This window comes from Hypanus sabinus, chromosome 28 (genome assembly GCF_030144855.1).
Source record: "Hypanus sabinus isolate sHypSab1 chromosome 28, sHypSab1.hap1, whole genome shotgun sequence".
Lineage (NCBI taxonomy): Eukaryota > Metazoa > Chordata > Chondrichthyes > Myliobatiformes > Dasyatidae > Hypanus > Hypanus sabinus.
In genome coordinates this window covers 38,993,386-39,065,474 of record NC_082733.1, presented here as the reverse complement: position 1 = coordinate 39,065,474, position 72,089 = coordinate 38,993,386, and the positions used below count along the sequence as shown (strand labels likewise).

At 43.9% G+C, this 72,089-nt stretch overlaps 1 protein-coding gene across 1 annotated transcript; it reads left to right on the top strand.

The window, feature by feature from the left end:
* The first annotated feature begins 34,447 nt into the window (after nt 1-34,447).
* On the top strand, nt 34,448-43,118 carry skor1b (SKI family transcriptional corepressor 1b). Its single transcript, XM_059952491.1, has 8 exons — nt 34,448-36,169; nt 36,829-36,925; nt 37,596-37,703; nt 38,123-38,194; nt 39,392-39,466; nt 40,297-40,371; nt 41,158-41,223; nt 43,021-43,118. The coding sequence occupies exons 1-8, from the start codon at nt 34,448-34,450 to the stop codon at nt 43,116-43,118; spliced, it is 2,313 nt and encodes a 770-aa protein (XP_059808474.1).
* Nucleotides 43,119-72,089: the final 28,971 nt, after the last annotated feature.

The following is a 72,089-nucleotide window of genomic DNA, read 5'->3' as shown; positions in this document are numbered from 1 at the left end:
AACACCCAATCCAAAACTGCCATTCCCCTGGTGGGCTCAACCACAAACTGCTCTAAAAAACCATCTCACAGGCATTCTACAAATTCCATCTCTTGTGATCCAGCACCAATCTGATTTTACCAATATTCCTGCGTATTGAAATCTCCCATGAATATTGTAACATTGCCCTTTTTACATGCCTTTTCTATTTCCTGTTGTAATTTGTAGCCCACATCCTGGCTACTATTCAGAGTCCTATATGTAATTATATCCTATATCTCTACCCACAAGGATTCTACATCTTCCATTTCTACGTCTCCTCTTCCTAAAGATTTGATTTTATTCTTTTATCAATAGAGCCACCCCACCCCCTCTGCCTACCTGCCTGTCCTTTCAATATGATGTGTATCCTTGGATATTAAGCTCCCAACTATAACCTTCTTTCAACCATGTCTCAGCGATGCTCACAACATCATACCTCGCAATCTCTAACAGTGCTGCAAGATCATCTATTGATTCCATATGCTGCATCCGTTCATATATAACACCTTCATTCCTCTCTTCATTTGGATATGGACATGCAGTCATTAGGCCTTCGACTACCTCAGCGGACTTGCAGAAATTTGCAAATCTTGGCTTTGGCCAGTGGGCTTCATCTTCTGGACTTCCGATTTGACTTGTGGGTCTCAATCCTCGGCATTGACCCATAACTCACCAATCACCAAACACCAGACCAAGAACACGGATCCGTTGATGATGGGACCCCAAACACTAGGCCTTGAACTTTTCAATCCTCGATCAAGCACTGATTTACACTAATCCTCCACAAACCCATTTCCTTCCTTTCAGGGCAAAGCACAAGAGTGAGCAAAATGGTTAGTTGCCGATGACAGAAGACCTGTGTGGGAGAGATATTATGTGGAAAAGCCATTGCACTGGGGCAGTTCCACCTCTCTTAATATGGGAAGTTCAGGTTCAGCGGGACAAGTAGTTGTCACAAACTGAGGTCTTCCTTGGTTGCAGTGGATAACCATGACTTCTTCTGTGCCTTGCCACGTCCTTCAGCATTGCCGTACCGCTTTCCTGGCCATTGGATCTCACTGTAGATCTCATCTACGCAGTCCGCCAGAGCTGATTTTGCATGCTAGAACCGGCATGTTCCTATTTCACTGGGGTATGAGATCCGCCAGCTACCTTCGCCTGGTTTAGCCCACCTGTCGAAGCAGCGTTCTAGGGTGTGGCTGCTGTCACATGCAAACTGCTACTTGGAGCCACAAGTGAGAGCTGAGTGCCTAGTGGGGTTCAAAGGTGAGAGAGTTGCCCCAGAATGGACACGACAAGCCTCCTTCACCGGAGATGCTCCCCAGCCCTAGACACCCCATACAGCCTGCCATTATTAGTTTGCTATTAATGACCAATAATTGAAAATATGAATGATCTGTAATGATAAACATGAGAAATTCTGCAGATGCCGGAAACCTAGCAACACACAAAAAATGCTGGAGGAACTCAGCAGGCCAGGCAGCATCTATGGAAATGAACAAATGTCAACATTTCAGGCTGAGACCCTTCTTCAGGACTGAAGAGGAAGGGGGAAAGACACCTGAATAAAAAGTTGGGGTAGGGGAAGGAGGATAGCAGGAAGGTGACAGGTGATGCCAAATGTGTGAGAAAAGAAAAGGGCTGGATAGAAAGGAATCAAAGAGGAGAGGAGAGTGGACCATAGGAGAAAGGGAAGGAGGAAGGGACCCAGAGGGAGGTGATGGGTAGATGGGAAGAGGTAAGAGCCCAGAGAGGGGAATAGAAGACGGGAGGGGGAAGGAAACCTTTTTTACCAGAAGGAGAATTCAATATTCATGCCATCCCAGACAGAATATAAGGTGTTGCTCCTGCACCCTGAGGGTGGCCTCATTGTGACACAAGATGAGGCCATGGACCAACATGTCACAATGAGAGTGGGAATTGGAATTAAAATGATTGGCCACAGGAATTTCCACCTTTAGTGGTTGGGGAGGAGGTGATTGACAAAGTAGTCCCCAAATTTATGATGGGTGTCACCAATATAGAGGAGGCCACGTTGGGGTGCATCAGGCACCATAGACAACCACAGCATATTCACAGGTGAAGTATTGCTCCACCTGGAAGGACTGTTAGGGGTCCTGAATGGAAGTGAGGGAGGAGGCGAGTGGACAGGTCACTTTGGTCACTTGCAGGGATAAGTGCCCGAGAGGGAGATTAATGGGGAGGTACAAATGGACAAGGGGATCATGGAGGGAAAATTCCCTGTGGAAAGTGGAGGAAGAGAGGTAAAGATATATTTGGTGACAGGATCCCTTTGGATATGGCAGAAGTTGCAGAGAATTATCCATTGGATGTGGAGGGTCAAGGGGTGGTAGGCAAGGACACAATGAACTCTGTCACTGTCAAGGCTGCAAAGAGGAAAGGGTTTCTTGTGTAAAGCATTCAAACGTCATTTGAAGCTGCATTAGTGGGAGGTGATGTTTGACTATGGAGTTCCAAATCTGTCTCCACTTCATCCTTGTGATGTTTGAGCAGATTGGCAGTGAAGAACATTCAACAATTCTGCATCAATTTCACCAGACAAAAATATGATCAAAATAAAATGATCAAGACAAAAACAGTACAAATTTCTACGATAGACCGTGGAGAGCATTCTAACTGGTTGCGTCATCCACAGGATCAGCAAAGGCGACAGAGAGCTGTAGACTCAGCCAGCTCCATCACTAGGACAACTCTCCCCACCATCGACAACATCTTCAGTGCCTCAAGAAGTCAGCATCCATCATTAAAGACCTCCACCATCCAGGAATAGGCCTTCCCTTGATTTGCCAAGGTATAGAAAGCCATGGATCAAGTACTGATGAATGTGAATTTATTCTGGTGTCTTCCCCCTTCCTTTTCACTCCTGAAGAAGAGTCTCGGCCTGAAATGTCGGAACGTTTGTTCATTTCCATGGATGTTGCCTGACCTGCTGAGTTCATGCAGCGTGGTCTTCCAGCCCGCATAGCTCAATTACATCCACATGACCAATTAACCTACTAACCCATACATCTTTGGAATATGGGAGGAAACCAAAACACCTGGAGGAAATGCACACAGTCACGGGGAGACTCTTCAAACTCCTTCCAGATAGTGGCGTGAAATGAACCGGGGGTCGCTGCCTCTGTAATAGCGGTGCGCAAACCGTTATGCTACCGGGCCATCCTATAGTGAGTCAAATGTCCTGTTTCTGTCATCATGAATGTGGGATGGTCACGAAAGTCCACCCGGTATTATTGTACCCATTAGCTTTGTGTATATCTATGTATGTAGGTCAACATCACACTGCGTGACATAATTCCCCTCTGGGTTATCAGAAAAGCTTGTTCTTCAGATTAATTCCCAGCCTTGGAAAGTCAAGCCAATCACGTTCCACCTTGTACAGTCTTGGTGGATCACCTACTTAAATATAGCCCTGTTATTTATGAATACATGAACTTTCAATTTTAATCATCAGTGTCGATGTATTTAAAGCTGGTTAAGTAGGGCAGTGAGCTATCCGATGTCTTACAAACATTTGTGGGATGCGAATGCCGTGACCCAATGGACACTGAGTTTTTGTGCTTTGTAGTGTTGTGCAAAACCCACATCCTGAGGTTGAGACTCAACACTCATAAAAATAACTCACCAAATTCAGAAGCACTCTCATTAATTTTGAAGCCTTGGCCTGTCTCTAAAGAGTCCGTGGGAAAGAAAGTTCTGTCACTTTATCCTCTAGCAGTACAAAGGACTCAAGTCACATCTCCACGAGTGCGGTACTATGTCATCCTGACCTTGTTTAATTTTGTTTCTGACATCCTACCGAATTTGCTTGACTCCAACCGCTCTGCTACCTCGTTTGCACGTTCAATACGATGCTATAACTAACTCTCACATTGTCTCCTGAATGGGATGTTGCCTGGATTAAAGAGCATGTCTTATGAGAGTAAGTTGAGCAAGCTAGGGCTTTTCTCTCTGAAGCAAAGGAGGATGAAAGGTGACTTGATGGAGGTGTATAAGATGATAATAGATATTGATTGAATGGATGGCCAGAGCCTTTTTCCCAGGCAGAAATGGCCAGTGCAAGGAAGCATAACTTACAGGTGATAGGAGGAAAGTATAGGGGGATGTCAGAGATCAGTTTTTACATGGGTGCTTGGAATGATCTGCCAGTGGTGAGTGAATCTCCCTCCACAACGCCCCATCACACACTCCCGGGGTCAGACACAGAGTGAATCTCCCTCCAAACCGTCCCATCACACATTCCCGGGGTAAGACATAGAGTGAATCTCCCTCCACAGAGTCCCATCACACACTCCCGGGGTCAGACACAGAGTGAATCTCCCTCCACACCGTCCCATCACACACTCCTGGGGTCAGACGCAGAGTGAATCTCCCTCCGCACCGTCCCATCACACACTCCCGGGGTCAGACACAGAGTGAATCTCCCTCCACACTGTCCCATCACACACTCCCAGGGTCAGACACAGAGTGAATCTCCCTCCACACCGTCCCATCACACACTCCCGGGGTAAGACACAGAGTGAATCTCCCTCCGCACCGTCCCATCACACACTCCCGGGGTCAGACACAGAGTGAATCTCACTCCACACTGTCCCATCACACACTCCCGGGGTCAGACACAGAGTGAATCTCCCTCCGCACCGTCCCATCACACACTCCCAGGGTCAGACACAGAGTGAATCTCCCTCCGCACCGTCCCGTCACACACTCCCGGGGTCAGACACAGAGTGAATCTCCCTCCGCACCATCCCATCACACTCTCCCAGGGTCAGACACAGAGTGAATCTCCCTCCGCACCGTCCCATCACACACTCCCGGGGTCAGGAAAGAAACTCTTAGGTAGGCATATGTATGATAAAAAAAAAAGATGCAGGACCATGCAAGAGGGAAGTGTTAGATTAATTACGGAGTCGTCTAAAGGCTGGCACAACGTTGTGGGCCAAAGGGCCTGTACTGTGCTGTAATGTTCTGTGTTTTGTTTTCTGGGTGTTGGTGAGCGGTGGAAGCTGAGGAGGCTGATGAGAGTGTGAAGTTTATTTTTTTAGAGATACAACATGGTAACAAGCCCTCCTAGCCCAATAAGTCTGTGCCGCCCAATTTATTCATGTGACCAATTAATCTTCTAACTGTGCATCTTCGGAATGTGGGTGGAAACAAGAGAACCTGGAATGCCACGGAGGAAGTCCCCTGGAGCTGATGCACAGAGGCCCACCATTCTGAGGATTTCTCAGCATTTTTACTCTCACATCGGCAGTCGTCAAAAGAAGTGGGGGGGTGTCAAGTGCTTCCTTCAACCCAGGTGAACCTTTGATTCACTTGTCTCCCTCTGTGAGGCCTGCAACACTGGTGATCGATTGGGAAACCTCCAAGCATTTTTATTTTGCCTGCCCTGTCACGGTGTGCACATTTACTCGTTCACACGCTTTTAACCATTCCTACCAAGGAAAATTCCACTTCCTAGACCCGTCCAAATCTTCTCAGGGTTACTGCTAACCAGTAGCCTGGAGAAAATAGCACAATTGCACTTAAAACTCCAAAGCCTTCCAAAATGCTTGAACGCATCCAAGCCCTGGATCGACAAGTCAAATTCATTAGAGAAGCCGGAGGCCTGTTGTCTGTAAGTCTGCGGGAGGCCTGTCCTGGGGTTGGAGTACTGTCCATATAGGAGGGAGGAGGAAAGGGGTTTGTTCGACTGTTGTCCTTCTGTTGCCTGATGAGTTCTGTTTTGTTGTGTTCTGCCAAGCTTTGCGGGGGGTGCTATGTTGGCGCCGGAATGTGTGGCAACACTTGTGGGCTGTCCCAGCGCATCCTCGGGTTGTGCTGGCTGCTAGCACAGACTGTGCACTTCACTGTATGTTTCAGTGTACACATGGTAAGCAAATGGATCTGAGTCTGAATGTGAAGCTTCGTAAACCGTTCCATGGTGTCTGAATTAAAGATTGTTCTCACCTCAATCACAGACATTCAAATTTGCACATAAACCCAAGAAGTTCTACGGATGCTGTAAATCCAGAACGACACACACAAAATGCTGGAGGAACTGAGCAGATCAGGCACCATCCACTGAGAGGAGTAAGCAGTCGACGTTTCAAGAGCGGTCAGTATTTCAAGCTGACGCCCTGACGAACAGTTTTGGCCCAAAACGCCAACTGTGTACTTCTCTCCATTGATGCTGCCTGACCTGCTGAGTTCCTCCAGCATACTCACACATTTTGTGCTTAAATTCACTTTCAGAATCTTACATTCTTTCACACACATAGACTCATATTTACGATCCATCTCTCATCCACTTACACCACAGATCTAGTGGGCCTTTGTGGGAGGAATTCTGGAGAGATTATGGAATGCATTTCAGTTGCATCGTCTCCAGAAATGGTGTAACAGCATGCACCCCAGAGATGGAAAGTCAATAACAGCTTCTACCCTGCTTCTATCAGACAAGATGGACGCTTGATCTCAAAATGTACCTTTCACTTTATCGTTTACCTGTGCTGCACTTTCTCTGCTGTTGCACTTCATTCAACATTGTTATTGTTTTACCTTTCTCTGTCTCAATGCACTGTGTAATGATTTGATCTGCATGAACAGAGTGCAAGACAAGCTTTTTTTTAAGAGTTGTAGCATGGTAGCGCACCCTTCCAGTTCATTGAGCCCACGCTGCCGTATTGCACCCATGTGATCAAATAACCTCATCGTCATTATGTGCTGTGTCATATGTGATCATGGGCGATCATGGTCTCATGACCATGATTGTTCTTGCCAAATTTTTCTACAGAAGTGGTTTGCCATTGCCTTCTTCTGGACAGTGACTTTCCAAGACGGGTGACCCCAGCCATTATCAGTACTCTTTGCAGGCTGTCTGCACGGCATCAATGGTTGCATAACCAGGACTTGTGATGTGCACCAGCTGCTCATACGGCCATCCACCACCTGCTCCCATGGTTTCCCGTGACCATGATCTGGGGGTGGGGGGGGGTGGGTGGGGAGGTAGCGAGGGGTGACCCTCCGGCTAGTGGAGGGAAGGAACACCTTACACCTCCTTTGGTAGAGATGTATCTCCACCCCACCACCCAGTACCAATGCCAATGCCAAGCAACTCTTTGGTAAGAATTGCAAATTGTCACCTTAACACCAACATTATCATTACTTTAGCAGTCGCATGTGTGTGATTTCCTTATGAATTGTATATGAAAATCAGAATTAAAATCAGGTTTATTAAAACTGACATATTTTGAAATGTATTGATTTGTGGCAGCAGTACATTAAATACACAAAATGTACTCTATGTTACAAAGAGAACAACAAAAAATAAGTAAATAAAGTGCAATAAGAGCAAAATAGTGAGGTAGTGTTCATGGGTTCGTGGGGTCCATTCAGAAATCTGAGAGCGGAGAGGAAGAAGCTGTTCCTGAAATGTTGAGTGTGTGTGTCTTCAGGTTTCTTCTGTACCCCATCCTTGATGGTGGTATTGAATTGAATTGACTTTATTACTTACATCCTTCAAATACTTGAGGAGTAAAAATCTTTACGTTACGTCTCTTCAAAAATGTAATGTGCAATTATAGCAATTTATAATAAATAGGTATTTATGTACTTATTTAATGGTGGTATTGGGAAAATGGTATATCCTGGATGGTAAGGGTTCTTCAGAATGGATACCCACTCCTTGAGGCATTACCTTTTGTAGATAGACTTTACATCCCTCTGCAGTTTTTTCTGATCCTATACCAGATGGTGATGCAACCAAGAGTGCTCGCCATGGTACATCTGTATAATTTTGCGAGAGTTTTTGGTGACATGCCAAATCTTCTCAAACTACTCGATGAGGTATATCTGCTGGAGTGCCTTCTATTGATTGCATCAGTATGTTGAGTCCAGGATAGAACTTCAGAAGAGTTGAAGCTGCTCATCCTTTCCACCGCTGACCCCTCAGTGAGGACTGGTGTGTGTTCCCTCGATTTTTCCTTCTTGAAGTTCATAATGAATTCCTTGGTCTTACTTAAAACTACTCATCCTTTCCACAGACGAACTATTGAGTTGGTGAACCTATGCTCCCCAGGGTTTAGACATAAGGGACATTATCCCAAAGAAATAAGATTCTGCAGGAGCTTGACAAGCTAGATTCTATGAGAATATTTTTCCACATGTCAAGATACAAGATTGGCTCTTGACTGGAAAGAAATCTTCTCCCAGACGCTTAGGAATTTTTGTAATTCTCTTGTCCTGAAGAGCTGTGGCTGTTGAGTCATTAAGTATGTTTGAGGCTAAAACAAGTTTCTAGACTTCTGAGCAATGAAAGACTATGGGAATTAAACATCAAAGTGGAGGCTTTCTTCTTCAGCTCGAATATTCTGCTGATTGTGCTGTTTTGGTAACAGTGAGGTAAATACACAAGTAAGGGCATATCTCACCAGTGGTTGTACCACACAACCCACAAGAAGTAAAGTCATTCTTCTTTGTGTCTGTTGAGGAGGCACAGAACTTCATATTTTTGCTATATTTCACTCAGATCTTTATTTTAAGCATTCTGGTTGCCCTGCTGTAGGAAAGATGTTACTGAACTGGAAAGAGTTCAGAAAAAGTTTATAAGGATGTTCCCAAGACTTGAGGGACTGATTTGCAGGGAGAGGTTGGACTGGCCTATGACTAGGATTCCCTGAAGGTTAATTTGCAGGTTGAGTCAGTGGTGTGGAAGGCAAGTGCAAAGTTAGCATTCATTTTGAGAAGACTAGAATATAAAAACAAGGATGTAATGTTGAGGCTTTATAAAGCACTGTTGAGGCGTCACTTGGAGTACCTTGAGCAGTTTTGGGCCCATTATTTAAGAAAGCATTTGCTGACATTGGAGAGTGTTCAAAAGAGATTCACAAAAATGATTCCAGGAATAAGAGGCTTGTCATATGAGGAGCATTTTATAGTTCTGGGACACTACCCACTGGAATTCAGAAGAATGACGGATGACTTCATTGAAAACTATCAAGTGTTGAAAGGCCTCAGTAGAGTGGATGTGGAGAAGATGTTTCCTGTGGTGAGGGAGTCTAAGACCAGAGGACACAGCTTCAGAATAGAGCGAAGTCCATTTAGAATGGAGATGGTGAGGAATCTCTTCAGACAGAGAGTGGTGTATCTGTGGAATTTGCTGCCACAGACGACTATGGAGTCATTGGGTATATGGAGGCAGAGGGTGATAGATTCTTGATTAGTCAGGGCGTGAAGGGATGCAGGGAGAAGGCAGGAGATTGGGTCTGAGGTGAAAATTGGATCAGCCATGATGGATCATGGCTCAATGGATCAGTGGATCAGACTCAATGGGCCAAATGGCCTAATTCTGCTCCTATATCTTATGGTCTTGTGACTTCATTCCTTGAGGCAGAAGAAACTGAGAGGTGTAGACAATTATGTGGGGCATAGATAGGGTGAATGCAGAAAGTCTTGTTCCCATGACTGGGGAATCAAGAACCAGTGGGCATTAGTTTAAGGCAGGGGTTCTCAACCTTTATAGCCACAGACCCTCACCATTAACTGACAGGGTCTGTGGACCCCAGGTTGCTTTAAGGGGAGAGGGGGTAAGATTTATTATGAGGGACAACTTTTATACTCAAAGGGTGGTACCAATATGCAATGAACTACCAGAATAAGTGGTTGAGGCAGGTAAATTAGCCACCATTGATTGAGCAAGCAGATTTGATGGGTTAGATGGGCTAAGTCTGTCTTGGGGTGCAATAGCAACTTATGAAAAACAGTTGGACAGGTGCATGGATTGGAAAGGTTCAGAAGATTATGGACCAAATTCGGGCAATTGGCGTTAACTTGGTTGGAGCATCTTGGTCAGCATGGACCAGTTGGGCCGAAGGGCCTGTTTCAGTGCTGTATAACTCTATCACTCTATGTTTATCCAATTCTCCACTAAAAGGTGCTTGCATCTCCCCTTTAGCATGTGTACGCCAGTGCAACCCACTACAACCTGCCCTCTGGTTATTTTGCCAATCATCTAAAGACTCAAAGTACATTTTTTATCAAAGTATGTATGCAGTAAACAACCCCGAGATTACTCTTCCCCACAGACAACCATGAACAAAGAAAAACCATGGAACCCATTCAAAGAAAAACAACAATCTCCCCCCACCAACATGCAGAAAGAACAAACTGTGCAATCGGCAAGAAAAATAAAAATAAGCGAGAAGCCACAGGATATAAAACACAAAATCGAAGGTGTCCAGGCATCTTCAGTTCAGCTCAGTTCATTATCTGCAGGCCGTCCTGATTCAAGATCACCCAAAACAACTACAAAAAAAGGAGTGACCAGAAACCAGAAACACGTCGTAACGTGAACTACAGAGTCCTACCCACAAACCGTGTCAATTAAGCCTTGCTCCTGCACCATCCTCCGACAGCCTTGAGAAGCAAGAGAGAGAGGCACCATTCAAATGCAAGCGGGAGGGAGCAGCAAGCGAGAGGGAGAGAGACACTGTCATACGCAGACACCTCCCTCCAGCAACAGCAAGAGATTCAACGCTGAACACCCCTCGCCTTCCGCACTCAGTCTTCCTCGGCAATTGCTTGGTGGGCCCAAAAACACACCACGGAAATGTACATCACAGGCGCTGAACAAGAGAAGTGAGCTGCATGGCTCTTATCTACCCGAATTTGATCATCCTGAAACAGTGGAGAGCAATCAAACTGGCTGCATCACCGTCTGGTATTGGGGAGCGGAGCGGGGGAGAGCGGGGGAGAGCAGGATCAGAAAAAGCAGCAGAAGGTTGTAAACTCAGTCAGCTCCATTGTGGGCACGGGCCTCCCCAGCATCCAGGACATCTTCAAAGTGCAATGCCTCAAAAAGGGGGCATCGATCATTAAGGACTCCATCACCCAGGACATGCCCTCTTCTCATTGCTACCATCAGAGAGAAGGTACAGGAGCCTGAAGACACTCACTCAGCGATTCGGGAACAGCTTCTTCCCCCTCGCCATCAGATTTCTGAATGGACATTGAACACATGAACACTGCCTCACTACTTTTTAAAAATCTTTTTGCACCAGTTATTTAATTTAACATTTAAATATGCTTCTTACTGTAATCCAGTTTTAATTATTAAGTATTGCTGCTGCATAACAACAAATTTCATGACATGCACTAATGATATTAAATCTAATTCTGATTCTGTTACACTGAGAAGGGTAGGTGACTTTTGGTTACCTACCCTTCTGCAAGCTGAACAATATTTTCACCTTATTTGCTCTTTAATTTCAAACTAAACCCCTAATTTCTCGGTAGTTCTATTATAAGCTCAAAATAAACATTTTGAAAACTTTATCTGCTGAACACATGCATGTAATTCATCTCCAAATTATATAATTGCACTGTGAATATATACTCACTGGCCACTTTATTAGGTACACCTGTACACCTGCTTGTTAATGCAAATACCTCAAGAGCCAATAATGTGGTAGCAACTCAAAGTACAGAGCTGTATATATAACTAGGGTGCCTAAGACTGTTTTATAGTACTTCGGTAATTTTATGTATTGCACTGTACTGCTGCCACAAAAAAATGTAATATGTATGCGGAGTGATGATAAACCTGATACGAATGTGGGTCTCTCTTGTGGACTGAGGTGGGAAGGGGGCAGGGAGAGGGGAATCATGGTTGGGAAAAAGGAAAAGGTGAGGGGAGGGAGTGGGAAGCACCAGAGAGACATTCTGTAATGATCAACTAAATAATTAGTTCAGAATCAAATAACCTTGCGTGGTGCCTCGGAGGCTGTGCCTGCATCCGTGCCACCCCCTGCCCCCAGAACTCCTTCTCTGCCACCTGTCCCACACCACTCCCATGGCACCCCACCCTCGCCATTCCCAATAGCCTTTGCTCCCACCAGATTTACAAACCCGCTCCCCACTCCATGTTGACAAATAGAGTACTGTGCAAAAGTCTTAGGCGTCTTAACTATATATATGTATGGGCCTAAGACTTTTGCACAGTACTGTATAAAAGCATCCATACATGGTCAAGAGGTTCAGATCTTGTTCAGACCAATGTCAGAATGGGAAAGAAACGTGATCCAAGTGACTTTCACCATTAATTGTTCATTGGTGCCAGTCAGGGTGGTTTGAGTATCTCAGAAACTGTTTAACTCCCGGGATTTTCATGCACAGCAGCCTCTGGAGAATGGTGTAAAATTCAAAAAGCATCCAGTGAGCAGCAGTTTCATGGGCAAAAGCACCTTGTTAATGAGGGAGATCAGAGGAGAATGGCCGGACTGGTTCAAGCTGACGGGAAGGCAACAATAAGTGAAATGACCACATGTTACGACAATGGTGTGCAGAAGAGCATCTCTGAATGCAAAGCACATCAAACCTTGAAGTGGATGGGCTACAGCCGCAGAAGACCGTGAACGTACACTCAGTGGCCACTTTATTAGGTACAGGAGGTACTTGATAAAGTGGCTACTGGGTGCAGAACAAAAAATATCAGCATATGCAGGTTTGTAATGAAATGAAAATTATCCATAAAGATTCAAAGTTTCAGCATAGATCCATCAAGTCTACACGGATACTTTTTCCATTGCACGGGCATCTCGTCTTCCTCCATTCTCATGACTAGACCTTTACTCTTTAACTAAGGTTAACTGTTGCTTGATATAAACCAAACCTGAGTTCGGCTAATTGGTCACATGGTACAGATCAAGCCAATTGCTTTCCTAGTTGCTGCTCAATAACAGGCTTCATATTTACTGACTTGGGAGCCAAGATCAAGCTAAGGGAATTAATTTTAGATATATAATAAACAATATGCTAATAATAATAATAATAATAATGTGCAAAAATATGCAATAAGTAAATAATACAGAGAACATGAAAGTGAGTCCATATGTTGTGAAATCAGTTCAGAGTTAAGTTGAGTGAAGTTATCCATGCTGGTTCAGGAGTCTGATGGTTGTAGAGAAATAGCTAATGAGAATCAAGTTTATTATCATTGACATTTGTTGTAAAATTTATTGTTTGTGACAAAAGTACAGTGCAATACATTAAAATTACTATAAGTTATAAAAAGAACACAAAAAATAAATAATTAGTGAAAAAGAGAGGAAATTAGTGAGGTAAATAAAGAAAATTAATAGTGAGGTAAAACAGTGAGAGGTACATAATAGTGAGGTAAATAGTGGGGTAAAATAGTAGCAAAATAATGAGGTAAGTAAAGGATTAATAGTGAGGTACATAAGTACTATATATTGGATGGCACGGGAGCTCTATTCCAGCACCAGTGACCCTGGTTCAATTCCGCTGCTGTCTGTAAGCAGATTGTATTTTCTTTCCGTGACCACGTGGGTTTCTTCCAGGGGCTCCAGTTTCCTCCCACATTCTAAAGACACACCGATTAGTGGGTTTATCGGTCACATGGGTGCAATTAGGCGGCCAGACTTGTTGCGCTGGAAGGACCTGTTACCATGCTGTATCTCTAAATTACATAAATGCTAATAATTAAATAGAGAGATAGAAAGATAAATAAATGGTAGAACTACAGATAGATAGATTGATAGATCCTCCAAGAGGGTTTGGAAGCTTGCAAGCCTCAATGACCCGGAGAGCTATGTTGGCTGGAGTCAGGGCCTTGTGATTTGGCTCGTGGTAGGGTCACCCATGCCAAACAGGTCAAAGGGTAGAGGGCAGACTAAGAGTGACCCACTGGTCGTCCAGTTTCAGGGGTTCAGCTCAGGACTAACAATGCGGACAAGTCAAATGAAAATTGTTTCTGAAACAGCAATGTAGATTCCTTCTATGTGGCCAAGGATAGACGGAGATGGAGGGCCTTCATTGTTGCCCTAAGTGCCAGTGGAGTAAGGGGCAATTAATTAATAATTAATAGATAGATAAATAAGTAGTGTATAAGAGGAATAGCAATGCAGTGTTCATGAGTTCATGGTCCATTCTGATGTGGGAGAGGATTATTAGTGTCACCCCGCAAGAGTTAAGGACTATAGAAGAGGAAATGGAGCAGCTAACAGATGCTGGGGTTGAAGGTGGAGAATTAAGTACAGACTCTTTAAACATACAATAGCAGTTGCTGGAAATTGCAGGCAGTCATATTTAACCACACTTAAGCATTAACCTAGTGACTAATTGCATCCTACAATTAAAGCTCCTGTAAACCACATGCACGAGTACCTTGAGAGCGAGGTTGCTTTCAATATTTACAGTAAAATTGTTTTCATGGGATGATTATCATCATGCAGAGAAAGTCTGTGTTAATTGCAGTGGATGCTTTCATAATGTAAAGCTCAGCAAACCCTGAGCTTTCACCTATTAGCTCAAGGTTGTAAATATTTAATGGCAGTAGATGTTGCCCCACAGTGTTCATCCATCGTTGCTGTTCATTAATAGCAAGTGTCACAGGCAAAAGAGACTAAAATGCTCGGAAGTGATTTTCCAATTAGTTCTTAATTATTAATAATCTTACATTACTGAAACTTACATTTCTAGCAATTTAGCAAAGGGTGTGCTGTTCACTTAAGATATATCCCACAAGATATCACTATAAGTAGGTGGACAGTCAAACTGCTTCTGTCAGATCTAATGCTTTTATTTGTGATGGTCCCAAAACTACTATTTGACCGTCTGGTGTTGAGGGACCAATGCACAGGAATGGAAAAGGTTGCAGAGGGCTGTAAGCTCATCCGGCTTCACCATGGGCACTAGCCTCTCCAGAATCGAGGATGTCTTCAACAGGTGGTGGCTCTGCATGGCAACATCCATCGTTGAGGGCCTCCATCACCCAAGGCGAGCTCACTTCGCATTGCTACCATCAGGGAGGAGGTACAGGGGCCTGAAGGCACACAGTCAACATTTTGGGAACAGCTTCTTCCTCTCCACCATCAGATTTCTGAATGGACAATGAACCGATGAGCACTACCTCACAGGAACTCAGCAGGCCAGGCAGCATCTATGGAAGAGAGTACAGTTGACGCCTCTGCCTGAAACATCGACTGTACTCTTTTCCATAGATGCTGCCTGGCCTACTGATTTCCTCCAGCATTTTGTGTCTGTTGCTCTGATTTCCAGCATCTGCAGATTTTCTCTTGTTTGTGAACACTACCTCACTATTTTTGCTCTTATATTGCACTACTTATTTAATTATATATATATATTTTTTTTTTCTTTTTTAATTCATAGTATTTATATATATTGCACTGCACTGTTGCCACAAAACAACAAAGTTCACAAACACATTCAGTGGCCACTTTATTAGATACACCTGTACACTGGCTCATTAATTCTAATATCTAATCACGTATTAACGTGGCAGCAACTCAATGCATAAAAGCATGTGGATGTGGTATGGCCAAGAGAACCAGTTGTTCACACCAAACATCACAGTAGGGAGAAAGTGTGATCTAAGTGACTTTGATTGTTGGTGCCAGACAGGTTGGTTTGAACATCTCGGAAACTGCTGATCTCCTGGGATTTTGTGCACATAAGTCTCTAGAGCAAGAGTTCCCAACCCTTTATTATGTCTTGGAACCCTACCATTAACCGAGGGGTCCATGGACCCCAGGTTGGAAACCTCTGCTCTAGAGTTTACACAGAGTGGTGCAAAAAAACAAGAAAACATCTAGTGAGTGGTAGCTCTGCGGGTGAAAAGAACTTGTCAATGAGAGAGGTCAGAGGAGAATGGCCAGACTGGTTCCAGCTGACAGAAGGCAACTGTGTCTCAAATAACCACACGTTACAACAGCAGTATGTAGAAGTGCAACTCTGAACACAAGGCACATCGAACCTTGAAGGATGGACTACAGCAGCAGAAGAGCACTCTGGGTTCTACTCCTCTATCTAATAAAGTGGCCACTGAATGTATTACTTATTTACTTTTTGTTATCATTGCACATTTCTTCTTCTTTTGCACATTGGTTGTTTGTCAGTCTTAGTTTATGCATAGTTTTCCATAAATTCCATTGTATTTCTTTATTTTCCTGTAAATGCCTGCAAGAAAATGAATCTCAAGGTAGTATACGGTGACATATATATACTTTGACAAGACATTTACTTTGACTTTGACTATGATTTTGATTCTGATTCTGTTTCTGATTCCGATTCCAATTCTGATTCTTTTCTGATTCTGATTGTGATTTTGATCCTGTTTCTAATTCTGTCTCTGATCCCATCTCTGATTATCCCAGTCTTTGTGTAACGAACATCATCAGCTTATTCAAATGAGCCTATAAACCTACCTCATAATTTTTGCTCTCATTCTGCACTGTTTATTTAGAGTACTGTGCAAAAGTCATATATATAGCTAGGGTGCCTAAGACTTTTGGACAGTAGTGTATATTATGTCTTTCCTGTTACCAAATAACACTTAATACTACTGAGCTAATACAAAGTTAAATACTCTCAATTCTGTTTGTCTATCACCTTCCTATTTTAACCAATATACAGTACTGTGCAAAAGTGTTAGGCCTCCTAGCTATATATATGTGCCTCAGACTTCTGCATGTTATTATATATTTCTTATTGTAATTTACAGTTTTTAAAATGTACTTTGATGCACTGCTACTGCAAAGCAACAGATTTCACAATGTATGTAGGTGATATTAACAAAACGCTGGTGGAACGCAGCAGGTCAGGCAGCATCTACAGGGAGAAGCGCTGTCGACATTTCGGGCCGACACCCTTCATGAATTTTGAAAGATGAACACCAGCATTTTGTGTGTGTTGCTTGAAATTCCAGCATCTGCAGATTTCCCTGTGTCAGTGATATTAAACTAGATTCTGATCTGAACTTCCTAACTTGCAGGTGTGAATGCTGTGGTGATATTCTAGGTTGTCATCTTGGCCATGCGCCTCTCAAAAACCTTTGGGGACCTAACATTGTTATCTGTTAAACCTGTTGTATAAGTCAGTGATAATATACACAGACACAGAGTCAGACTATAAATTATGTCCCATTAAAAAGTTTTAATTGCACAAAATACAATAAACCTAAGGCAGATGTATCTGAACTTAGGGCAAGTGCCTTGTGGTGATTTCACCATGGGTCAGCATACTGTAATTATACAGCAAAACAAAAAAAATTCATGTCATATAACTCAATGATAATAGACATACAGAACTGTGCATAAGCCTTAGGCATATATTGATAGCTAGGGTGCCTAACACTTTTGCACAGTACTGTATATTGGTTAAAATAGGAAGGTGATAGGCAAATAGAAATGAGACTATTGAACTTTGTATTAGCTCAGTAGTATTAAGTGTTATTTGGTAACAGGAAAGACATTATATACAGTACTGTGCAAAAGTCTTGGGCACCATAGCTATATATATGTGTCTTGGACTTCTGCACAGTACTGTATCAGATCCTGATTTAGATTCACTTACACATAGTCAGATGATAAATTATGTCCCATTGAAGAGTTTTAACTACACAAAATGCATTAAACCTAGGGCAGGTGTATCTGAAACTCCAGCATGGACAGTCCCAAGCCCAGCTGTGAAAGGAGGAGGGTTTGGCAAGGGGCTAGTGACCCCCAACCTGTAAAAACCCAGAGCTACAGAAACAACAACCTGAAGCTCCAAAGACCTCATCCCTGGGAGAGGGAGGATACATCAGGAAAATGGGCTTACACCTGGCAAAGCGTGAAAGACTGGCCCAGGACAAAGGACTCTGGCGATCTGTTGTTGGTGTCCTATGCCCCAGCTAAGGTGGGCATGTGTGAACTTTGTGCAAGTGGAAAACCTTGTGGTAACTTCTGCATAGGTAAGAATATTTTAAATATAATTCAAAAGTTGGATGCGATGGTCAGGCAGTGACTATTCTATCACTGAGTTCTTGCTTCTCTGCTTCTGTTGTGTCAAGGTGATACGACCCTTGAAAGTTGACATTTACACTTCTCTTAAGTTGTAATCAGTCAGCCTGTCCTTTCCAGTATAAAACCAAAATTTTGCCACTTCTGTCTTCGCACGCTGCCTTTTCCACCATTACTCTCAGGTTTTACCATGTCAGGGATCAGATTATTGCAGTGGAGCAGTTAAATGCTGGATGTGGAGGCTCATAGGTGTGTACAAGAGGAACTGCTCGGGCAGTGGGACGGTGGGGTGAGGGTGTACGTCTGGAAATGAGCAGGTGCTGATGAGAGCTACATCAATGGTGGAAGGAGAGAAATCTCATTCTTTGACCTGATGAAGGGTCCTGGTTCGAAGCTTATTCCTTTCCATAGATGCTGCCTGACCTGCCGAGATCCCCCAGCATTTTATGCGTGTTGCTCTGTTTATTAACTTCGCCATGGACAGTCCCAAGCCCGGCTCTGAAAGGAGGAAAGTTGGGCAAAAGGGGCTGGCAACCCCATCCCTTAAAAACCCAGAACTACAGAAGTTCCAAAGACCTCACCCCTAGGAGAGGCAGAATATTCGAGGATAGACTACATCTGGGGACATCTTGAAAGATTAGCCCAGGACAGAGGACTCTGGTGAACTGTTGTTGGTGACCTATACCCCAGGAGGAGTGAAGGGCTTAAGAAGAAGCTGTTTTTTTTTCCCAGTTCAGTTTTGTATTTCATTATTTAAATGCCTTATGAGTGTAAATAAGACTCGCTCCATGTAAGTAAATGAGTTTTTAATAACGCCTAATATTTTTACACTGCTCTGTTTAATTTTCCAAATCTGATCAATGAAAATCAATTTACAACCTTAATACCATACGCTGTAATTCAGTTCAATTCTCACACACCCGCTCCTTCTGTCACTGTAGGATTCATGATTTATTTCATAGATTCACGGGGAAGGAAACTTCATTCTTCAACCAAAGCTTGGGATATCGCCTGACGGAACGAAACTACTATTAGAGACCAGCCGAGAATTTGTCTAAACCTATGTCAAAAAAAAGAGGGGACATTCCTGGTCAGGTAAGTCTGTCCTGTTTGTAGCACTTGCTTTTGCATCTCTGTCTTCTGTTCTGAAGTTTCCGTGAGGAGTTGCTTTATCATGGAGGGGTGGTTTTCAGTCCACCGTGTATGCTGAGGATGAGCGAGATTAAGTTTTGATCGGGAACTCTTCAATTAGCCGGGGAAGCGGGGTAATTGGAGAGAGAGGCATCTTTGGCGAGGAGAAGCGGGGTGTTCATGCGTTCACGAAAGAACCACCTCACAATCTTAACAGCTGGCGGAGAAGGAAAAGATTCCTGCCGAAAGGCCCTTCGATACACTTCCCACCAACACAAAAATACTGGACAACACATACTTGCGATAGAGGCAGAACTTAGAAAAGTTTTGGAATTATTGATTTTTTTTCCTGTTTGTTCTTTGGAAACACACACACACACACACACACACACACACACACACACACACACACACACACACAGGAGCTCAGCAGGTCGGGCAGCATCTGCGGAAAGGAATAATGAATGGACGATTCGGGCCGAGATCCTACATCAGGACTGTTTACTGCGTTCCATGGATGCTTCTTGACCTGCTGAGTTCCTCCAGCGCTTCGCTAGTGTTACCCAGCGATTTTCAGCATCTGCAGAATCCCTTGTGTTCACCAAATCGCAGGCACAAGTTCAGTTGGTAAAAAGGCAGGGAATTCCGCTTTTTTTTTGAGGGGAGAAAGACTCGCGCTTAAAAGGTTTAATCGGGTAACCTCCGCTCCTCCCGAGGGCTTGAAAATTAAATCTTATCACTGATCTGTGGTCGGAACCTGTCTCCCAGTCTGGGGCGCACACACTCGATAAGAGCAACCGAATCCATTGGAAGTGATGTTGGGAGGGTGATTCTGTCTTGATTATTAACCAGTCCTATAGTTACAGCGCTGAGAACTGATGTCCAACCTAATCGATAAACTCGTGTCTATCGATTAGTTAAATTTCATTTTGCCAACCCAGTCGCACTAAACAGCGGCGTAATTGATTCAAGAAGGAACTCATAGCAGGTAGTTTTAAATTAGGAATAACAGGAATGAAATCATTTCGGAAGAAGTAACAGAGCCTTCGACCCATGATCATGTAGTGAGTAGTCTGGAGAACGTACCCTGAGGAGATAGTGGCTTTGTGGAACGTATTTAATAAAATAGTGCATTCATTATGGATAGCTATTTTCAAACATCGATGACCAGCGGTTTGGGAGATGTCTCCCTGAGTAAGGTCGCAGTGTATCGGAATCGTAATCAGGTTTATTATAAGACCATAGGATATAAGAGCAGAATTAGGCCATTCGGTCCATTGACTCTGGTCTGCCATTCCTTCATGGCTGATTTATTATCCCTCTCGTCCTGACTTTTCCCTGTAACCTTTGATGCCCCGACTAATCAAGAATCTATCAACCTCCGTTTTATATGTACCCAAACAACACCCACAAAATGCTGGAGGAACTCAGCAGACCAGGCAGCATCTGTGGAAAAAAGTACAGTCGACGTTTCGGGCCGAGACCCTTCGGCAGGATGCTGCCTGGCCTGCTGATTTCCTCCAGCATTTTGTGTGTGTTGTTTGGATTTCCAGCATCTGCAGATTTTTTTTTCTCTTGCTTGTGATGTTAAATATACCCAAAGACTTTGCCTCCACGGCTATCTGTGGCAATTAATTCTCCAAATTCACCACCCTTTGGCTAAAAAAAATGTCTCCTCATCTCTGTTCTAATGGAAGGTCCCTGTATTCAGAGGCTGTGCCCCTGGTCCTTGCCTCCCCGTGACAGGAAACGTCCTCTCCTCTAAGTCTTTTAATAGTCGAGAGATTTCAATGTGGAATCCTCACTTTTCTAAACTCCAGCGAGTGCAGGTCCGGGGCCATCAAACTTTCCTCACATATTCGCTATTTCATTCACGGGTCATTCTCGTGAGCCTCCTCTGGGCCTTCTCCAATGCCAGCACATCCTTTCTTAGATAAGGGGCCCCATAACTGCTCACGGTCTGACCAATGTCATATCAAGCCCCAAATTATCTCTGGCATATATCGTGAAATTTGTATCTGTGAGAAGTACGACACAGAATAAGATGGCGGGGCACTGCTAGTGAACCTTGACCCATCTGGCTTCACCTTCTTGCTATCCATCAGATGACAGAGCGGAGAGTGAGGAGCCCATGACAAGAGCCAATCCCAGTAACAGGTCCAGATGTGTACCTCAGTCCCTTTAGATTGTCTACACCTCCATTGTCGCTGAGGATAAAATCGTGCCACAATCTTTCTTCCACTCTATGAAGGGAAATCGCTCCCCAGACCAGCAACGCAAAGAATTAACTCCTTCTTATCAAATGAATGATTGGATTCTACTTAACACATCTCTGCCCAGTGCAATGGAGAATCCGAGTGAGTATTGACCCAGTTTGGAATTGCACCTGTTTCGCCACATCCCCCACCCTCTCGCCCCCACACCGCCCCACCTTCATCCAATGCTCATTCAGCTCCCCTCCTTCACAATCTATCCAGCCTATTTACCAGTGTGTGACCTTTGCAAACCCATCCAACTTCATTAGCAGATCGGGTCATCCAAACTGTACTAGGCATGTAAACAGCCATTAAAGGGATTCTTTTATCGATAGACAGTAATTAAAATGTCAACGTTTAATTTTCAGTAGACTCCCATTCTGTTCGAGTAATCTTTCCCCTTAATAAGACTGTAATCGAAGAGCGGGAGAAGCCGGCAGAAAGTGGGAGGGAGAGAGAGGGGTGATCTAAATGTATGGGGCTGCTCAATCGATACAACTGTGAATTGATTTGCCTCTAAAATTAAATTTATTGGGGTCATGGTTTTATATGCCGCTGATACAACGGTTAAATGGAGAACATTCATTTTGAATAGCAGCGTTTATTAAACTTCCACTGAATTAGACCGCCGTGATTTATGTTGCAATCTTCGCCAGGAGCCCTCCAGGAAGGGAGAGTTGCTTTTTTATATGACACGGCTTTGTAAGTTTTAACCGAAATATAATTCGCCCGTCTGCTCCAAAAGTAAACGCGCAGCTCTAGCTGCCGGGCACGAAGTGGGGAGGAGGTCGGGTGGGGGGGGGGGCGGGTGGAAGCGGGGTGGGGAGAGAGTGCGGAGCTGTTTGCAAGCCAGTGGTGACTCCTGTCCCACACATGGCCCACTCCCAGACCCTGACATACAAAAAAAATCTTAAAGGGACAGCCCCCTCGGCGTGGCTGTTTGAAAGGGTGATGGGAATGTGGAGTTATTTAACCCGTGACCCTACACACACATACAAACTTATCAACACAGACCCCCCAGACGTATCCGTCTCCAAGTTCAATGCTTAAAATAAATATATATTATCGGAGTACATATACGTCACCATACACTACCCTGAGATTCATTTTCTTGCGGGCATTTGCAATAAAAACCAAGGAACAGAGCAGAATCGATGAAAATGTACACACAAACGAAGACGGACAATCAACCCGTGTGCAAAAGACAAATACACCAAGAAAAAGAAATAAATAGACAAATACATGAATAAAGTTAAGAGAAAGAGTTGTAGAGTCGTTGAAAGTGAAGCCATAGGCTGTGGAATCAGTTCAGTGTTGAAGTGAGTAAGTTATCCACACTAGTTCAGGAGCCTAATGGTTCCAGATAATAACTATTCCTGAACCTGCTGGTATAGGATCTCCAGCCCGGTGGCAGCAGCGAGAAGAGAGTATGGCCTGGATGGTAGAGTCCTTGATGATGGACCATTGCCGGCATTAAGTCCCTTCACTAACGCCAATTCTCTGAAGGCTCTGAATAGAAACGATACGCATCGACCTAAACGCACTATAATTCCTCTACATAATCACTACCCTCTCTCCATATATAATATATATCGACCGTAAACATCGACCCTCTAAATACAGCCTGTACATATTTATGCATATGCTTAAACACAGCCACGCATTATTTTCGGGGCCAATATCTTTGGGTGATTGATTGTCAAATATTGCTTTTACTGCCTGATTTTAACCATGTTTTACTGGGACCGTATATCCGATCTGCCTCCCTCCCCCCACCACCCCCACTCGGTTAAACCGTAAATTGGTGGTTATTATTGTTTTAATTATCCACAATTAACAACTCATACATTGTTAAGTTAAAATAAAAAGAAAGAGATGGCAGAAAAAGTCTGTTGTTTTCGAGTCAGGCATCTGTCGTTAGTGTATTTATCATCTGATTGTTAATTGATTTCTGGAAGATGTGATTTAGAAATCGGATGTAGGGTTACCGGAGACCCTCGAGTCGAGCGACAGCGAGGTCGCACCTGTGGTCCCGACTGTCGAGTGAGCTCCAGCGAACGAGTGGAGTGCGCACGGCCAGAGAAAGAAGTGCGGGTACGTAAACGAGTTTGAGAAAGTTCAATGTGAGACAGTAAATCTGCGAGCTGGTAACCTGCCAGTGTAAGAGTGAGCGAGTGGAAATTCGAAGGTGTGAGCGTGCGGGCAGGTTTGTCAGATGGAGGCACAACTGCGAATTTGGGAGCAGGTGTATAGTGTGCAAGATCAAGTGGAATAGTGGAAAACTCCACAACTATTTTCTGCATTATTTAACAAATGTCCCTAATTATACAAATAACCTGAAAACAAGTTATGTTTAGAGATTTCCTTCAACTAAAACTATTCTTCCCGGGAATATAAACAACAAGCTACCGGCTTGCCTCAGTTCCAAGCCCTCTAGCAGCTCTCTGGTGTCTTAAACGATACAAAACTAAATTCAATGCTATCTTAAAATATAAAACTTTTAAATAAAATAAGGTAACCATCAGGCACTTCAAAAATCCTCCTTTTCAGATTGGGCAGCATTTACTGAGTTTAGTTCACATTTGACAAAGAATCGTGTGCCACTTTAATAATGATGAAGGCGTGTGTAAACATATTGTTTGTCCCACTCCCAGCAGGGAGGAGGCTACGTAGCATCCACGCCAGTACCCCAAGAACCAAAAACTGTTACTTTGCCCCGGCAGTAAGGCTTATCAACACCTCCACCCACTAACACCCTCCACACCTTCCACCACCACTACTTTATCAGTTCCTGTCAGAGTCAACTTATGCACAGACACTCCTGTGCCTAGCGTCACTTACGTACGTGCAATCTGTGTATAAAAGCTATCATATGCATTTTTATTTATTGTGGTTTTATTATTATGTTCTTTAACTTATTGTGCTTTTTTTTTGTGTTGCATCGGATCCGGAGTAACAATTATTTCGTTCCCCCTTGTAATGGAAATGACATTAACCATGACACAATCTAGAAACAAACAATAATCTTGAAATATCTGTTGACCACCACGTTCAAGCTGATGCCAGGGAATCAAAATGGTAAAAATCCCATTGGTCCGATTTCTGCATTTGGAGGTCCTTTGTAAGTGGATGAGTTGATGCTGTTCATGAATTTTTTAAAAAAAAACTTTCTAAACCCCTTCTAATCCCCTTAATTCCCTGTCGGTAGGTGCATGGCTTCCATCTAACAGTTCTCTGGCGCCCAGGATTGGGTAGAAATAGGTTTGCAGTTCAAATATACCTGTCGTTTTGCTTTAAAAAGTACAGTCAAATTATAAAATGGGGAATTATTGGAAGAGAGATTTTTCAATCCCGGGAGGATTTGATGGGATGAAGCAATACATCTAATGGAAGAAATTCAGATCCTCAAATGTAATATCACAATGAGTGAATACAAAGGCCCTTCATTTCATTCTGATCCACCCGAAACCGAACGCGTCCCCGACGTTCTGAAGAAAGGCTGCACAATAGTATGAAGACGGGTTGTTTTAAAGCAAACCCGTCTTAGCCGCTTGCGGTTTTGCGTTAACTGTTATCTGTCCGATTGCAACTCAGTGAGTCCTAAAAGGAGGAAGAGCCCGAGCTGAATCCCCTAATTATTCTTCCAAGTTTAGTATTTACGGGCTGCGGGTTGGGAGGAGGAGGGAGAATTCCAAGTCCGATAGGACGGGGTCAGAGCGAGTTTTAGTGATGAGGAGGGAGGAGTTAAGACAACTTTCAGAGCGAAGTTGCAAAATGTTTTTTTTAAGTTTGCCTGAGAACAACTAGGTGTAGTAAACTTTTTCTTAGATTTATTTCTTTTGGCGTTCATACTCTGTTAAAAAAAATCAACACCTACGTAACAAAAATTCACAGACATCCATATTGAGCAAAACATCACATGCACACACGCAGACAGACAGACAGACAGACAGACAGACACAAACACACACACACACACACACACACGCAGACACACACACACACACACACACACACACACACACACACACACAAAGGCAGGCAGATACACACACACTTACGCAATCCCACACACACACACACACACAGACACATGCAGATAGAAGACAGACAGACAGACAGACAGACAGACACAAACACACACACACACACGAACACACTCAGAGCAATGGTTAAGTCAAGGCGAATAATAAGGTTGGTTTAGTTGGAGAAAATCTGGATTCTTATGGTTTTCATAAAAATAGTTGAAATGTGAAAACATATTTAATGTGTTTCCATGTTTACGGTACAATGGAAATAGATACTTTGCGTTTTGTTAACAGAGATAAAACCATGAAGTTATATTTATATTGGCGTTTAACAAAACGTTTCTATTCTTGGACACGCACTTCTCTGTGAGACTACACTCCAAAATAACAAAAGGATTTGGAATACGGACAACCAAAATATATAGAAAACTTGATTAGCAGACTGAGACTCGTCCGTGCCTTCAGACATGTACTCCTAACCGAGACAAATGCTGGCCTCGGTATTGACCTCTGGACGGTCTCTGAGACTCCATCCCGAGACCCGGGAGAACATTTCGCTGCAGTACTGAGGGAACGCTGCGGTGATGAGCTTCTTGATGTGTCTGGGAATTTCCTGTGTATATCGGTCCTCCTATACTTTTAGTGATTACAGTTCAATCGTCTACATAGGTTGGGGAAAGTGCTAAACTCCTCTCTCACACCTCACCCTACAGCAGGGTTGCTACCTCCCTAGCTGCGCCTGCCCTGTTTTTCACCCAATGCTTACGCGGACCCCTCCATTCTCCGTAAGTATGCCCCAGGTGGTAAACACCTATTTTCTATCCACATCTGGCCCACCGCTTTTTTTAAATCCAAGATTGTACCGCATTCGGGACAATCTGATTGAAACCTACCGAAGACTGAGAGGCCTGGAGAGGGTTTCCTGCGGTGGGAGAGTCTAGAACCAGAAGGCACTGCCTCAGAATGCAAGTATGTCCCGAGCAAAGACGAGGATGAATTTCTTTGGCCAGAGGGTGGTGAATCTGTGGAATTAATTGCCACAGACGGCTGTGGAGGCCAAGTTCTCGGGTATATTTAAAGCGGAGGTTGACAGGTTCTTGACTGGTAAGGGCATCAAAGGTTACGGGGAGAAGACGGGAGAATGGGATTTAGAGGGATAATAAATCAGCCAGGATCGCATAGCGCAGCAGACCCGATGGGCCGAGCGGCCTCATTCTGATCCTATGTCTTGTGCCATAAATATTTGGAAATCATATTTAAGAGTTGCTGACTACAGTACTCGATCGGTGGAGTCCTTTTACTGGAGAAAGGACGGTACTCGTTACCCTTTTAGATGGATTAGTGCTGCATAGATAGCCGATGTAAAGCAGATGTATTAATTAACTATGCGCGTATAGGCTAATGCTCCTTATATTTTATGTCTGGAGAACCACCGGCGAATTATTCGCAAAGAGAGGAGCTGTGGGATATTGTGCTGGATATTTTTTTGGACACAAGGCCTTCGCGGAGATCTAAAACGCCATCATGCGGGAATAGGCGAATAGATCATTTTGCAATCCGCGCAGTTAAATTATCAGCGCCTAGTTTTCTAATAATAGGTCTTAATAACATATACTTAATAATTACCCTAGGGTCAATCTTTATAACTAACTGTAAGGCACGCGGAAGCAGCGGCATAAATCTGGATGGCAAAGACTACACAGTGGGCGTTTATTAAACGGGGCTGGGAACTCCCCTCCATACGCAGAGTTTGGAACAAGTCACAGTGACGTTCAGTCCTCAATTCCTTTGAAGTTAACAGTATGTACTTGTATCTGGAAGTTACAATGCTGAAACCGGGCGCTCCTAGTCACTGGTGTTTACCCTCCACGCGTCCACCTCAGGCTGAGTACTCGTCACCTTAGCCTGAATATCCCTGGTTCATTTCCGACTACCTCTCACGGCTGCACTCAGTACAATTACGTCAAGCCCTTACAACGAGCGCAGGTAAAAGCTCACAAACTCCAAACAAGGTGAATTCAGCCCTTATCAATGTATGGTGTGGGTTCACGATCCCAACATCCACCCCCGCCCCCACCAGCCCCCACTCATCCAACAGTAATCTGGAGTACTTCCGGACCTAGAGATTCAAATTTAGAGTTTGTTAAATTAATTGAGGAGTAACAGTTTGACAGAAACGCTGCACTTTAAAAATTCAGCTTTGATGGAATTGGGGCAGAATTTTGAAATCATAAAAAATCAGGAAAATGATGACGCAGATTCTGGCCGTTGGGTGCATCCGATATAACATCGCTTCCCAGCGTCAAACACCTGGACTGTACCGGGCAGGTCCCAGCTCTTCAAGTACTCAACTACAGTGATGAGAGGTTTCTCGCACCGCCACCCACCCACTCTGGCCGCGAGTTCCAGACAACCGAAACCACTTAGGTGAAATCGCTTCCCTCATTTCTTCCAGAGAGTACTTTAGATTTATTCCGCCCTGTTTTCCACCCTTCTACTAACGGATCTAGGCCCCTGTCGAGGCTCTACAACTCGAGTAAGTCTCCCCGCAACCTCCTCCGTTCCGACGAAAACAGCGGCTGCGGAATCTCCCCTCTTTGCCACTAATTCCCAATCCTAGCAGCATCTTCCTCGCACCCCGCTCCAAGGTAATTTCGCATTGGATTCGGTTTCCTTAACCTAATGAGTGATTACTCGTCGAGAGTACTTAATTGGCCGTAAGTGGCTTTGGGACAACCTGCGATAGAGTATGGCGCCATTGCAATGAAAGTCTTTTGTCTTTGATATCGCACAGACCTCCAGGTATCGATAAGTATTTCATTTCAAATTCGGAATATATGTATTTAACTTACTGTAAAGGCCATTATTAGGATTCCGCATAGTAGTCACTTGTGAATCGTTAAACCACAAATCACAGTTAAAACATGCCTGGACTCAGTAATGTTTTTCCTTCTTTAAAGTTTATGTACGAGTCCCAGGCAGTTATTAAAATACATATTGTGTTCAGTGTTGCCCAGAGTGTCGCTTGATGCTTTGCAATTCCCACAGACAGTATGGCGTCTAAAAGATCTATTTCCCTGCCCCAAAATATTCCAATTCCCACTTTAACATTGCAACGATAAACGTTGTGGTTAATTCATAAGGAAAAAAAATATATATAGAAATGTCGCATTTGAAAAGGAGATTTCAAACAGGGGGATAATTTTTAATGCAGCGCTTGCTTCTACCAACCGAGCAACTTTACGCTCTACCTTGGTGCTAAGGATTTAGCGAAGGCAGTCGTGGAAGCGGTTTTTGGTACATAAGTGCAAACACACTGGATTACTTATATGTGCAAGTTTCTCTCTGTGAATCTCTGTGTGCGTGTGAGAGCGCTCTGAAACGCAACGTACGAATTTCTGTAAATCCGAAGTTTTTAAAAATGTGTTATTAAATCTTAATATTAAAATGTAATGATTAAATAACGCTTTAAAATCGGATTTAACACCCGAAACTCTCGATATTATGTATCTACTTGTTAGGGCCCCACTGTTCCATGTCATGTGATGGGGACTGACAAATAGCCAGGATTATAACAAACAACGAGTTACGGACAAATCATTAACGAAATGCTCCCCCCCCCCCCAATTCTTACGGAGCTGAGTGCAGGGGTAGGAACTTTCTTCTCAGAGGCTGGTGCGAGCTGTGTGCAGTGGTGGAGACGTTTTTAATCTCCGCCACTTCCAGCTCTGCCAAGAGTCAGCCAGCTCTTGATCCCGCGCGCTCGCTCTGCAAGGGCCCCCGGTGTCAGCCCTTCCGTCTTCACTCCTCCGCCGCCGTTTTACGTTTCCTGACAAAACAACTTTAGGGTGGGGGGGGGGGGACGAATTTCGATTGATTTATGGATTGATAAAAGGGAAAGGGTTCACAAAAGAGAAAGGCCCATTGACTGAGATGAGATGAGCTAGTGACAGATGGGGCCTAATCATCCCACGTAACCAACTCCATTCATGCTCTGTTCAAAACGTCCTAGGACTGAATAGAATTGGGATTTGTAAGGACGTGTGTCCTTTATACTGTATAAACACACCCACATGTATTAAAACACGTACTTGCACCTGCCTATTGTGGAGCAAATTGTCTTGCTATATCTATTTCTATTTTGAGTGGGTTCTTTAACAAGTCTTGATTTAAAATATATTTCACTCGCCGTCATCCGCATCGAACATTTTTTTTACGAGAAAAACATAACTTTGGTTTGTTGGAAGTCTTAAACTGGTGGGGAACTTTTGTTTTGTGGGCAGTCTGTACAGATTTATCGGGACTGATATCTAAGCCCAAGATACTGTTACCTGTACAAGTGTAACCTCGTATGAAATCCAGGAAACGTTCGCGATTCTGTGTTTAATGTGTGTATCGGTGAGGGGGTGGGGGCATTGGAGGATGCGCTGTAATTAGTGGAAATCTTCATTGTAAGGGGAGCATTTTGGTTTACATCTGTTCTTGTGGCTTCAACCCAGTACGGTTTTCGGACTAAGCCGTTCAATATATTTTATCAACTTTGAACAATATATATATATATATATATATATATTTAAATATACCTATATTTGCATACGTTTATATATTTTAAAAGTCGCGAACTAATTCACTACCTAAGTGACCACCCAGGTGTTGCTGTTGTGTTTACGAACGTTGTTCAGAGACTAGGGCCTTTTCTCTGAGTGTCCGAAGCTCAAATGACTATCGTCTAAGAATCATTGGTCGCGATGATACACGCGCTCTGACCTCTGAATAATTAAAAGGAAGCGAATAATTACCGAATAAGATTCTAATTATTGAGGAGCGCTGAGAGAAAGGGCTAACGTGGATGCTCCAGAAAGCTGAAACGAAATACAATATCAGGTTTACGTCAATGGGCCCTTGCTTCATAAATTTTACATTCGCCCCTTCTCCCAGAGAGAGTATCAAATCCACACTGTCAGTTAAACAAATAAAACTTTGCAAAAAAAAAAGGAGAGTTAAATGTCTTTTAGTTTCTATTTCGACCGACGGGCAATTGTAAGTTTGTGTTGAAAAGTGGGATTACATTATACTACAAATTGCAAATTGCTTTCTCCTGAAATTCTCCTGTTTAGCTGCGGTGCAAAACACATATGGCCAGAACTGCTGCCAAACCTTTCTTTAGTTCAACGCAAGTCTGCTTAACAGAAGTAATAGCTCGGGGCAGTTTCGTGGACGTTATTAAGTTCTGTTTGATTAGTGTAACTGTTCAAATTTGAATCCAGACAGTATGATTAATTACAGTTTAATTAACGTGTCCATTAAGAGCAGTAAACGGCGTTGTGTTGCAAAAACAAAGGCGAAGACTGAAGATAGATGGATAGATGGATAGATAAATAGATAGACAGATAGATAGGTAGGTGATCGATATAACACCATAAGACACAGCAGTATGTATGCACACAAACACACACACACACACACACACACACACACACACACACACACACACACACACACACACCTATCTATATAGATAAGTGGGTAGATAGAAAGATACAGGAATAGAGAAGTTAATAGATAAAAAGACAGACACTCTGCTGCAGAAAAGAAATTGAAAACCCCGATTCTTCACCGTGTAATCAGCGAACAGAAAATATAAATTAGACCTCACTGAGACAATTTGCATTTTGCGTCTCAGAAATTTCTATTGCTGTGAGTTTTTTTTTAAAAAACACCAACTATAAATCTAAGAGTATCGTTGCTTTTATCAAAATTACTATTTCCTAAAGTTACAACTTCACATTCGGATGTATCATTTTGGCTCCACGCAAAACTATTAGCGCCAGCGACTTTATTTTCATCTTCAACACATTAAAACAAACATTTGCATCAAGCTGTGCTTTAGACAATACTGCGTTTATTACACGTTTTTGAACGTGGGATACAATTGAAAATTGTACCTTAACACGGGTTAATAGTTTTAGGAAAAATATATTTTTAAGATGATGCAAGTCGGGAGGCATTGCTATCGCAGTTGTGTCCGCAGCGGGTCTAAATGATGGTTATTGATCAGGGTATAAATAGTTAATAGAGTCAGCATTGCGTTCCACCACTTACCGCAGAATATTGCACAAATATATCAGAGTGTTTATATACACAGAACAGCATCAGCCGAACCACACGTCGCAACAGACTGGCGTTTAAAGGCACATTAAAGGAACAGAGACAGACCATAATTTCCCACTAAAGAACATTAAGTTACAGTAATTTTAATTGAAGGACTCCTAATATGTACGGCTGCGCAAAAAACTTTAGCGGACTATTTTCCGCTTTAAGTTTTATCACCAGTGCCTCGCCTCTCCAATTCATTTCCCCATTTTGCCGTTCTGCTTCGCGACTGCACGGGATCTTATCCCGATGACATGAGATTTAATTAAAGACAATTCTGCAAACGTCGATCTTCAGTGAAAGCTGTCTCATGAAGACCAACAAAGGAAGACTCCCTTTAAAAAGTTTGCCCGGAGGCACGACTCACTGAACTGTGCATGCGGCCCCTCGAGGTGATTCTAAACACCGTGTGGTTAAAAAATAATCACTACATTCTGATTTTCCTGGCTCGTAATTATCTCCTGTAGAATTATTAGCAGATACAAATAGGATGAATTTCATGGTGCCTTTCTTATGACATCAATTGGCAGAGCACTTTATAAACCCTACAATGGTCTAAGGACGTGGCACTGAGAGATCACCTCTGTTCCTTCCTCGCTTTTAATTTGCTGGTTCCCCCCTTCCCCTCGCGCTTAGTCTTCTCCCTCTTCCTTTAATCGATACGTTTATTTCAAATCATTTGAAATCTATTAAGTACATGGCGCTAGTGTGCGCGTTGTGTTTGTGCGCGTGTGTATGTGTGCGCGATCTGATCCGAGACATTTCGCTTCTCCTTTGAAGCACTTAAAAACGTAAGCAGGATATAACTAGCAGTGGAGGGATTTTTTTTGTTGTTACTCTATTACATTTTTTTTCCCTTCCCTGTCGACAATTTTCCGACACGATTGTAAATAATAGCCGCACATGGTCGCTGATCGGGAAGCATTTGCTTTTCTGCAATAAATAGGAAGAAGAAAACAAACAACACAATAATTTGATAGCCCCTACCCTCCGCCTTTGCTATCTTAAGCTTCATTTTTTTAAAAAAACATGCGCTTACCTTCAAGTGTCAACCTTAAAGATTTCGCTCTATTTTCTCGCTCTCTGGCCTGCTCAAAGTGTAACTGGATGAGACATCACTTGATTGACAGAAAATAATGATTGACGTCCAGGAGCATCCCGTAGACAAACAGTTAATGTAAATATGCTCGCGCTAAGTGGGTGTGTCTTCGTATTATTTTAGCTGTCACTTGATCGATGTAAACCTATTCAACTAAAGATCAGCATCGTACCCATTGAGTTACCATGTGGTTGTTTCGTTGCATTAAGGAGAAGGGACAATTTGGGGACATGGATATGCAAGACCTTCTTTGAAGTAAGCAATAGCTCTACCCCCACCCCCACCCCTTCCCAGGGAGAGAGAGAAAGAGAGAAAGAGAGAGAGAGAGAGAGAGAGAGAGAGAGAGAGAGAGAGAGAGAGAGAGAGAGAGAGAGAGAGAGAGAGGGAGGGGAGGGAGGGAGAGAGAGAGAGAGAGGAGAAGACCGAGGGATATTGAGATTACATACTGCGGGACAGGAGTTTCCGAGCCCCCGCCGCCTCGTAAAGGATAAAGGACCGGGGCTGTGATTACGAAACACCGCCGCCTCATGTCTCCACAACAGGAACTTTTATTTTCCGAATTTAGGAAAGCTACATTGCGTTCGGATTGAACACGCATATCGGGTAAAGTCAATTCCTTACATATGTATATATATATATATATATTTAAAATTATTTCCCGCTGGTGTGCGAGAGAGATTTTAATTACAATTCCATCTTAATAATGTGGTCTTCTGGTGTAGACGGTATAATTACATTTAATGTTCCGGTCCGTTTAAGTAAGTCTATTTTACTTGCCTGGTCCAGAATATGGTTCTAACATGTCACGTTTAAAGTTAATTTCATTGCACGCAAGAATTTATTTTTTCTCTCACTAAATAGGAGCTTTCCCAAACAGTAGATGTGATCCATAAATGTAGGAAGTATCCCCGATTTAAACCCATTCACTTATCTGATCCGGGCTAGCGGTGTGATGTAAATACTAATTGACCGTATCAATCGTTACTGTAAAATCGCTGGGGTACTTAAACCGCTTCGTTCATCTTCTCGCTCGCCGTTTTTGGATTAAATACCTTTTGGCAAGATGATGCCTCTGAAGGACGGCACCGCAGCGGAAGCGAACTAAGTTTATTCAAAGTGAGCATTTTTTTAAAAAAAAGACACACACACACACACACACACACATCTTGTTTTAAAATATTGAAATAGTCAGTGCAGCTGAATATACAGTTTCTCTTCTCTGCACCACAGAATAACCCTGTCCTTCAATACACGGCGGTTCTTCTAACCTGGAGTAAAGCAGAGAGCAGGTAGGAATTGAACCGATAATTTAAAAAAAACTCGGATTTTAAAATAAAATTCCAGTCCCTTTTTGTGGCCGCATTTTAGTTTTGTATTTGTAGGACCTGGCAACGATTATTTTTATAATTACTGGGATTTAACAAGACTGTCGCTGGGCTCAGCGACGGAGAAGACGCTTGTAATATAAAATAAATGATTAGCATCGGATCCTACTTTTCATTTGCGGGCCAACGTGCTCCTAAGGGGATTTGTGTTCTAGTATAAAAGAAATTAACAATTATCAATTTTTAAAACATTGCACTTTTAGGGGAGATTTCAGTCATTTAGAATAAATTGCAGTTCAAAAAAAATCTGTTTGTGGTTTATGTTTGCATAATGGACATTTAGAGAGAGATAACGTTCTGGATATTTATAAATGAGAACCCCGTTTATTTAGATCGGGAATATTTCTCTCAATTATTTCAGTGCGTGATGAATTATTTTAATTATTGGCCACAAATTATTTGCACGGTTCACGTTCGATGTACAGGCTTCGGTCGCGAAATTGTGTGTGTGTTAAAGCGTGGCTCATTTTCGAACAGAAGAGTTATTTAAAGCAAAGATATATTTATATAGAATTTTGGCGCATTTTATTTGCATCCTCTTCGCAGGTACTCCGGAATGGAGAAGATTTCTAGCCAGTTGTCAGTAGTAAACGATACCGCCTCTTCTCCAACCTCGAAGCAGGAACTCCAGCCTTACAGTCAGCCCGACCACCCCGGGTCCAGCAATCTGAAGACCAACTCTGTCGGAGAGGCTGTCCTGTACGGACTTCCCATTGTATCGCTGGTGATTGACGGTCAGGAGAGACTGTGTCTGGCCCAGATTTCCAATACGCTCCTAAAGAACTACAGCTACAACGAGATCCACAATAGAAGGGTAGCACTCGGGATCACTTGCGTCCAGTGTACCCCGGTACAGCTGGAGATCCTACGGCGAGCTGGGGCCATGCCCATCTCCTCCCGAAGATGCGGCATGATCACCAAACGGGAGGCGGAAAGGCTCTGCAAGTCATTTCTAGGCGAACATACCCCTCCCAAACTACCCGAGAACTTTGCTTTTGACGTATCCCACTCGTGTGCCTGGGGTTGTCGCGGTAACTTCATCCCAGCGAGGTATAACAGCTCTCGGGCCAAGTGCATTAAATGCAGTTATTGCAATATGTACTTTTCTCCAAATAAATTCATCTTCCATTCTCACAGAGTCCCGGATGCTAAATATACACAGCCAGATGCAGCTAACTTCAACTCCTGGCGGAGACACCTCAAACTTACAGAAAAGGCACCGAGTGAATACTTGGCGCATGCTTGGGAGGATGTCAAGGCGATGTTCAACGGAGGTAGTCGCAAAAGGACCCTCCCGCACCAGGGATCCACAGGGTCGCCTGCTCTGAAAGCCCACGGACCCAGCGCCATCCCGCCCAGGAGTTCGGAAATCCCTCACAAGGCCATGAGGTGCGAGGAGGAAGGCCGAGGTTTAAACCTCGGCAACAACGTTCGGAGTTACCCAGTCATTCCGGTGCCCAGCAAGGGTTTCGGCATGTTACAGAAGATTCCCCCTCCCATGTTCCCTCATCCTTACGGGTTCCCAACTTTTGGGTTGTGTCAGAAGAAAGACGATGCTAACGTGGTGGGAGAAAAGACGCAGGGGAGCCTCCCTGGTATGTTCTGGTCGGGTAACAAGGACAGTGTCTACCCATCCTTCCCCATGTTTTGGCCGGCGGCCGGCACTCTGCCGGTGCCCCCGTACCCGCAGGCCCAGTGTAAAGTCACCGACAACCCAAACGGTCGGCAGAACGAGATGGACGCGTCGGAGCAAAGCGACCGGAGCAGCAACACGCCCAAGGACAGCCTGGCGGACAGCGAGAGGTGCTCGAGCACACACTCCAGAAACGAGGAGGAGAGGTCCGGAGACGAGGCCAGGTCCATAGAAGGGGTGCCCCTAACTCCGCGTAAACTGAACTACATCTCAGCCTTCCGGCCGGTGGTAAAAGACGCGGAGAGCATCGCCAAACTCTATGGCAACAGGGAAGTGTATAACGGCGCCAGGCCTGGTTACATGTCCCCGGATTTTATGAGCGAGACCTCGAGCTACAGGTCAGTGTCCCCGGACGTGGACAGCGACGGAGAGGAGCCGGAGGTGGACGTGGAATCCAACCGCTGTCCGGAGGATGAAGCTTCGCCGGTTGTTCAAGAGACAGAAATCCCACTCCAGGAAACTCCCACCAACCCAGAACCTGCTCACGACTTGTCCCACCCAGAAACAATAGGAACACCTTACAACGACCAGGGATCTGAAGATTCCAGGCACGTTGAACAAAGTGTGGAAGAAAAGAGCCACGAGGTAACTTTTTAAAATATCCCATTATGCTCGACTTTGCTAAATCACAAGTTACGTAATTTAACAAACAAAATCTGCCGAGAGTTCACATTCAGTTTGTAGTGAGAGAGAGAGAGAGAACTAACCAGTAGGGATAAACTAAGATCAAATATTTAAAATATAGTAAGTCTTGCAGAATTCCAAGCAGTAACTGAAAGGTAATTCCTGACACGTTGGTTTGGCCCGCTGACACCTTAGAATTAGCATTCAGTCACATTGAAATAAGCGTAATTAACTAAATTATCAAGCTCTGTTTAATACGTCTGAAACTAAGGGAGCGAAATCATCAATAGGGGGGCTTTTACGTTCTGTTGCATTTTAATTTGGGTCATTTTCTTTCAAGTATTTCATAATTGCATTTATTAAAACGAATGCACGCAAATTGAGATTATTACCAACTAGAGGTTTGAAGGTCACTTCTTAAATCCCAAGGACTTTTGTGGGGAGGACGCGCGCCGAAGGTCGAGCTGATGGACTAATCCCTGGTCTCCCATTTGAACCCCCCCCCCTCCTCCTCCTCCCCCCGATAACAGAGCGGGAATTTGAACAGCTACAGCGGTCGCGGGATTAACGCATTGCCGTACCCTCTTGGAGACTGCATTGAAATGTTCTGTCTATTTCAGGTGTTTTCGCACGAACAGGAGGGTCACTTGCACAGCGTGAAAAATCCTGCCACGGTGGCTCTCGCGCCTATTTACATCTGCAGAACAGACGCAGCCGGTAACCACTCCCCCCCCCCCAGGCCCCACTTCACCAACCCCCCTCCCCTGCCAACTTCCATTAATTTGACTGATGGCGTTTCATCTTGTAGCAGGAATGTGAAACTTCCCTGCAAGTCTGTTCTCGCCATCTCTGTGAGTGTGCGAGGAACCACAAGGCTGAGCGTTTATGTGGGATTCCTCCACACAGTATTAATCCTTGATGTGTTATAGAAGTTTTAAAAAGAGATCGCAGAATTAATTTATCTGGAATGCACTGTGAGAGTGGTGGAACTGAATTCACAATATGCTTGCAAATCATTTAAAAAAAACTCAGGGGGCTTGGGGATGGAAATAGTTAGTACTCTGGCCAAGAGTGGGTAGATGCGCGATGGGCCGATCGGCCTGTCCTTTGCTGTGTCATTCTACAGGTGTTATTCACGTGAGTTCATTCATATTTTAAATTTGTAATTAAAAACTGTACAGAGTATGGGACATCACAAGTAAACGAGAACCCTGTTGATAGAAAGGATGTGCGTGCCTACAGGGGTAAGGCATGAGTTGGTGTGGAAGCGCTAGCCAGTTATGGGGGGGGGGGGGGGAGCCTGATACTGTCTTTCGGTTGTCGGACTTACATTTAGAATCGGAGCCCGGGGTTGTTCAATCTAAAACCCGGTGTCTTGTATTCCAAGAACAAGTTAAAGAAGACAGCCAGTGCTCGGCGGAGGACTCGGAGTCCAGGAAGTCGTTTCAGGAGCAGGGTAGCGTCTCCCAGGAAACGGCCGCCAGTACTGAGCGGGGTGAGTTCCCTGGGCTTGGGGACCAACAACTTCAAACGCGGTGTTTCAAATCACAACCATCCCAAAATCTGCTTTGGGTATTGAACGTGAAAATATAAAGACTGCAATGTCAATGTATTAATGGCACCATTATACACGCCAATCATCTTCGGTGCAATTCCCCAGCAGTTAGTTCTCTACTTTTGTAAGGGGGGGGGGGAGAGAATGCAATGTATTATTTGTGGTTACTTTAATTTCTGAGACCCGTTAAGTGTATGAGAGATCATTAGGAGTACCTTCACACAAAAGCTCACGCTGATTTAAATAGATGGTAACGGTAACGTTTCTCTGTTCTCACCAACAAATTCTCACTAACGTGCCTTGAGCAAGATAGACGATAAAGTAAATCGAGTTCATCTGTACTTTTTCTCCTCGTACAGGTGAAGATGGGATTGCACTGGAGAACCCTCCAACTCATCTGGTGGAAAAAGACATTGAGAATATGGGCAAAGGTATGAAGTTTTGACTTTGTGCGTTTGATACAGCTAAGGCGCCTAAACTATTGGATGTCGTCCAGGTTGCACACGGTTAGGATTCTTCGATGGCATCACAGTTCCCACTTCCGCTGCAGTCACGTGCGCGCGAAAGTGAACCAGGATATTTATTAATTAAAATCTCGTCAGCAATTGTCGGTCCTTAATCGTTTATCACATTTTATCTTCTTCTGAACGATTCAAAATTTAAAGTTGAGGCAGAGTTTTAATCAACTTCAAATTAACAAACAAATCACCTGAAGGTCTTTCATTGCGCCTGCGCGGACAGGTTCAAAATGCTGATTTTATGTATTCGCAGACTCGATTTAGAGAATTTGGATTTAGTTCATTATGTGGCCACGTGTTATCAAAATCTCAAATCTCTTGCGTTTTCACTTATTTTCCAGCCGGCGTCTGATTTTCGATTTGCAATTCAAATTATATTGAATTGTATTGAACTGGGCCAGAAATGAGCTGTCATTATCTATATACAAACAAAAAAATGTTTACCGAGTTATACATTGATCCTGACCAATGATTAATAGATTAGCGGATTAATTTATTAGCAACTCTGAATCTGGCTCCTTGTCCATTAAAACCCAAGCTGAAGGCTTTATGCTGAGAATTGTTAATCAATGCTACCTGGTTTAAATTTCTCCAGCTTCAAAACGAGTACTTGATTGTTGATATGTGATTAAGTGTGAGTCAATTAAATAGGTTACATCATAAAAAGAAACAGAAAATGCTGGGGGAGGGGAAAAATTCTGCAGGCCAGGAGACAATTGAGGAAAGAGAATCGGTCAACATTTCTGGTCGAAGACTCTACAGAATTTATGTTTTTAAATCAGATTCCCACCGTCCGCACTTTAAAAAAAAGTCATATTTTACCTAACGGGGCATCTCGGCTAACAGTGCGCCAGCTGATGTGGGTGGCTCGTAATGGTTGGCAATTCTTGTTATCACATTGCATGGGGACTGGAGCGCATTAAAGCCTCAATAATTCAAGGAAGGATTGTGTAAAATTTCGTGCCGGAGCCCCATCCAGAGTCAACGCTCCTGAAGGGCTTTCATTCCCCTCCCGCCCTTAGTATCTTTGTGACTTTATATACTCGATAGGCGCGGGCTCCTCTTGTCACTCTAACTTGGAAGCTTGTTAAGTTTTTTTTCATATTTCAGAGGAACTTCAAAAACTGCTCTTGGAACAAATGGATCTTAGGAAGAAATTAGAGCGGGAATTTCAGAGTTTGAAAGGTAAGCCAATCTGAAACTGCTCTCTACGAGAAAGTTAACCTGGGAGGTCACATGGTCCAAAACCACTTGTTTCACGTGGCTCACGAATTGCTTTTCTTGCGGATACATCTGCTGTAATTTCAATTTGAGATATTTGATAGCCCACAGAAGCATTTCCGCAAAAGAAACAAAAATGCCTGAGTGTTACTGGGATATTTTCATATTCTGCCGTTGCTGGAAATATAGGACAACACGCACAAAGAGCAGGGTGAACTCAGCGGGTTAGCCAGTATCTGCGAAGGGAAGTGAGCTGTCGACCTTTCGGGCCGAGGCCCTTCAGAGTCAAAGAACAGTACAACACTGAGCCAGGCCATTCGGCCCGTCTAATTTGTGTCCGACTATTAATCTGCCTAGTTCAATCGAGCTGCACCCAGACCATAGCCCTCCATATCCCTCCCGCCCATGTGCTGAACCAAATTCCCCTTAAATGTTGAAATCGAACCCGCGTCTGCTACTTCGGCTGGCAGGTCGTACAATGCCCTCTAAGTGGAGAAAGTTCCCCTCTCATGCTTCCCCCTAAACATCAGGAGTATATTTTCGCCATTGATCATAATGTAATTCAACTGAGTTTATGTAAAGTCCAAACATGAAATGGGACAATCGTTGGACGAGAAAAGGGAAGGGCATTGGTGACAGGTGGAAGCAGAAGGAAATAATAATAATAGTTAATTAGGATTGAACCCAGCGGAACGAAACGGAGAGACGTTTTTTTTTGGAAGTCGATCTATTCTGGATGGTACAAAAAGTGTGTCAATAAATATTCACTTGAAATCTGCCCTACTTTCCTACAGATAGTTTTCAGGATCAGATGAAGAGGGAATTGGCTTACAGAGAGGAAATGGTCCAACAACTCCAAATCGTTCGAGGTAAAAGGCAATCGCGTGTCGGTGATTATAGCAATGAATTAGTCGGGATCTCTTTTTTTTAGTGAAATTTAATTTTTCAATCATCCCCACCGCAGTAGTACCGACCCTTTGATATGTTATTGCAGAGCGTGCTCTTTAGCGTGAATCTGGAAAGCCTCCGTATTTGAAAAGCTTCTCCCCACCCCCATCAAATTTCTGAATGGACAATGAACCCACGTACACTACCGTCCCTACATTTTTTGCTCTCTCTCTCGGGACTACTTAATTATATAATTATATGTAAATTATATGCATTTCTCAATGTCATTTACAATTTTCATTATGTATTGCACTGTACTGCTGCCGCAAAAACAGCACATTTCACGACAAGTGCCGGTTATATTAAGCCTGATTCTGAACCCATGTCCAAACGGCTGCAAGGCATCATTATAAATAAATGATTGATTTTTTTTCCCCCTTCCGTTGCGATTTTCGAGCTATCTAAATTAAAAACCGAAGCGTAAAATTACCTGTGAAGTAGTGCCTAACTTTGGTTTAATTTTCAAGCGCTGCTCGCTGGACAATTGGCTGCGCGGCGGACGAATCTAAATAGCACGCTAGTTACCCCCCCCCCCCCCCATTCCCAACCCCCGCTCAGCCAGAGCTCAGTTGAGTTTGTAAGGAGAGATTTAAACGTTCAAACTGTGGCTATTTTTATTTAGCGAGGCTGGCTAAAGTTTTCCTCATAGTCCTGTTCAAGCATTTCTTGCTGCTGTCCTCAGTGACGGAATCATTTGGTTTTGACAGACACGCTCTGTAACGAGCTGGACCAAGAGAGGAAGGCTCGGTACGCGATTCAACAGAAGCTGAAAGGTAGGAGGGGTGGGGGGGTGCCTCCATCGCAGTCACGTGTCTGCCGCGCGGTGATTATCAAAGAGGAGTAACAATGGACGCAGGCACAATGCCTATGTTAGCCGAAGAGGGCCACAGGTGGAGGAGAGAATGCGGATCTGGGAGACGGGATTGACAGGGAAAATATATATACGAAAGAAGAATAAGTAATATAAGGCAGGTGCGAATGGAAAGGGAAATGGATGGGTAATATGTTAAAAATTAAATCGAAATGCGGGCTTGGGAACAAAGATTAGTTTTAGGCCAAAAATATACGAGACAAAGGCTTAATTGTACACCTGATGAGAGAAAGAGATGATCCACTGCCCCCCCCCCCCCGCCACCGTAATGAGTTGCTGTGATGTTAGGCGGTGAAAACAGTTTGAGGCAGAGTTCCCAAAATGGCCGTTGGATAAATCATCTACTTGGCTTCACCAATCACCTGCCAGCCAGCTTATGTCCTCTCCCCTCCCACCCCAACACCACCACCACCACCTTCTTATTCCTGATTACCCCCCCTCCCACCTCCTTCTTTTCCGGTCCCAGTGAAGGGTCTCGGCCCGAAACGTCGACAGTTTATTCATTTCCATAGATGCTGCCTGACCTGCTGAGTTCCTCCAGCATCTTGTGTGTGTGTGTGTGTGTGTGTGTGTGTGTGTGTGTGTGTGTGTGCGCGTGTGTGTTGCTTTAGATTCGGAAGATTTTTTTTTCAGTAGTTCCCCCCCCCCCCGTTGGGATCATAACCCCTTGTAAGGAAGCTAGTGGAATTCCAGCTTCACATGCCGATTGATTAATCAATCCAATTTGTAGGAGCGATCCAAAGAACATTGGGCCAAAAAGTCAACTTCAGTTCCCTCCATAGGGACCGGCCGAGCTTCTCCAGCACTTTGTGTCTGTTGCCAAAGATAAACAGTCATTGTTTTGCAGAGCTATGAGGTGGAGTAGGCGAAAGAGGGAGGAGGGTGAGCAATTCTATCAGAGGCCGAACGGTCTCCCAGCCGATTCTTTCTGAACTCATTTAACACCACACTGCGCGTTAAATTAAGGCTCACGGAGAACGTGTTTATTTTGACATTCATAGATTTTGTTGTATATAGAGAAATATTCCCCTCTAGAGGCAGAGGAGGGAGACCTCTACACTCCGAGGCACCGTAACGTGAACTGTGGCTGAGAAACACACAACTCAGTCCTAAAGTTCAAAGTGCAAAGTAAATTTATTAAAGAGTATGTGCGGCGCCATATGCGGCCCTGAGATTCATTTTCACGCGGGCATTCACAGTAAATGCAAATAAACATTGATGAAAACTGCACGCAACAAAGACGGGCAAACATCCAATATGCAAAAGACAACGAATTGTACAAACATAGAGAGAGAAAATAATAATAAATATCGAGAAAAATGAGTCCTTGAAATTGCGTCCATAGTTTGTGAAATGAGTTCAGTGTTGGGGTGAAGTTATCTCTTCTAGTTCAAGTGTCTGGTGGTTGAGGTGAAATAACTGAACCTGGATAGGTAAGTCAGTGAATACTTCGCACAATGTTTCAGTTAGATTCGGGGTCTCACTGCGCCAGAGACCCAGGCCTAGAGAGGAGTCAATCCAAACACCTGAAAGTGCTGGAATAGTCCAGCAATTTCTGGCAGAAGTTGGGGTAACGGCGGGCGGACGATCACAGTCAGGTCTTCTCTGCAAACGAGTTGCTTGGCTTTTGAACTTAGTGAGTGCTGAGAACATCGTTTCTAACCGCTTTCTCTACTCCCTCTCCACCTCTCCGTACCAGAAGCGCACGACGCCCTACACCATTTCTCCTGTAAGATGCTGACCCCAAGGCACTGCACTGGAAATTGCTCCTTCAAGTCTCCACTACTTCCGCAGTGACGAAGCTGCCGTTTACACATACGATCAAAGCGACGTTATAAAATAATATCCTTAGTACTGTAAATAAAAAAAAAGTTTTTAATATAAAAGTGTAAACCAGGACACATAGAAGGTTAGGGAACGCACACCGCGACATCCGAGAGGGGTGCAGGATACCTGTGCCTGCCGGTGAGATTGTGAATATAAATACAAAGACTCCGGGCACGACATTTTCTATATAAAGAATGAATCCATGACCTCAGGGTCACTATCACACACCCTACCTGTTTGGCTTTTAATGTCCACTTATTTTAAAAAAAAATATTGTTAATAAGGAATAAGTGGTTACGTGCAATTTATCTTTATGTAATGTGATTTCGTTCGTAAAGTATTTAATGGTTGTAATTTATTGATTTATTTATTATTTATTTGCGTTTCTCTTCCCGATATCCAAGGGAAAAACAAAACTATCTTTGTATATTATCGATGTTATTACAAGAGCACTTTAAGAGGTAATTCGGTGTATAAAGATTCCGTTTGGAAACTGTTAAGTGATTTTGTTCTTAAAATAAATTCGGCCTTAAACCGTTTTCTTGACTGAATATTTTAACGCTGGGTTTTTATATTGTGCTGGTGACAGGGCGAGCGTGGGTAATCGTTGCCGTCATTGTCTTGAGATCGGAAAACGCCAAGACTGAGACGCGGGAGGTTCTGTAGGAGATTATGTTTAGCGTGCGTTTCGTCCTTGTTGGAGGGCGCCAGGGTCTGGAAGGAGAACTGAGATCATGAGAGGAGGTTTGATGTAGGTTACAGGGATGAGAGGAGGTAGGAGAGTGATTGTGTAGAGGTTTTTAGATACCGTTCATCAATCACATTAACACTTCACAATGCAGGCTTGCCATATTTTCCGTGGATGGAACGCTCTCGAAAGTCTATTTTTTCCTGTTCATTTTATGCTCTCAATTGAGGAGTATTCAGTATTATAAGACCCACACTAATTTAAAACGGACATAGCCCTCTACACCCTTGCCTGTCCAGCGGTTGAGAGTGGTAACGATTAGCCTTCACTGTGTCGGTTTGGGTATTTTCCTTAATAAAACAGCAGAGGAAAGACATTAACAGCAGATTCTGCAGATGCTGGAAATCCAGAGCAACGCCCAGAGAATGCAGGAGGGACTCGAGAGATCCGGGCTGCATGAAGGGTCTCGGCCCGAAACGTCAACGTCATTTCCATAGATGCTGCCTGACCTGCTGAGTTTCTCCAGCACTCTGTGTGTGTTTCAGAGGAAAGACGTTGGTGGTTTCGTTAGCAAACTTTTGTTGCAATGCTTGGGAGTTAAAGCAATAAACCGCTTGTTCCGCGGAAGCCAACTTTACAGAAGTTCCAAGCATAAAACACAACTAATTTTCGGTGCATGTATATGTAAATAGCCAGTGGAATACATATTCACTTCTGGGCCCATATTAACTCAAACTTGGAGAGTCAACTCGCGGGACTGAACCCTTTTCTGATGGGGCAGGCCCAGTTTACAAATAGTTTCTAAACGAATTGCCTGAGAACTAGCCCGAGTTCCTGTGACTCTTACTCCATTGTGTTCGAATGAGGGAAAATCTAGAACTCCAGCAAATTACCAACATTATAAAAAAATCCTCGGAAAATCTGTCGATTGATTTTTCTTATGAGTAAAATAATCAAACCGTGCACGAAAAAGCCTGTGACGTATTACCCTCTGTAACTAGTTTCCGAAATCAATACATTTTGACAGAGGTACCTGTCAAACGACGACGAAAATGTAATCTGCCTATGATGACTTAAGATGGAAAATTGAGATATTTTATGATAAAAGGCTGGATTATTAAATACTTTTCAATAGCATGTCCTGTGCATCTTACGCCTTTTAGGATCATATTGTTATATGTTGTCTGTTTGGATCGAACGGCCAACAGGGAAACAACTTTCACATCGTCTAAAACGAAAAGAAAATGGCAAAGACCCAAAGTAGCTCCTTACCAAAGTTCCTGACAGGAATCCCCCGCTTCATTCTGAGCGGGGCGGGGCGGGGAATTCTACAATTCAAAGTGAGGACGGGTCAGGGAGATATTTCAGAGTGAGTGTGTGAGTGTGTGTTCGTGAGAGACAAGTGAATCTGTGTGTGTGTGTGTGTTTGTGTGTGTGTGTGTGTGCTGTATGTGCCTCTGTGTGAGTCTATATATATATGTGAATGAGTGGGTATTTCAGTGTGAGACCATGTATACCTGCGTGTGAATGCGTGAGCCTGTGTGTGTGTGTGTGTGTGTGTGTGTGTGTGTGTGTGTGTGTGTGAGATGAGAGATGTGTGTGTATGTGTGAGAGGCAGGCAGAGAGATACGTGTGTGAAACTGTGTGTGAGAGAGAGGCATACATATATGCCTGAAGGGAATGTATGTATATGTGTGTAAACGTGTGTGAGATATGTAAATACAAATGCGTTTGTTCTGGAAGTGTGTAAGTGAATATGCACGAGAGTGGGTCTGTATAAGTGAATGTGTGAGCGCGTGAGTGTGAGTTTGTGTATCTGGGTGTGAATGAAAATGTGCGTGAGTAAGATTGTGGGTTTGTGTGTGTGTGTGCGCGCTTGCGTGTGTATCCAATCCCTTGCGAAAAGAAAACTCCCCAAATGCTCACGCCACTATAGGAATGCCTCATTTTCAATCCAGATGTTTATTTTTGGCAGGTTTCCTCTTTGGTATCACTTTGGAAATATTAAAATAGAATAAAAGCTCTTTCACACAATTTCGTCCAGAAGACAGCGAATCTTTTCCCCAGCTCTTTCTCCCTAGTTGTGAGACTGGAATGTTTGCAGACTGTGCACCGGGAGCACACCTGAGGTAGTTGTAGCATCTGTCACTCATCCAGATTCTAGTTAGTGGGCGGCCTCACAGCTCCTCAAGTGGCAGTGAGATGCTCAAAATCGCAATTAGAACGCACAACACAGGAACAGGCCGTTGGGCCCTCGAATTTGCGCCGTCGGGGAGCCGAACGCTCCACAGTGCCAGCGATCAGGGTTCAATTCCCGCCGCTGTAAGAAACACACACAAATTGTCGGAGGAACTCAGCAGGTCAGGCTGCATCTATGGAAATGAACAAACAGTCGACATTTCGGGTCGAGACTCTTCTCCAGGACTGGAGAGAAAGGGGGAAGATGCCAGAATAAAAAAAAGGTGGGGTGGGGAAAGAGGACAATCTAGAAGAAGATATGTGAAGTGGGGCGAATGGGAAAGTAAAGGGCTGGAGAGGAATGAAATGATGGGAGAGGACAGTAGACCAGAGGAGAAAGGGGGAAAGGAGAAGTACGAGGTGGGGAGGGTGATATGCAGGTGAGGAGAAGAGGTAAGAGTTTCCAGCGGGAAAAGAAAAGGGACTACATTTGAAGGGACTCGATCTTGAATTGTGCGTTGCTTATTTTGTTCTTGTGTGGTTATGTATAATAAGTTATACAGTATATAATTTAAATTTATGTTAACTTAAGTTTGTCCTTTATTGTAAAGTATTGTTCTGCTGCTGCAAAATGCTAATTTTCATGGCATTTATAGAGCATAGAATAGTACAACACAGTACAGTCCTTTCGGCCCACAAGGTAATGTTGTAGCTGCATAGCACTCTGCTTAGACCACAGTTGGAATATTGTGGTCAGTTCTGGTCGCCTCATTACAAGGGGGATGTGGAAGTTCTGGAGAAGGTGCAATAATTTACCAGGATGAAGCCTAGATCAGAAAGTCTGTTTGATGAGGCCAAGGGTTTTCCCTTTGGAGAGAAGGGGGATGAGAGGTGACTTGATAGATGACAGGAAGCATAGATCAAGTGGGCAGCCCGTGCATATTTCCCAAGTTGGAAATGGCATAACTTTAAGTTGCTGGGAGGAAAGTAAGGGGGGTACAAAAGGTAGGCTTTTTTATATCTACAATGTCCACGTGGTCTAACCAAAGTTTTAGAGTTGTACCTTATGGCTCTGGAACTCCATACCCTGGCCAGCACACCATGCAACTTCTTATCAACTTGCACTGCAACATCAACCCCACAATCCCTCTGTTCTCTCAAACTGTTAAGTGTCCTGCCATTAACCCTGCATTTTGCCTTCAAGTTTGATATTCCAAAGTGAATAAATTCATGCTGTTCCAGATTCAACTTCATCTGCCACTTCTCAGGCCAGCTGTGTATCCTATCAATGCCCTGTTGTCACCCATGATAACCTTCTACACTATCCAGAACAACACCAACCTAATGTCCCCTGCAAACTTACTAACTCTCTCTTCAACTTCCTTACTGAAGACATTTATTAAAATCACAAAGGGCAGGGGGTCCCAGAACAGATCCCTGTGGAACACCACGGGTTACTCACCTCCAAACAGAATATGCTCTATCTAATACCACCCTCTGCCTTCTGTGGGCCAGTCAATTCTGAATCCATGTAGACAAGCTTCCCTGGATCCCATACCACCTGACCTTCTGAATGAGCCTATCATGGGAAACCTTTTCAAATGCCTTGCTAAAATCCATATGTGTGGCCTCCGTCAGTCATGGTCGACCATGGGTACTGTGCCTCTGGTAGTCACCGGGAGTGGCTTCTCCAGAGTGCAAGCTGGGGGCAGAGTTGATATGGAGATCCGTCAGTTGCCCACACGGTGGAACTCCCCTCTCTACGTCCAAAGGAACGACGGGACTCGATACGGTTTGGTGCCAGCATCATCGCAGGAGTTGCCATGCCGGTTGGCCCCCTTCGGGATTCCCACTCCGGATTTTTCCTCGGGGTTTACTCACAAAGCCTTTCCATGAGCAGGTATAGCCGCAAGGCAGCGGAGGTTGAAATCGGCTACCATCCGTGGTTAACGAGCCCCATCTGCCTGGAGCAACTGGTTTTAAGGCACCAGTGGTCTGCCGTTGCCCCTTCTCCTGTCTGTGAGAGCAGCTCCACCGGGCATTAGAACTATGCCACACGTGAAGGCCAGGTTGTCAGAGGCTGTTCGAGATGCACGCCGTGAAGAGCATTTGTTTAGCAGTGGGAGCTCGTCCCCACCACCACCCTTCGGCTATGACTACCCTTTGGAGCCATATCCATATAGACCACATCTACTGCTCTACCTTCATTGATATATTTTGTCACTTCCTCAAAGAATTCAATCAGACTTGAGGTATTACCTGCCCCTCACAAAGCCTTGATGATTATTCCTAATCAGACTTCTCTAAATCCCCCTGTCTCTAAGAAACTTCTCCAATAATTTGCCCACCATTGATCCAAGACCCACCCATTCTATAATTCCCGGGATTAACCCTACTCCCTTTCTTGAACAGAGGTAACACATTTTTCATCCTCCAATCATATGGTATTACGCCCGTGGCCACAAAAGGGGCAGCGGTCTCTTTTCTCACTTCCTGTAGTTGTCAGGAACAAGAGGAGGCTTGATCCAAAAGCAGAGCAGTGCAGACAATTTAGCAGTAAACAATACTTTACTAACAGACCACAAAATAACAAACGATGAGGTCATGGAACAAGATAGAAAACAGGAACTAAATGCAACAGGCAGTAAGTTCACTTTTAGGCAAGGAGAGTGAAGGTTAGGAGCAACTGATTGAGGCTGGCTGGTTCAATGAGTGAACAAGGACTTTGATGAGAACTGAGATTAATAGGTTGCAAATAGTGAGTCTGGAATGAGTGGCAGGTGAATTCAATTAGCTGGGTGGGGACTGAGAGATGCTTGCAGGAGCATGCCTGACTGGACCACCCCCACCACCCCATGGCCTCCCATGATCTGGATGGGGCCAGTGGAATACATCAACGAGTAATGGATCCAAGATGTAACCAGACAGCACCCAAGACCTCTCCTCCAGGCTGTAGCCTTCTCAGTCGTCCAGGTACTACACACCCCGACCACAGCGAGGTGAACCCAGCAAAAGCTGAACCCTGGACACAGGATCACCATCCACCATGGGGGTGCAGGTTCAGGTGTGTTGAATGGTCCTTCTGTTATAGGGTGCACTGGCAATGACTGGGCCCAGGTGCAGAGGAACAACAGACACCCCTGTAGAGACAGAAACAAGAGTTTATACATTGGAATTCCAACAGAACATCAGTGGCTCAAGTGAGGAACACTGCGAGATGAATCATTCTCAGAACAAGGACCTCACAGTAAGTGCTAATTGGGAGTCCACTTTAAATAATCACAGTACTTTGAGAACCCTTGTCTGTCAAAATAAACTTGACAAGATTTATCAGAAAGCACAAGGGCTAACAACTCTAGTTAAGACAATAATTAACTGACATGGCTGCTCTAGAAACCTCAGAACCAAATGCTCTAGGGTTAACCACACAGGCCCAAGGGACTCATGCCATCTGTGGACAATGGGCTTGAGGCAGGACACGTGGAAAGTAAGTGTGATCCTGAGGTTTGGTGGCAGCTGGAGATGGTAAGTGACTAGGTTGTTGTGAAGGGACCAATGCACTGGGGCGAGAGCTTGTGGGAGTCGGTGCACGGCAGCAGATCTCAGGTGGACAGACAGACATGGGCGAGAGTAGTCTGGCTGGGCACCGAAGGCAGTCGGCCTGGTGGCAGTAGGCACAGTTGGTGGATAGGATGGTCCACCATACCTTCCTCCAAGCATTCTGGCAATGGCGAACCGAGGCGAGGGTTGATGGACCTCCACCATGGGCACTGTGGGGAACAATGGGACTTGGTAGCCATGAAGCATTTCAAAGGATGATATACACATGGCAGGGGAGGTGTGCAGAGTGTAGGACAGATCAGCCCAGATCAGACACACTAACTCTTCCATATGGAAGGGTTAAAGGTGGCAAAGCATCACAGAAACTTCTCAGCTCACGGCTGATTGGTTCTTTCTGACTGATCAGCGGATGGTAACCAGCAGACAAACCCACTGAAGTGCAGCAGATGGAGCAGAAGGCTCAGCAGAAGTGGACGACAAATTGTGGATCCCGGTCCGACACACCATCCTGAGGGAAGCCGTGGAGGCAAACAACATGTTGGAGAACCAGGTCTGCCATCTCGGCAACTGACAAAAGCTCGGGGGAGGGCAATGAAGTGGGCCGCCTTGGAGAACTGGTCCACCACTGTCAGGTTCACCATGGCCTTATAGGAAGGAGGCAAACCCAAGACGAAATCCATAGTGATGTTGGTCCATGGGCACCGAAGCTCCAGTAGGGGCCACAGAATCCCAGAGAGCTGCTGGTTGGAGTAACTGGACTAGGTGAACTGAGGGCAGACAGCAATGAACTGCGATCATGGTGGGCCACCACAACTGGCGTCGCAGAAAATCCCGAATCTGCTGTGCACCTGGATGGCTGGAGAGGGGTGAGGAGTGGGCCCACTGGAGTGTGTCAGAGCTCACGACCACCAGCACATACATACGGTTGTCAGGTGTATCGGCTGGAGCAGGCCTTGGCGGATCTGGTTCTCAAGGTCCCAGGCAATGGGGATGAGGAACTTGTAGGCTATGATGATGGTCTAAGTGTCAGTCTTCGTTTCAGCTGGGTTGAACTTTCTGCCTTTGTGCTCATGGAACCATTCGGTACGAGATGATGAAGTTGAATTGTTCGAAGAAGTGGGCCCAGCGAGTCTGATGTGGGTTGAATTGGCGGGTGTGTTGTATGGATGTGAGGTTCTGGTGGCCAGTCTGGATCAGGAGGTGTTTCCCCATCAATCAATGTCCAATGCTCATTTAATAGTGAATAACCCCTAATCCATAACAGCACAGTGCAGAGTAGAACTTGTGTGAGTAGAAGACACAGTGGGAAGGTGTGTCTTCTTATCCAGTCCTCTCTGGGAGAAGATGTCCCTGGAACCCATGTCAGATACGACTACCTCTACCACAAAATAACCAGAGGGATTTCGATAGCAGAGAATGGGAGCGGTGGTGAAGTAACTCTTGAGGTCCTCGAAAGTGTGGTCTGCAACTGCAGACCATGTTATCCATGAGGGAAGTGATTTAGTGAGGTATGTGAGAGGAGCTGTAGTTCCTGATGAAACAGCGATAGAAGTTGTAGAAGTTCCTTGGAGAAGATGAGAACGTTGTTGAGGTATACGAACATATACTTGTGTAGCATGTCTCAGAGGGTCTCATTAAAGAAGATGAAAAATGATTGAACTGTTGGCACGAAGTATTTATAGTGGTCAGTGGATGCTAAGAATGTCATCTTCCACTCATCCTCTGGTTGATGCTGAGCTGGTTGTATGCACTCTGTAAATCCAGTTTGGTGGAGATCTGGGCCCTGTGGAGTCTTTCAAATGTGATATCCATCAAGGGGAGAGGGTAGTGTTTTTAATGGTAATTTTGTTGAGGCCACAGTGGTTGATGCAGGGACAAAGACACCCATTTGACAGAATCCTGCACCTGCTGGGGACTGGGATGGCTGAATGAAGCCATGAAGAAGCACTTTGAAAAGGCAGCCATTCATGGGTCTCAGGAGGAAAGAGGAAGAACAGAAACCTTGGGGAAGGGTGGTGCCCCGCAGCAGGGTGCTGACCTCCTTTCTGGCTAAGTCGTGATACCCCTGTGGGAGTTGGGTGAGATTGAGAGTTTCCTCCATCTCCACAGGTTTATGCGGTGAAGTCAACTGAAGTTACAGATGGGTGGGTCCCTTCATATCAATGAACCAGGTGACCAGGCAAAGTGAGGGTTGTGAGTGGAGAGCCGGGGGTAACACAGGATGAGAGAACAGTTGGATGAGTCGATCAGGGGGAGTTGGATGGACTTGCAGTGCCCTCCAATGCTCTTGTGCATAGGCTACCTGCACGCTCTGGCTGTCCCAGATCCCATGGGACGTCCGTCAAGGGCTGTGATGTGGAAGAGGTGAGAGATAGGTTTGGTAGGGAGTCAGGGATGCACACACAGAGTATGATTGAGAAAGTTGTCTGCTGCGCTGGGATCCACCGGAGTCTCCTGTGTGAGTAGATCCGACGGACTGTAGAGGAGGGTGGAAGGAGTGAGACAGATGGTGGTACAAGGACGAGGAGCCAGATAGGAGGCCCTTTGTATCTACCACTACCATTTCCCAGATGCCATGGGCGTCTGATGCGTTAGTGATCGGCTGCTCTGCAATGGGCACACAAGTTGTTCCTCCACCGCTGTTCGTGTCCTTGGGTGGGGGGTGTTAAGAGAACTTCCCTCTAACTGCATGGGTTCTGGAGGTATTGCTGATGAGGGTCCTGCAGCCCGAAATGGTCCGATGAACAGAACTGGGGTTCTTGTTGGTAATTTGGAGGGTTGTCCCAATAGGTGCTTGTCAATATGGAGGGCCAGAGTAAAGAGGCTTTCGAGGTCAGTGGACATCTCCCCAGATAGCCAGCTCATCTCTCAAACTCCCTGAGAGGCCGTGATGGTACTGCGGCAGCAGCACACCCACATTCCATCCTCCTGCAAGGACCTGGATTCCACAGTGTAATCCAACCCAGAGTGTGAGCCTTGACACAGGTGAAGTATCAGATCTGCTGCCTCAAATCCACTCACTCAGTCAAGAGAGAGACGAGGAAGGTGACCTTGGCCTGATCTGTAGAATGCAGAGATGGCTGGAGCTTGAAGTGTAAGACACACTGGGGCAGGAAGTTCCAGCATTGGGTTGGGGGTATTTGGGACTCAGAAGGAGGAGGTTGACTGTTGTGGAGCTGCTGCACCAAGGGAGTGGTGAACAGAGCAGATTTATGAGGATGTTGACTGGATTGGAGGGCATACCTTATGAGAATAGGTTGAGTGAACTTGGCCTTTTCTCCTTGGAGCAACAGAAGATGAGAGGTGGTTTGTTTGATGATGAACTTCAATAAAAAAATTACAAAAAAAAGATGAGGGGTGACCTGATAGAGATTTATAAGATGATGAGGGGTATTGATTGTGTGGATAGCCAGAGGCTTTTTCCCAAGACTGAAATGGCTGACATGAGGAGGCATACTTTTAAGGTGCTTGGAAATAGGTACCAAGGGGACGTCAGGGGTAAGTTTTTCACACAGAGTGGTGGGGCCGTGGAATACACTGCCAGCAATGGCAGTTGAAGCAGATACAACAGGGTCTTTTAAGAGCCTCTCAGGTAGGTACATGGAGCTTAGAAAAATAGAGGGCTATGCACTAGGGAAATTCTAGGCAGTTTCTAGAGTAGGTTACCTGGTAGGCACAACATTGTGGGCTGAAGGGCCTGTAATGTGCTGTAAATTGTTATGTTCTATGTTCCATATTCCTTTAGGTGAGCATCCTCTGATGGGTCAATTGATGGTTCACTCATCCTGTCAGGAACTTGAGAGGAGACTTGTCCTAAAAGCAGAGCAGCGGAGACAATTTAGCAGTAAAAGAAACTTTACTAATAGAGTGAAAAATCACAAACCATGAGGGGCACAAAATAAGAGAGAACAGAATCTAAACACAAAAGACACCAAGGTAAACTTTGGACAGGGAGACTGACAACTGGTTGAGGCTGGCTGGTTCAATGAGTGAACAAAGACCCTGGTTGAGAGATGGGGTTAAATAGGCTGCAGGTGATGAGTCTGGAAAGAGTGAAAGAGTGAAGAGTGTGCATGGAGACTGGAGCTGTCTACAAGAGCAGGTCTGACAGTAGTAACCTGGGTTCAAGGTCCCTCTCGTATACAGTATACACTGTATATGTATCCCTACAACAAAAATAAACTTGAACTTGACTGTAATCTCTAATACCAACCCATTCACATCAAGCTATTTGGCCCCGGAAACCATCAAGTGGAAGCTCACGTAAGATTCAAACACGTGAACACATTTTCAGCATGAGTGATTGGACAGAATCCCTGATTACTGATCACATAAAATAAGCTTAGAGCATTGAAAACAGTTGTGATGTTCTGAACTGCTGCAATTAAGTGACTCAGCAAAGATTGGTGAAGTTGAGAAAGAAAGATTAGCTTTTTTTGTCAAACCTACAGTACTATGCAAAACTCTTAGGCATCTACATATAGCTAGGGTGCCTAAGACCTTTGCACAGTACCGTATTTGTCAATGTGGAGTGGGAAAGCAAGTTTGTAAATTCGGCAGGAGAAAAGGCTGTTGGAAATGGCGAGGGTTGAACATTGCAGGAGGTGTCAGAGAAGGAGTTCCAGGGGCAGAGGGTGGTGCTGCTGCAGACACACCCAGCCCTGAGATGCAAAGCAAGGTAATCAGATTCCAGATCAAATTTATTGATCATTATAGAACATCTCTTTGGTGCTTCCCACTTCTTCCTCTCTCCCTTCCCCTTTACCAAAACACGATTCCCCTCTCCCTGCCCGCTTCCCACTCTCAGTCCACAATAGAGACCCATAGCAGAATCAGGTTTATCATCACTCACACAAGTCATGACTTTTTTTGCAGCAACAGTATAATGCAATACATAAAATTACTACAGTACTGTGCAGAAGTCTGAAGCACCCAATGCCCATATATGCCTAAGACTTTTGCACAGAACTGTACATAGAAACATTGAAACATTAAATGAAATGCATTATTTGCAATGCGCTGAGGGTAGCTTGCAGAAGTCACCGTGCTTCAGTTACCAACAAAGCACATGCCTACAGTTCATTAACCCTAACCAGTACGCCTTTTGGAATGTGGGAGGGAACCAGAGAAATTGAGGAAACCCACGTGATCACAGGGAGAATTTACAAACATGTTACAGACAGCAGCGGGAATCGAAACTTGATCAGTGATTGCTGGCATTGTAAATCAATTGTGCTAACCGCCACACTACCAAGCTCCCCACTGCTCTCTAAAGGTACCCGGAATAACTAGTAGAATATAATAATGTTCACATGTGGTATGAAAATATTGTAATACCTTAAAGCAATTTATACAATGAATTGCTGTTCCAAAGAGGAATTCTATTTAGTTGATCGAGTGCTGTGTAATCACCAAAACATTCAGGAGGTCAGATTATTTTGATAGATAAAATAAATGAACAAATATACATTTGGCTTTCAACCATGAATGATGTCAGAAAAGATTTTATAAACAGTGACTAATACCCGGTATAAATTACAAATTACAAGCTGGAAGAATAGAGAAGGGTGCTCCATTAGGGTTGGACAATTCCAAGGGAGTGAGGTGGGTTGGACTAAGTCACCATGGATTGACACTGACCTTCCTCTCAATGTCAATGTTGTCTTTGACTTCAGAAAGGGGGGTGGGACGTCTGCTCCTCTACATCAGTTGAGAGTTGAGAGCTGAGAGTTTCAGGTTCCTAGGTGCGAACATCACCAACAGCCATGAACACAACGTGCTGGAACAGTTCAGCAGGTCAGTCAGCTTCTATAGATGGGAATAAACAGTTGACTTTTCAGTCCAAGACCCTTAGTCAGGACTGGATTAAGAAGTTGGGGGAGAGGGGAGGAAGAGGTACAAGGTGGCAGGTAGCCTTTCTTGTTCCTGCCATGCTGATGTCATGGCCCAGAAAGCTCACCAACGCCTCTACTTCCTCGAGAAGGAAAAGAAATTTGTTATGTCCCTGTCAACTCTTACCAACTTTTCTTCGATGCACCATATGAGGCTTTCCATCTGGATGCACAACAGCTTGGTGTGGCAACTGCTCTGCACATGATCACAACAAATGGCAGGGTGGCCACTTTGTTAAGTATCTAATAAAGTGGCCTCTGAGCATATGTTTGTGGTCTTCTGCTGTAGCCCATCCACTTCAAGGTTCAACATGTAGTGTGTTCAGAGATACTCTTCTGCACATCTCTGTAGTAACATGTGGTTATTTGAGTTGGCTTCCTGTCAGCTTGAACCACTCTGGCCATTCTTCTCTGACCTCACTCATTAACAAGGAGTTTTTCCCCTCAGACACCAGAAAATCTGCAGATGCTGGAAGTCCAAGCATCACACACAAAATGCTGGAGGACCTCAGCAGGCCAAGCAGCATTTATGGAAAGGAGCAAATTGATGCTTCGGGCTGAGTCCCTTCATCAGGACCCCTCAGAACTGCCACTCCCAGGATGTTTTTTGTTTTTTTCACACCATTCTCTGTAAACTCTAGAGACTGTTGACCCTGAAAATCTCAGGAGGTCAGCTGTTTCAGAGACACTCAGATCACCCTGCCTGGCACCAACAATCATTCCAAGGTCAAAGTCACTTAGATCCCATTTCTTCCCCATTCTGATGTTCGGTCTGAACAACAGCTGAACCTCTTGACCATGTTTGCATGCTTTAATGCATTGAGTTACTGTCACATGATTGACTAATTAGATATTTGCATTAATGAGTAGGCGAACAGGTGTACCTAAAAAAATGGCCACTGAGCGTATAATGCTTGATTTTTATTGTTGAAGGATTTTCACATGAGTTCTCTTAATGAATGGAATCAAGCAATCATGTTGTGTATTTCTATTAACCTTGAGCATCTGTAGATGGACCAGTGATTGGGGACAGATTGCCTTCATGGATAATGCAAATAGATGGTTCAGTTACTGGATTTCCAGTCCAAGATCTGCTCCACTGTTTCAGATACAGGAGTCTGAATCCCACTCTGTCAGGGGGTGAATTCAACTTCAAACAATTAAGTTAATCACGGAGTCCAAGGGTCAGGACATTGAGTATAGGTCTTGGGAGGTCATGGTGCGACTGTACAAGATGCCTGTAAGGCCACACTTGGAATATTTTGTCCAGGTTTGATTGTCCTGTTATAGGAAAGATATTATTAAAATTAAAAGAGTGCAGAAAACTTGCAACACATTTGCAACAATTTTAGGCAGAGTTTTGATAGGCTAGGACATTACAGTTCAAAGTTCAAAGTAAATTTATTATCAAAGTACATATATGTCATCATATATATTTGCTTGCGGGCATACTTAACAAATACATATCAGAACACTAACACTAATAGAGTCAATGAAAGATTGCACCAACTTGGGCATTCAATCAGTGTGCAAAAGACAACAAATTGTGCAAATACTAAAATAAAATAATACATAAATAAGCAGTAAAGATCGAGAACGTGAGATGACGTGTCCTTGAATGTGAGTCAATAGGTTGTAGGAACATTGCAATGATAGGGCAAGTGAAGTTGAGTGAAGTTATCTCCTTTAGTTCAAGAGCCTGATGGTTGAGGGGTAAAGGACTTTATTCCATAGAGCATAGAAGACTGAGATGTGATCTTACAGAAGCGTCTAAAATCATGAGGGGCATCGACAGGGTGAATTCACCCAGTCGTTTCCCCAGAGTTGGTCATCAAGAGCTAGAAGTCATAGGTGTAAGGTGAGAGAAGAAAGATTTAGTAGAAACCAGAGAGGTGGTTATGAGGAATGAGCTGCCAGAGGAAATGGATGAGGCAGGTACAATAATAATTACGGTACTAAAAGACATTAGGATACGGATGTGGGTTGGAAAGGTTTAGAATGTTCTAGGCCAAATGCAAGCAAGTAGGATTAGCTAGGGTGCCATCTTGGAGATGATATGGTCAAGTTGGGCTGAAGGGCCTGTTGCCATGCTTTATGGCTCTATAACTCCATGAAACCATCAGATTATTTCCCTTATGATACCCTTATGCTCTATATGGAAGGAAATCCTACATGTGGAGGTCATAGGTTAAGTTTGAAAAGTGAAATACTTAAAGGAACCTCAGAGGGTGGTGCGAGTGTGTTATGAGCTGCCAAGGGAAGTGGTGGGTGCAGGTTTGATTGCAACATTAAAGAGAAGTTTGGATATGTACAAAGATGGATACGGAGGGTTATGGTCCAAGTGTGAGACGATGGGACTAGGCAAAAAAGGCCAAAGGGACCTCTTTCTTTGCTTGCAAACCGGAGAAAATTTGCAGATGCTGGAAATCCATAGCAACATGCACAAATTGCCGGAGGAACTCAGCAGGCCAGGCAACATCTATGGAAAAGAGTAAACAGTCCGTGTTTCGGGTCAAGATCCTTCTTCAGTACGGGAAAGGAAGGGGAGAAATCAGAGTAAGAAGCTGGGAGGAGTGGAGAAAGAAACACAAGATGGCAGGTGATAGCTGAAACCTGGCGAGAGGGAGATGGACGAGCTGGGAAATTGATTGGTGAAAGAGATAAAGGCCTGGAGATGGGGCAATCTGAAGGAGGGGAATCTGATAGGAAGGGATAGAAGACCATGGAAGAAAGGGAAGGGGAGGAGCACCAGAGGGAGGTGATGGGCAGGTAAGGAGATAAGATGAGAGAGTGAAACAGGAATGGGGAATGATGAAGTGGGGGCAGGGTGGGTGCAATTACTGGAAGTTCAAGAAATCAATTCCTGTTTCTATGCGGTAGGCGCTTTACGTCTCTAAGAGTCTCCAGACCAATATGATTGGAATGGACAACCAATGTTGGTAGCATCCACGTCTAGTGAAGGAACAGATTAAAATACACTGCACCAGTGAGCACTTAGTCTGACGGTTGGTAAGATTCTGGTCTCAAGCTGGCAACTGCAGTGAAGTTCTCTGAGGAAACCAGAGGTCAATTGAGTTGGACACAGATGGAAGCCACCTTGTATATGGAGGTAATATGCTGAGGGTTTGTTAGTGGGATGAATGCTGGTATTGCTGTTTATGTTCCTGGACTGTGCAGGCCAGACACTAGGACGCCAAACAGTCATCAAAGATTAATTTTTTTCACCATACACATTTACACGTGTTTGGAATTTGCTGTGGTGTGTTGGTGTGATAGGCAACAAAAACACAACATTCAACAATTATACAGAGTAAAGAATTATATACAAATAAAATTAGAAGTACAGATATGGAATAAAATGTGCATAAATACATCAATACCAGCATGTATTTACTATGTAAACAGCATTATAAACAATGGTTTGGTGTTTACAGTGCAGGGACAGATAGAGGGGACGGGGGAGATAACTAGAATGATTGATCAGATTAACTGCCTGGGGGAAGGAACTATTAAAATGGGGTGAAGTTTTTTTGTTTTAATAGCTCCGTAGTGTTTTCCAGAAGGGAGCGTTTGGAAAAGGCAGTTTGCAGGGTGGGTAGTGTCTGCAATTATGTTTCCTGCCCGCTTCCTTGTCCTGGACAAGTCCTGCAGTGATGGTACATTGCAGCCAATGGCCTTTCCTGCTGACAGGCCGCCACAGTTTTCATTTATTATGAGGGGATTGTCATTGGCAAAATGTGAACTGCCCCTCTTTTTTTAAATAATATGGATATAAAGGTGGTAGCAACAAAAGCATTTATGAATTGACCCAGAAAATGCTGGAAGCTCTCAGCAGGCTTTCCAACATTCACGGAAGGAGCTAATGTTTTGGCTCAATGACCTGTTGTCACTCTGTAATGTGGAGAGTAGTGATTGTTTGTGGAAGGTGTTCTCTCTCTCCAAACTGTTTGCAATTTCAGCAGGGATGCATGTGCTTTAAACACAGGGTCTTTTGTCTGTGACTTCAGGGGCCTTCATTAAATGCTCTGGAGATGACATAAACATTAGCTGCGTGGTTGGCTGTGAGTAAAATGTAGGGCTGTCGAAGGATGTGGATGAACTGAGGACTGGGCAGAGAGCTGATGGATGTAAGTCAATGTGGCAAACTGTGAAGTAATGTGTTTGGGGGATCTGCACCAAGGCAAAGTCATGTGCAATGAAGTTCCAAATTCAATGTTCAAAGTAAATTTACTATGAAAGTATGTATATGGCACCATCTTTAGGCATTCACAGTAGAACAAAGAAATACAACAGGAAGAAAAGGAAAAGTTACACTCAAATAAGAGAAAATCTGCAGATGCTAGAAATCCAAGCAACACACACGAACCACTGGAGGAGCTCAGCAGGCCTGGCGACATCTATGGGAAAGAGTACAGTCGCTGTTTTGGGTCAAGACACTTCCGCAGGCCTGGCTGGAGATCCTTGACAATGGACGCTGCTCTCTCATGTCAGCGTTCCTTGTAGATGGGGAGGGCTTTCCCTGTGATGGTCTGGACTGCATGTTAACTCTGTAGATGCAAAAACGGTGACATTTCCATCGTACGGACATGTTATTTTCTAGCTTTCTAAACCAAATTGATCCTGAGAAACATGAAGCTGGTGTCAAAGTAACTGTTGCCACTGACTATGAAATAACTAAGCCCAGAACACACAGACACTCTTCGACTCAAGCATCCCTTTTTATTTTAATTGTGCACAAGGAGAACAGCATGGGCCTCTGTCACCCACGCTGTTCTCAAGTCTGTACAGGAAACTGCTATCTTTATACAAAATTGGCTTATCCATTATGGAAATTGATTATTATAAATTACATACTTTTGAATTCCTTACTTGCAAGATCAAATGCCATTCACAATAGAAGTGTTAATGTCAATCAAAACTTCATGAGGATAGCTGATGATATTTTGAAGCTAGTGAAGACACCAGAGCCTTAGTTGTTGAATATGTTTCACAAACTTCCATTACCTCACCTGTCGCTGGCACCCTCTTATTGTGTAAGAGGAAGCTATATTTTAGGAAGACCTTTTTGAAGAAGACTCACTATAGAGGCCTCACTCGTTTGGCTTGAGTGAACATTATCTCATCAGTAGTCAACAGAGGTGACTCCAGAGACGTCACTTCAAAGTCTTACTTGGCTACAACACCCCCAGTCTACCCTTACCTTACTGTGACTTCCACACTGGAACAGCTCAGTGGTATTATTTATTTTTATTTCAATAATAACACTTAAAAGCAAATTGTGTGCACACGGCCATCGTAGAGAGAACACTTACATTAGCCATTACCGTCTGGTTTGGTACAGCACCCTCTCACGATGTATGAAAACTGCAGTGAACTGTCAGGTCTGCAGGAAAGGTCATTGGCTGCAGTCCACCATCACTGCAGGATTTGTTTGTGTCCAGGACAAAGGGGGCAGGAAAATCATTACAGGTATTACCCACCCTGCAATCTGCCTTTTCAAAAACTCCCTTCTGGAAGTCTATCAAAACGAAAACTTCATGCATCTTAAAAGTTTTTTCCTTCAGGCATTTAATCTGATTAACCATTCTTGTTAGCTGCCCCACCCCCTCTATCTATTACACTACATTGTACTCTTTTATAATGCTGTTTACATTGTAAATACACGCTGGTATTTATGCATTTATGCAAATTTTATTCCAAATCAGTATTTCAACCTCAAAGTTAATGGCTTTATATATAATTCTTTATTCTTTATAATTGTTGAATGTTGTTGCTTTTGTTGCCTATTGTGCCTTGACCAGCACACTACAGCAAAGTATTTATACATTCAGTGGCAGCTCTGATAAAGTTGATCCTTGATTTTTAATCCTTCAGCAATGTTTCTTTGACTTGGTCACGTTGTGAATAGGAAGGGCAGGTTTTCCATTGATTTGTTTTCCCGCGATCTCCTGTCCTTGGATTGAGATTTTCCTAAACCCCTTTCAACCAAGACCCTCCAAGCAGTCAGGGAGTGAGAGTTTCATATTGTGTGAGGGAGCTGAAATGAAAGCTGTGTCCCCCGAGGTGAAGGGAGCACTTGCTCTTGCCTGCTCTGCTATTTCACCAAGCAGACTGAGATGGAGCAGGAACAGGCCATAGGGGAACTGAGTGCTCCATCTCTGTCCATCGTTTACCTGGTCCCCACTGCGTTTGTTTTTTCTGTTGATCTCTCTCTGCAGCCAACATTCAGTTTACCTATTTTTCCCAGTATACTTTTGACTGTCGTTTATCACCTGTCTGTCTTGTTCAATCTATTCCTCTCTCTCCCTTGCTTGCTTTATTTAACCATAGCTGTCTATCTCTTAGTCCATATTTGCTTGCTGCCTCTTTGCATCTGTCTCTGTCTTGCTCTTTTTCTCTGCACATCTTGCTTTTCTCGCTCTTTCACTCTCTCCCCCCTTCGCTCTCCATCTCTTTCTTTCTTTCATCCTCTTTATCTCTCTGTCCCTTTCTCTCCCCTCTTTCTCCCTTTCTGTCACCCTCTCTCTCTCCCCTCTCCTGCTCACTCACACTCTTCTATTCTGCCCTCCCTCTCTCTCCCCACTCCCGTTATCTAGTTCCATTTCTCAGTATAACAGGCTGTTTGTCCTTTTTTACCACTCATTCTCTATGTGTCTCACTCTTTTTGCACACGTTATGTTCTCTTTCTCCAATGATCTATTTCTACAGAACAAACATAAAAGATTCTGCGATGCTGGAAATCCCGAGCAACACATACAAAACGCTGGAGGAGCTCAGCATCTATGGTGGGAAATAAACAGTCGATGTTTCGGGCCAAGACCCTTCACCCATTTCTTCACCTGCCTGAATGTTTTTGTCCATCTTTTCATCTGCACTTTATTAGGTACACCTGTATACCTGCTCGTTAATGCAAATATTTAATCAGTAGATCATGTGGCAGCAACTCAATGCATAAATGTATGCAGACAAAGACAAGAGGTTCAACTGTTGTTCAGACCAACCATCAGAATGGGGGAGAAATGCGATCTAAGTGACTTTGAGCTTAGAATGATTGTTGGTGCCAGACAGGGTGGCTTGAGTATCTCGGAAACTGCTAGTACCCTGGGATTTTCATGCACAACAGTCTCCAGAGTTTACAGAAAACTGTGCGAAAAACAAAAAAAAAAAGCATCCGGTGAGCAGCAGTGGGTGAAAACGCCTTGTTAATGAGAGAGGTCAGAGGAGAATGGCCAGACTGGACAGGAGAGTGTCAAATAGCCACGTGTCACAACAGTGGTGTGCATAAGAGCAGGTCTGAATACACACCCTGTTGAACCTTGATGTGGATGACCCACAGCAGCAGAAGACCACAAACTTACTCAGAGGCCATTTTATTTCATACTGGAGGTACTGGGTAAAGTGGCTGCTGAACGTATTTCCATGTCTGCTCTGTCTGCTTTATTCACGTGGATCTCTCACATAGATATCCACGATTCTCTCTTGCAGTTTTTATCCATTTTTCTCAATAATTCAGTCAACAACATTTATGAAAAATAACAAGCATTACAGCAGAGTGGAAGTTGAATGGATGGAGTTGTTGTTCTAAAGTATTGAGCCTTTAAAGCAACGTCAACAAGGAGGCCGAATGAGAATGAGAATCAGAATCTGGTTTATTATCACTGACTTAAATGTTCTGCAGCAGCAGTACAGTGCAATGATAGAAAATGGCTATAAATCACAAAATAAATACATTGCAGAAAAAGAAGGAACAATGAGGAGATGGTCATGGGTCCATGAGCCATTAAACAGTCTGGTGGCAGGGGGGAAAAGGCTCATTCTGAATTATTGAGTGTGGATCTTCAGGCTTCTGTACTCTCTCCCTTATGGTAGTGCCAAGGAGAGGGCATCTCTTGGATGCTGAGGGTCCTTAGTGATGATTCTTGAGGCACCTCCTCTTGACGATGTCCGTGATGGCAGTGCCCATGAAGGAGTTGGCTGAATCTACAATCCTCTGCAGCCTCTTGCAATCAATAGACAATAGACAATAGGTGCAGAAGTAGACCATTTGGCCCTTCGAGCCTGCACCTCCATTCTGAGATCATGGTTGATCATCTACTATCAATACCCGGTTCCTGCCTTGTCCCCCTATCCCTTGATTCCCCTATCCATAAGATATCTATCTAGCTCCTTCTTGAAAGCATCCAGAGAACTGGCCTCCACTGCCTTCCGAGGCAGTGCATTCCAGACCCCCACAACTCTCTGGGAGAAGAAGTTTTTCCTTAACTCTGTCCTAAATGACCTACCCCTTATTCTCAAACCATGCCCTCTGGTACTGGACTCGCCCAGCATCTGGAACATATTTCCTGCCTCTATCTTGTCCAATCCCTTAATAATCTTATATGTTGCAATCAGATCCCCTCTCAATCTCCTTAATTCCAGTGTGTACAAGCCCAGTCTCTCTAACCTCTCTGTGTAAGACAGTCCGGACATCCCAGGAATTAACCTTGTGAATCTACGCTGCACTTCCTCTACAGCCAGGATGTCCATCCTTAACCCTGGAGACCAAAATTGTACACAGTACTCCAGGTGTGGTCTCACCAGGGCCCTGTACAAATGCAAGAGGATTTCCTTGCTCTTGTACTCAATTCCCTTTGTAATAAAGGCCATCATTCCATTAGCCTTCTTCACTGCCTGCTGCACTTGCTCATTCACCTTCAGTGACTGATGAACAAGGACTCCTAGATCTCTTTGTATTTCTCCCTTACCTAACTCTACACCGTTCAGATAATAATCTGCCTTCCTGTTCTTACTCCCCAAGTGGATAACCTCACACTTATTCACATTAAACATCATCTGCCAAGTATCTGCCCACTCACTCAGCCTATCCAAGTCACCCTGAATTCTCCTAACATCCTCATCACATGTCACATTGCCACCCAGTTTATTATCATCAGCAAACTTTCTGATGTTATTCTCAATGCCTTCATCTAAATCGCTGATGTAAATCGTAAACAGCTGTGGTCCCAATACCGAGCCCTGCAGCACCCCACTAGTCACCACCTGCCATTCCGAGAAACACCCATTCACCGTTACCCTTTGCTTTCTATCTGCCAACCGGTTTTCTATCCATGTCAATATCTTCCCCCCAATGCCATGAGCTCTGATTTTACCCACCAATCTCCTATGTGGGACCTTATCAAATGCCTTCTGAAAATCGAGGTACACTACATCCACTGGATCTCCCCCTGTCTAACTTCCTGGTTACATCCTCGAAAAACTCCAACAGATTAGTCAAGCATGATTTGCCCTTGGTAAATCCATGCTGGCTCGGCCCAATCCTATCACTGCTATCTAGATATGCCACTATTTCATCTTTAATAATGGACTCTAGCATCTTCCCCACTACTGATGTTAGGCTGACAGGACGATAGTTCTCTGTTTTCTCCCTGCCTCCTTTCTTAAAAAGTGGGATAACATTAGCCATTCTCCAATCCTCAGGAACTGTTCTTGAATCTAAGGAACATTGGAAAATGATTACCAATGCATCTGCAATTTCCAGAGCCACCTCCTTTAGTACCCTAGGATGTAGACCATCTGGACCTGGGGATTTGTCAGCCTTCAGTCCCATCAGTCTACTCATCACCGTTTCCTTCCTAATGTCAATCTGTTTCATTTCCTCTGTTACCCTATGTCCTTGGCCCATCCATACATCTGGGAGATTGCTTGTGTCTTCCCTAGTGAAGACAGATCTAAGGTACTTATTAAATTCTTCTGCCATTTCCCTGTTTCCCATAATAATTTCACCCAATTCATTCTTCAAGGGCCCAACTTTGTTCTTAACTATCTTCTTTCTCTTCACATACCTAAAAAAGCTTTTGCTATCCTCCTTTATATTCCTGGCTAGCTTGCATTCGTACCTCATTTTTTCTCCCCATATTGCCTTGTTAGTTAAGTTCTGTTGATCGTTAAAAATTTCCCAATCATCTGTCCTCCCACTCACCTTAGCTCTGTCATACTTACTTTTTTTTAATGTTATGCAATCTCTGACTTCCTTTGTCAATCACTGTGTCCTCTTTCCCCCCTTTGAATCCTTCCTTCTCTGGGGGATGAACTGATTTTGTACCTTGTGCATTATTTCCAAGAATACCTGCCATTGCTGTTCCACTGTCTTTTCTGCTAGGATATCCGTCCAGTTCATTTTGGCCAGCTCCTCCCTCAAGGCTCCATAGTCTCCTTTGTTCAACTGCAACACTGACACCTCTGATCCGCCCTTATCCTTCTCAAATTGCAGATAAAAACTTATCATATTATGGTCACTACCTCCTAATGGCTCCTTTACTTCAAGATCGCTTATCAAATCCTGTTCATTACACAACACTAAATCCAGAATAGCCTTGTCCCTGGTTGGCTCGCGTACAAGCTGTTCTAAGAATGCATCCCATAGGCACTCTACAAACTCCCTATCCTGGGGTCCAGCACCAACCTGATTCTCCCAGTTCACCTGCATGTTGAAATCCCCCATAACTACTGGACATTACCTTTGCCACATGCCAATGTTAACTCCCTATTCAACTTGCACCCAATATCCATGCTACTGTTTGGTGGCCTGTGGACAACACCCATTAGGGTCTTTTTGCCCTTATTGTTCCTCAGTTCTATCCACACAGACTCTACTTCTCCTGACCCTATGTCCCCCCCTTGCAAAGGACTGAATCTCATTCCTCACCAACAGGGCCACCCCACCCCTCTGCCCACATTTCTGTCCCTACGATAGCACGTATACCCTTGTACATTCATTTCCCAGGTCTGATCTCCCTGCAGCTATGTCTCCGTTATCCCAACAACACCATAGTTACCCATTCGCACCTGAGCTTCAAGCTCGTCCGCCTTATTTCTGACACTTCGTGCATTCAGATATAGAATTTTTAGCCCATTTCTCCTCTCTCTGTTTAAATCGCTGCCTATTGTGCTTAACCCAGCTCCCCGAACTCCCATCGGGCTATAAGCCCCTTGAATTTTGTTGTCCTTCCTAAATTTACTTATTCTTTCTGCACATTTAACTCCATGTTCCGTCAGACCAGCCCTCTGTACATGTGTCCTCCTTATCACTTGTTCCGCCTCACCTTTCTCAGCTACACACTTAATATTCCGGAACCGTGTAGTCCCCACCTGTCCTTTATTCTTCATCTCACTATCCTCTCTTGCATTCTGGATTCCTGCCCCCTGCAAATTTAGTTTAATCCCTGTGCACTGGAACCTCTATGCCAAGCTGTGATGCAAAACAGTCGGAATGCTCTCCACTGTACATCAAGAGAAACTTGCTAGGTGTCAAACCAAATCTTCTCAAAGTCCTATTGAAGTATAGCCACTGGCATGCCTTCTTAATGGTTGTGTCAATGTGTTGGACCCAGGTCAGATCCTCGGATACATATACTGTATATATATATATGTATAATTTTTATGTGGAAAGGGGGCAGGGCCTTAATCCTTATCAAAAGGGTTTAGTAGCCATCATTTATAAGATGATCATGAAGTTACAGTCAGATGTATCAGAAAAAATTAAGAAGGAATGGCAAGAAGAGTTGCATTGTCTTATATCTACTGAGCAAAGGGAAAAAATTTTATTATTGGTAAATTTGTCCCCTATTTGTGCTAAACATGCCCTAATACAATTTAAGGTTGTACATAGAGCTCATATGTCTAAGGATAAACTGGCTCGATTTTATTCTCATCTTAATTCAACCTGCGATAGATGTCATTCTGATGTTGCTTCATTGACTCATATGTTCTGGTCTTGTCCTTGTTTACAAAATTATTGGAAAGATATTTTCAGTATTATTTCAAGAGTTTTAAATATTAATTTCCAACCGCATCCTCTTACTGCAATTTTCGGTTTACCAATGACGGATAATAACCGTTTATCCGCTTCATCTCAACAAATGATTGGATTTGTTATATTAATGGCTAGAAGATCTATTGTATTGAATTGGAAAGAAATTAATCCTCCAACTGTATTTCAGTGGTTTTCTCAAACTATTTCTTGTTTGAGTTTAGAAAAAATTAGAAGTGTGGTTTTTGATCCTTCAGTTAAATTTGAAGAAACTTGGAGACCATTTATTCAACATTTTCATATGAGTTGAATTGTCTTTTCCTAAATCTTACTTATATTATCCTTAATTATTTGGATGGAGGTTTGGAGTTATTGGCACTACTGTATATGTACTTAATATTATTCAATGGCCCATGTTGGTTAGTGTTTTTTTTTGTTTTTTTTTCTCTTTTTTTGGGGGGTTTTTCTTTTTTTTTCCTTTTTACTTCTTTGTTCATTAATGTTCTGAGTTTGAGAGGTTATATATTTTTATTATTATATATCTGAATGTCTATTTAAACTATTAATTATGTACTCTCAAACACTTTGTATTCATGTTTCATTTATGTTTGTTTAAAACTAATAAAAAGATTTAAAAAGAAAGGAAAGGGGGCAGGGAGAGGGGAACCTGGTTGGGAAAAGGAGCAGGGAGCAGGAAGCACCAGAGAGAGATTCTGTAACGATCAATAAACCAATTGTTTGGAATCAAAAGACTTTGCCTGGTGTCTCAGGGCTGGATGTGTCGAAACCCACATCAGCCCCACTCCTTTTCTGCTGCCTGTCTCGCACATCTCCTCCTGCACTCCACCCTCGCCATTCCCAACATCCTTTGCTCCTGACAGATTCACAAGCTCGCTCTCCGCTCCAAGTTGACAAATACAGTACTGTGCAAAAGTCTTAGGCACCCTAGCTAGAGTGAGACTGCCTGAGATTTTTGAACAGTACTGTACTTAGCAGGTCAGGTAGCATCTAGGGAAAGAGAACCATTGTTTACGTTTGATTCAAAGCACCATCAATACTGTTCCCCTCTCCACAGATGCTGCCTGACCTGCTGAGTGTTTCCAGCACTTCCTGTTTTTATTTCATATTTCCAGCTACTACTGTATTTGCATATTTGGAAACCTGCACAATCATGGGGAAAAGGTACAAACTCCTTACAGACAGCGGTGGAATCACTAAATTGCTAGAAATGACAAAGAAAGCATGGCAGCGCCTCTACTTCCTTAGGAGTTTGGGAAGATTCGACATGATATCTAAAACTTTGACAGCCTTCTATAGATGTGTGGTGGAAAGTATATTGACTGGCTGCATCACAGCCTGGTATGGAAACACCAATGCCCTTGAATGGAAAATCCTACAAAAAGTAGTGGATACACTCCAGACCATCACAGCTAAAGTATGCTCCATCATTGAGCACGTCTACATGGAGAGCCGTCGCAGGAAAGCAGCATTCATCATCAGAGACCCCCACCAGCCAGGCCATGCTCTCTTCTCACTGCTGCCATCAGGAAGAAGGTACAGGAGCCTCAGGACTCACACCACCAGCTTCAGAAACAATTATATCCCCTCAACCATCAGGCTCTCGAACCAGAGGAGATAATTTCATTCAATTTCACTTGCCCCATCATTGAATTGTTCCATAACTATGGTCTTACTCTCAAGGCCTTGTCACCTCATATTCTCAATATGTATTGCGTATTTATTTATTTTTTATTATATTACTTTTTTCCCTTTCTTTTTGTAATTTCACAAAAAGATTTCAATTGTTGTCTGTTTGCACATTGGCTGTCTGCCCTATTAATGCAATCTGTCATTGGTTCTATAAAGCTATTAGATTTAATGAGTATGCCTGCAAGAAAATGAATCTCAGGGTTGTATTTGGTTACATTTATGTACTTTGATAATAAATTTACTTTGAACTTTGATGCTAGAATAGGGTTATGCTATGCTCCCATGTCTGGAGTGAGAAAATTCTTTGGCTGGACAGAAACACTGATGTTAAAAATAGCTAATCGTTTGTCAACTCAAGAAAAGACAGTGTGCAAGTCATAACTGACAAGGGTTTTGGAGAGCCTTTGTCTTTGCCTAACAAGCAGAGGGGACAGTTAGGTCCTCTGTTGAGGTACAGTACACTTAAGAAATGCTCCATCTAGTGGCCCACCGCAGAACTCACCAGGTCACTGCAGAGGGAGCAATATTTTTGGAGTTCAAAGTTCAAAGTAAATAGATTATCGAAGTATGTATAAGTCACCAGATACTACCCTGAGCTTCATTTTCTTGCAGGCATTCGCAGTAGAACAAAGAAGTAAAATAGATTCTGAAAAACGATATGGAATCTAAGATTGACAGCTGCAAATTTAAAAAGACCATAAGACCATAAGACACAGGAGCAGAATTAGGCCATTTGGCCCATCGAGTCTGCTCTACCATTCAATCATGGCTGATCCTTTTTTTTCTCCTCCTCAATCCCATTTCCTGGCTTTCTCCCCATAACCTTTGATGCCATGTCCAATCAACACGCCCAATGACCCGGCCTCCACAGCTGCATGTGGCAACAAATTCCACAAATTCACCACCCTCAGGCTAAAGAAATTTCTCCGCATCTCTGTTTTGAATGGACACCCCTCTATCTTGAGGCTGTGCCCTCTTGTCCTAGGGGAAACATCCTTTCCATATCTACTCTGTTTAGGCCTTTCAACAATCGAAAGGTTCCAATGAGATCCCCCCTCGCAGGGTTCCTGGAATCATCCTTGTGAAACTCCTCTGGACCCTCTCCAATGCCAGCACACCTCTTCTAAATGAGGAGCCCAAAACTGTACACAATACTAAAGGTGAGGCCTCACCAGTGTATTATAAGTCCTCAGCATCACATCCCTGCTCTGTATTCTGGACCTCTTGAAATGAATGCTAACATTGCATTTGCCTTCCTCACCACTGACTTAACCTGCAAGATAACCTTTAGGGTGTTCTGCACGAGGACTCCCAGTCCCTTTGCATCTCAGAGTTTTGGATTTTCTCCCCATTTAGAAAATAGTCCGCACATTTATTTCTACTACCAAAATGCGTGACCATGCATTTCCCAACATTATATTTCATTTGTCACTTTCTTACCCATTCTCCTAATCTGTCTAAGTCCTTCTGTATCCTTCCTGTTTCCTCAACACTACCTGCCCCTCCAACAATCTTTGTATCATCTGCAAACTAGGCAACAAAGTTTTCATCATCTAAATCATTGATATACAGCATAAAAAGAAGTAGTCCCAACACCGACCCCTGCCGAACACCACTAGTCACTGGCAGCCAACCAGACAAGGATCCTTTTATTCCCACCCCCTGCCTTCTTCCAGTTAGCCAATGATCTAACCATGTTAGTAACTTTCCTGTAATACCACGGGCCTTTAACTTGGTAAGCTGCCTTATGTGTGGCACCTTGTCAAAGGCCTTCTGAAAGTCCAAATATACAACATCCACTGCATCCCCTTTATCTATCCTACTTGTAATCTCCTCAAAGAATTCCAACAGGTTCGTCAGGCAGGATTTTCCCTTAAGGTAGCCATGCTGACTTTGTCCTATCTTGTCTTGTGTCACCAAATACTCCATCAGCTCGCCCTTAACAATTGACTCTAACATCTTTCCAACTACTGAGGTGAGGTTAACTGGTCTATAATTTCCTTACTGCTGCCTTCCTCCATTCTTATAGAGTGGGGTGACATTTGCAATTTTCCAGTCCTCTGGCATTACGCCAGAGTCCAGTGATTTTTGAATGATCATTTCTAATGCTTCCACAATCTCTAACGCTACCTCTTTCAGAACCCTAGGGTGCAGTTCCTCTGGACCAGGTGACTGATGTACTTTTAGGTCTTTCAGCTTTTTGAGCACCTTCTCCTTTGTAATAGTAACTGCACCCACTTCTCTTCCCTCACACACTGCAATATCTGCACATTTCTAGTGTCTTCCACAGTGAAGACTGATGCAAAATACTCATTTAGTTCATCTTCCATCTCCTTGTCCCCAGTTATTATTTGTTCTGCCTCATTTTCTAGCAGTCCTATATCCACTCTCGTTTCTCTTTTATTTTTTACATACTTGAAAAAGTTTTTACTATCCACTTTGATATTATTTGCTAGCTTGCTTTCATATTTCATCTTTTCCCTTCTAATGATTATTTTAGTTGCTCTCTGTAGGTTTTGAAAAACTTTCCAATCCTCTATGTTCCCACTGTTTTTTGCTTTGTTGTATGCCCTCTCTTTTGCCTTTACAATATCTATGACTTCCCTTGTCAGCCACAGTTGCACTACTTTACCATTTGAGTATTTCTTCATTTTTGGAATACACATGTCCTGCACCTCTCTCATTTTCCCCAGAAACGCACACCATTGCTGCTCTGCAGACATCCCTGCCAGTAGCTCCTTCCAATTTACTTTGGCCAACTCCTTTTTCATGCCACATAATCTTCCTTTCTCCACTGAAATGCTGGTAGGTCAGTCTCTATTTTTTTCCTATCACATTTCAAGTTGAACACAATCATATTGTGATCACTGGTTCTCAAGGGTTCTTTTACCTTAAGCTCCCTAATCGCCTCCAGTTCATTACATAACACCCAATCCAGTATAGCTGATCGCTAGTAGGCTCAATGACAAACTACTCTAAAAACCCCTCTCTTAGGCATTCAACAAACTCACTCTCTTGAGATACATAGCCAACCTGATTTTCCCAATCAACCTGCATGTTAAAATCTCCCATGACTATCATAACATTGCACATTTGACTCACCT

Coding starts and splice junctions, on each gene's coding strand:
- skor1b (XM_059952491.1), top strand. CDS start 34,448: ATGGAGAAGATTTCTAGCCAGTTGTCAGTAGTAAACGATACCGCCTCT. Junction 37,704..38,122: donor GGCCGCCAGTACTGAGCGGG/GTGAGTTCCCTG, acceptor CTCCTCGTACAG/GTGAAGATGGGATTGCACTG. Junction 38,195..39,391: donor CATTGAGAATATGGGCAAAG/GTATGAAGTTTT, acceptor TTCATATTTCAG/AGGAACTTCAAAAACTGCTC.